Source organism: Solanum lycopersicum, chromosome 6 (genome assembly GCF_036512215.1).
Source record: "Solanum lycopersicum chromosome 6, SLM_r2.1".
In the NCBI taxonomy this organism is placed as follows: domain Eukaryota; kingdom Viridiplantae; phylum Streptophyta; class Magnoliopsida; order Solanales; family Solanaceae; genus Solanum; species Solanum lycopersicum.
This window is the reverse complement of record NC_090805.1, coordinates 10,441,282-10,513,370: the sequence shown is the minus strand read 5'-3', so window position 1 is coordinate 10,513,370 and position 72,089 is coordinate 10,441,282. Positions and strand designations below refer to the sequence as shown.

At 35.6% G+C, this 72,089-nt stretch overlaps 3 protein-coding genes, 2 long non-coding RNA genes and 1 pseudogene across 9 annotated transcripts in view; 1 reads left to right on the top strand and 5 right to left on the bottom strand.

Moving 5' to 3' along the window:
- The window catches only part of LOC101246331 (uncharacterized), a 19,563-nt gene extending 15,396 nt beyond the window's left edge, over positions 1-4,167 (bottom strand). For 2 of the 5 annotated variants that reach the window (XM_010316583.3, XM_069299111.1), the window contains exons 1-6: positions 3,842-4,167; positions 2,283-2,386; positions 1,990-2,076; positions 1,781-1,856; positions 1,570-1,702; positions 1,401-1,454 (exon numbers count right to left, since the gene is read on the bottom strand). In XM_010316583.3, coding sequence (XP_010314885.1) covers positions 1,401-1,454; positions 1,570-1,641 — 126 coding nt within the window. In that variant the 5' untranslated portion in view covers positions 1,642-1,702; positions 1,781-1,856; positions 1,990-2,076; positions 2,283-2,386; positions 3,842-4,167. Of the gene's footprint in view, positions 1-1,400; positions 1,455-1,569; positions 1,703-1,780; positions 1,857-1,989; positions 2,077-2,282; positions 2,387-3,841 lie in introns of those variants that run through there. The other 3 variants (XM_004253180.4, XM_010316582.3, XM_010316584.4) reach the window with 3 other exon arrangements.
- Positions 4,168-12,216: 8,049 nt separating this feature from the next.
- LOC138349028 (uncharacterized) lies at positions 12,217-16,000 on the top strand. The gene is made up of 4 exons (XR_011221559.1): positions 12,217-12,507; positions 13,374-13,604; positions 13,707-15,708; positions 15,806-16,000. It is a non-coding gene; the product is annotated as an uncharacterized lncRNA (long non-coding RNA).
- An 18,258-nt stretch (positions 16,001-34,258) lies between these two features.
- LOC101246038 (uncharacterized) lies at positions 34,259-37,940 on the bottom strand. Its single transcript, NR_136886.1, has 2 exons — positions 36,858-37,940; positions 34,259-34,591 (listed from the first exon to the last, which is right to left on the bottom strand). It is a non-coding gene; the product is annotated as an uncharacterized lncRNA (long non-coding RNA).
- A 2,825-nt stretch (positions 37,941-40,765) lies between these two features.
- LOC138349211 (uncharacterized) lies at positions 40,766-42,636 on the bottom strand. Its single transcript, XM_069299542.1, has 4 exons — positions 42,500-42,636; positions 42,252-42,445; positions 41,725-42,167; positions 40,766-40,858 (listed from the first exon to the last, which is right to left on the bottom strand). The coding sequence occupies exons 1-4, from the start codon at positions 42,634-42,636 to the stop codon at positions 40,766-40,768; spliced, it is 867 nt and encodes a 288-aa protein (XP_069155643.1).
- Positions 42,637-42,855: 219 nt separating this feature from the next.
- LOC138349210 (uncharacterized) lies at positions 42,856-43,536 on the bottom strand. The gene has a single exon (XM_069299541.1). The coding sequence runs from the start codon at positions 43,534-43,536 to the stop codon at positions 42,856-42,858; it is 681 nt and encodes a 226-aa protein (XP_069155642.1).
- A 22,311-nt stretch (positions 43,537-65,847) lies between these two features.
- On the bottom strand, positions 65,848-66,764 carry LOC138349027 (7-deoxyloganetic acid glucosyltransferase-like; annotated as a pseudogene).
- Positions 66,765-72,089: the final 5,325 nt, after the last annotated feature.

Below are 72,089 nucleotides of genomic sequence, written 5' to 3'. Positions count from 1 at the left end.
AAAAAAAAGAGTTAATGATGTTTAGCAAAGAAATTTTTTTTTGATGTTTTAGCAAAGATTTTTGTTTTTTTTTTAGAATGATAACGTTTTAGCAAAGAGCTTTGTGGCAACGGAAGTGTACAAATAAATGAAGTGTGAAGGGTTTATTTGTAAACATATATTTTTTTAATAGAAATTATGCAAGATTTGTTATTTCTAATACATCAAACCAAACAATGTATAAGAAATTATGCTTGCATAACTAATGCAAGCACTAATAATGCACTCTATTTTGCATTATTGTTATACACTCTACCAAACAACCCCTTATGGTGCAAATCAAGGTAAGATGACTTTACATTGCCCAAAATAAAAATCTTCTACCTAATTTTATATCAAAAGATAATATGACAATAGAAAATAATGATGCTACAAAACATCAAGTAAGCAATTCAAAGGAACAAATTAAAATGGCATGACCATAATAAATATAAATAACTTGTTTTTTGATAAATAAATACGTATACACTTTTATAAAAGATTAAATTAGCTAAGAAATGAAAATTGCATTGGAATGCAAAAGCAAACATGTAACAAACCAAAATATGTGGCTTCCTAAGGTTAAACTGGTTTTAGAGAGAGAAGCTACAAAAGATTCTTCGTGTCTTACAAAAAAAACGAAATTCTGTTTCTTACAACTTCTGGAAACTCCAAAAAAATTGACCAAATTTTTTTACATCTAATCTACCAGCGTTGAAGTAATCAGTTTACTTTCTTTCAACCACAAATTAAAAATTTATGATTTGTTGGACATAACTTGAAAATTGGATGGGAAATGACCATAAGGACCACAGAGTAGCTAAGAAATTTAAAATATCATGGTGTAAATATTAGATTATATTTAGTTAGGAAGTGGAGTAAGATATTTTCTGGTTAACCTTCTTGTTAACAAATTGGATGGGAAATGACCATAAGGACCACAGAGTAGCTAAGAAATTTATAATATCATGGTGTAAATATTAGATTATATTTAGTTAGGAAGTGGAGTAAGATATTTTCTGGTTAACCTTCTTGTTAACCAAAAATGTTGGGGTTAGCTTTGACCTTAGGAATTGAGTATTCGAGTTAATGATGAATGTAAAACCATACTCAAGCCATTCTTTGTGGTCTCATTTCAAATTGCTGCTTGGTTTTAAAAAAAAGTTTCTTCAGCACTGCCATAATATATCAGCATGCCAGACTCGACAAATATGGGTTCATATCACACTACAAATTTTTTCAAGTTGTTGATTTCCAAAAACAAAATCCTTTAACTGACAAACTACAACAACTTGCTTATTTCTTCAGAAATAGAGACCCAAAATTTTATCAATATGAAACAGCAAATATTAGTCCTCAAGAATGGATCTATGGTATGCTACCTGAACATAGTTCATGAGGGGAACAGTCTTCCGCAGCATGAGGCATATCACAACCTGTAATGCAGCAGGAATATAGAAATGAACTTGCTTTAACCAAACAATATTTCAAATTTCAAAAAGGGCAAAGGTATCTTGTACACATGAAGCTTGTGAATAAATGATTTAATACCTTACTAAAATACCCAGCAAGCAACGCACTATGCGGACAACTTGGTTTCAAGAAGGAAAATAGTAACTTCATGAGCTGCGCCAAGATGATAAAAAGGATTGAACTCTCGGGCAAAACAATTTCTTCTCTGAAACTAAAACGTAAATAACTTTTTTTTATATTTCAATTTTAAAATTAAAATGTAACAACTGCATCTAGTGAATTGACGTACCTCTTCTTCTTCCACTAGAGTCTTAAGGATAACATCAATTTCACAGGTGAATATTTCACTGGCAAGGAAAGGAAACCTATGGTGCAAGACATTAATTAGAAAAAATAAGTTGCAGTGATAATACCTAATATCTAAAATTAGAAACATACAATTGTGCAACTACAATTATTCAAATAACTAAGGCTTATTCATGCCCCATGATAACTTACTTAAACTTCCGCTTGTTATCGGCATCCTCAGAAGGCTCATCAACAATGTAGTGCAGCAACTGCTCAATCTGGGATCTATCTCTTAAACTGAAACCTCAAAATCATAGAACTGTCTCAATTAACATTGGGAGATTAAGTGGTATCAATACTGAATGGTGTGATTATTACTTCTTCCCTAAAACTATATGTCAATTGATAGTTAAACTGAAACAATTAGGGGAAGCATGATAAGAGGAAGGCGTTTTTATAAGGTAAAGAGGGATTTAAAAAATTTAAACTCCAAGAATGTTTACAAATTTATGAGACGGTTGTTCAAAGCTTTGCATTCTTGAATTATCTCTTCTTCATCGAGAAGCTCTTCCAATGTGAAGTTTTCCTTGTCTAATACTGCTTCAACCTGAAAATCCGAGGAAAAAAAGTTCCAAAATCTGACAGTATCTAAATTTGAGAGGAAAACGGAAGGAAAATGGAAAAGTATCGGACTTATTGTAACGACATAATGAACAGAAATTATCAGGCATCTAACTCAAAATATAGAATAGCCAACTTACTATGAAATTCAATAAAGATGTCTAAAGGGGTCAAGCTAAAAAGAATTCATACATTGAAGGACATAAAGTAGTTGAAAATCACATTATGAGTTATGGTAGGGTCCTGCAAGTCAGTGATGACTATTGTTGTGATGAAAAGTCAATAATCTGAAGATACTCCTTAGTAATCCATGCAGAAAAATTCGCACAACTACTCTATACCCAAAAACACTCATGAATTGCACACGTCCTATATGCTCAGTCTTCAAGATGATAAACAGAGAACATAAGCTTTCACTTAATCAACATGCACCCATAAAGAAACAGGATCTTCAGATAAATGAAACATTACCTAATTAAAATTCAATTTTCAGTTTTTTGGGATGAAAAGGAAAAGAGTTTATTAATGATCACCACAAAGGTGCTTATAAGAGGACATCAGAAAAGATTTTTTTCCTTCTTCACTGAAGGAATTCCACAGATTCAATAAAGAGGCTATGTCATACCCAACACTATTCATACACCACAAATAAGACTCTTACAGCATCTCAATTTCTTTTTTCTCATTAAGACCAAAATAGTTTCTATCTAGCCAAGTATTCCAGAAAACACAAATAGGAACACCATTTCAATGGTGCCGGCTGCCCTAGCAAATGTTTGTGTATACCTGAAGCATAAAAGCAAGTTCTCTACTTCCCCGCAAAACACATTGGGCTCCAAAAAATACTCAGAAAGAAACATTGATCAGTTATTAAGGCTTGGTACTAAATAATATTGTCAATTAGTATTAAGATTCGAGACAATTATCTTGATCGAATAATTCCAACACCAGTAAGCCCGCCACACTGTCCTCTAAGCAATTAATTTCAGCCATCAAAAGACATATATCAGGTCTCCACTTTCATTTCTAAAATCGCAAAAGATAAACAAAGCAAATAACATTAACCAATGAAGCCAAACTCAAGCTAATTACCAGCAATTAATTAAAATAAGCACCAAAGTAACAACAGCACAGAATATATCATAAGCTAATGCAATTATATGACACAATTAAGGCAATTAATTCAACAGAGTAAAATTAAATCAAACAGCACAGGCAGAGACACAGTTAATTCCCCGGACGCATCAATGAACAGAAAACATGAAGTCCTAACACATAATACACTGTCCACGAACTTAAACCACACATCATGCAAAAAAAAAAGAATCCAAAAACTCACAAACGCTTGGAAATTCAATCTCTTCGAATTACACTTGCTCATTCAATTGAGAAATACAACGACAATAGCATTAAACATGTATAAATGGATCGAGTGACCTACCGGTGAACAAGCAGAAAGAGATGTGAGCTTCCAAAACATATTGAAAACGGATCTCTAAGCCCTAGAAGTGAATCGAGAAAAAAAGGAAGAGATTGGAGATAGTAATAGCAAGAAAAGTAGAAAACCCTAACTTTTGAGATCAGAAGAAAGCGAAGCCGTAAAGATGGAAAAGAGGAGAAGAGAGGAGAGAGGTTTTCTAATAAAACTAAAAATGTGTTTATGTTGCTGGGAGATATGAGGACGGCAAAGTACAAATTTTGACGTTCGAAATGTGTACGAAAATCGGGGAAAGGAAAAAAAAATGAAGAATAGGATAAGCAAAGACTATTTGTACTTTTCTCTTAGGGTGTGTTTTAGTAAGAAGGGAAATGTTTTTTCATTGAAAAAAATTTCATAGAAAATGTTTTTTAAACATATTTATTTGAAATTAGATTTGTTTTTTCATGTTTGATTAGTGAGTAGAAATTTTTTCTTTAAAATGATTTTTAGTTTTTGATTTATGAATAAAAAATGTTTTTGAGAGATATTTTTTATTTTTACTAAAGTAAAAAATAATTTATAAAATAAAAAATATTTTTTAAAAACAATTTTTATTTGGAGTGTTGGTGGGGGTGGGGTAGGAGGAGGGGTAGGAGTTTGAACTTTATAGTACTTCTAAAAAACAAAATTAATTTTTTTTGGAGGTTGGGGGTGCGTGGGGGGCTCGTCGAGGGGGAGTGGGTAAGAGTTTAAAAATAAAAATTTGAAGTTGAAAGTATTTTTAAAAAGCAAAATTATTTTTTGGGAGAGGGGGTGGGGCCGGGGAGGGAGAGCTGGCCGGTAGTGGGTGGGTGGGGGTCAGGGATCGGGTAAAAAAATAAAATTTTAAAATTGAATTTTTTTAAAAAAATTGTTTTTCCCAAAAAAATGTAATTTAAAATTGGAAAATGTTTTCCTTAATTTTTTTAAGGGAAGTCATTTTCCTTAATTTTGAGAAAATGAGTTAATTTGGAAAACATTTTCCAAAACTTTTGTTCCAACCAAACATCGAAAATTGAAAAATGTTTTCCTTCATACCAAACACACTCTTAATATATCACTAAAGTAATGTATTTATTTATTTTATTAGTAATAACTAATTTAAATATTGTACTAACGAATTTGTAAAAGTTTGTCTTGAATGTCCTATAACATAGTAGCTTTCACCCTTATGAAATACGTTATTTGATAAAGTGTATAAGAATAATGATAAATAGAGCGTATTAGTAACAACTGCATTAATAATGCATATATTATTTATACAAAATTATTTTTATGCATTGTTTGGTTTGATGCATAAAAAAAAGATCAAACTCATCGATGGCCCCCTAAAATTGGCATCAAGTTTCACATAGGCACCTCAATTAGATGATGTTCATTTTAGACACTTAGCATATGAATCTATTATGTCATTTTGACACATTTTGCTAAGTTGGCATATTGTGTGGGTTACACATTCTTTGAGCACGTGAAAGGCATAATTTTATGATTTTAAACTTTTTTATTTCTTTTTCTTCCTTCTCTTTCCTTCCCACACTTCTTCCACCATATACCACCACCTTGTCACCGTTGTATATTCAACTTTTTCCTTTCTTTGTCATTTCTTGATGCGAAAAATTAAATTAATTATATATATCAACAAAAATAATATAAGAAAGGACCAAAAAGTATGTCTAGAGCATATATCTTCTTAATGATATCAAATTTTTCCACCTAATTTTTCATAGTTTCATTGTCGGAAAGTTTATTGAATTCTTCAAATGTTTGTTAGTCTATTTTCACCCCTCTCTATTTGAGTTAAATTTTTTCAGATTCGATTTTTGATATACAAATTTTCTACTTCTCAAAACTTTTAACTTTTCCTATTTTGATGAACCATTTTAAATAAATCACAAATAAATCTGATTTTATCATGAATAAAAATTATTGGGGTACTTTAAAACAATCAAAACAAGCAGTTCCAATAGTGTACGTGATTGAAGAAAAAAAAGAAGATGAGTTTGAAAGATTCAAGAGATGTTAATAATATGATAGTTAGATTATGGGTATTTACTTATAACCCAATTGGTTATATAGATTGAAGAAGAAAATGATAGTAGTGATAATCTTCAAACTTGAAGAAGAAGGCATCAATGTAATGGTGGTTAGAGGAGGAGAGATGTGGAAATGGTGGAGGAGAAAAATAAAGGTGTTGTAGTTATTTTTTTTTCTTTTTTCTTTTTTATTGAAAGGTAATTTTTAAATAGTTTTAAATTGGGTTTTTATTCATAATATATTTTTTAAATATATGGCACATGTCATTATTCAATTCGCTTCTTTGACACGTTATCGGCGAGTATAATACACACATCCTATATATTTGGCTGGTTGTCAAAAATATGTCAATATGACTCAACGTCCCCCTACTTAAGGTGTTTAAAATGAATAAGACCTACTTGAGGTGTCCAAGTGAAAATTGATGCCAACTTTAGGTGGCTACCGATGGGTTAGGCCTAAAAAAATAGGGTCAATTACAGACATCACATACTGTTAAGGTAAAATTACAATTTATCCCCTTATAATGTTATACCTCAAACTGATACATTAATGGAGTGTCCTGATACATTACTGGTCAAAAAATCGAAGCACTGATACGTTAAAAAGAGGATCGAATACATGCATTGATACATTAAAAGGAGGGTTTGATAAATTAATGGAGGGTTAGATACATTAATGGAGGGTCTAGCTACATTAATGGCTAAAAAATCAAAGGGTTGAGATATTAAAAAGAGAGTTGGATACATTAATGACATTTTTTACTTTGGAGAAAAATGCGGGATTTCGGAAATTTGTGAAACTTATAGGAGATAATGGTAATAAGGAAACTAAAATTTGGGATTTCTATAATCATTCCAAAAAAATAGCATGCATTGCATCAAAATAATTTACAAAGATACCCTCCACTACAAAAAATAATTTACTTTAATCATTGTAATGTATGCATTAAACTTATTGCATTGCTAATACCTAGAAATCATTGATATTAACAATACACACTTTAGTACACAATCGAGTGTATAGCTAATGCAAACATTAGTTATACATTAATTGAAAAAGAGTGCCAAACAAGGTACTACTAATAAACAAGGCTAATACATGCATTATTTTTCCTAATACATTCTACCAAACGACTAAAGAAATTAAATAAGACTATCTATGTTGTACTTTCCATTACTTTTTGTCTTTATTTCTCGTTTAATATTTCGTATTTTTCGTTCATTTTACGACATGTTAGCAGCACAAGTCTCTAACCAATTGAAACCTACTTAATTTAGGATTATCTTTTTTCTTAAAAGTTGATCGATTTTCTTTCTGAGTCAGGTGTTTGTGTATGCGTGTGTGTGTGTGTGTGTGTGTGTATACTAATTTTTAGACAAGTGCTTCACATGTGTGTTTTATATAAATTTTTATAGATATGTTAGAATGACTAAAATTTTATGGAAGTATGTATATAATGAGTAACAAAATGCAACAATTACAAATAAGTCTCAATAATATGACCAAAAAAACAACAAATGAAGGGCATATTCAATAATAATATATATCAATTTTCCGAATTCGTATCCACTCTTCCTCTCAGATCCTATAGCAATTCAAAACTCTTCTTCATCTACTTTAGTTATAGAATAAAAATGATAACCTTGGTAAGGATTTCATGAAATTAAAGAGTTGAATTATATAACTAGAAATGAAGAAATACGAAAGATATCTTAAGTTTTATATTAAAAATTTGAAGGTTATGAATATGAAAAGATGATTGTTATGAATATTAAGCGTACAAAAATTGAATAGATAATTAAATATGTTAGTGATTGTTTTTATTTAAAGCAAATAAATAAATGAAAAATAGAAGAAGAAAGAAAAAGCTAATGAATCATGTAAATTTTTGTCTTTTTAAATTATTCATTTTTTTTATCATAAAAGATAATACTTTATCCACATAAATTATATTATTTATCATAAAAATTACATAAAGAAGAAAAGTTGAGTAATTCAGTATGTAGAGTTATTCAGATTTATTAACTTAAACTTAGTATTATTATTTTAATTACATACATGTAGATGATAGATGATAAATATTATTAAATTAGATATTTAGTTAGAAATTAATCTAAGTAAGTCCAAAAGTCACTAACATTTTAATTAAAAAGATACAATTTATAGTTAAATATTTTATAACATTTTAATTTATAGTAGGAGTAAAATTACAATTTAACTCTCAACTTTTTTGTTTTGACTTTTATTTAAATAGTTAACTATATATTTTATAACATTTTAATTAAGCAAATAATTATTAAATTAATGACAAAGTATAAGTTCTTATGAATAGTAGATTTACACTTTCTTATGATTCATGTCGAAAGATAGTTTCTCTTGAAATCTCTTAGTTACACCTCTTAAATATACTTTATCCTCCCCTCCCATAGGCCATAGCTTAGTTACTACTGTATTTTTGAAATTCTTACTTTTCATATAATATAATATAAATAAATATTGATATAAATATAAAAAGATATACTAAATTAGATGTTTCTCGTTGGAGTAGTATATTAATTAAAAAATTAATGTTAGGGAGTGTTCAGATTTCATTAATCTTTTAGATTGTCAATGTCTGTAATTTCAGAAGAGAAGAATAGAAAATATTAAAAATTTGTGTTTTAAAAATGTAAAAAAATCTCTCTATTTATAATTAACAAATGGTAGTCTGAGCATGTGCATATTGTTTCTTTTCATAAAGTCATAATCCTTCGTAAAGATCACAACACTTCAGAGAAGACATAATCATTTGATGTGATTAATCTCTTCTTTTAATATAGTATGTATAGTATAGTATACAAAAGATATAATAAATTGGGTGTTCTAAGAAGAATAACAACAACGGAAAAAAAACAGTAAAAATTGTAATTTAAAAATTTGAGAAATCCCTCTTTTTATTGTCAACAAAGGCTAATGTATGAAAGAATGTTTATTCTGTCTTATGACAAGAAAAATGTCACAAACCCTTTGACAAATACATTTATCTAATTAATTTAATATGAAATTTTAAAGCGCAAGGAAGACTTTTAATTTAAGGATATGAAGAATATATAAAAATATATTTTAATTTGTGGTCTTAAATATGTGTCTCAACCTCAATAAAAAAATATTCTATATTAAACTAAATAAAAATAAAAGTAAAAAACAAAAAAAAATTGAAAACGAGAGAGAATCTATTAAATCTAATTTGGACTTTTCAAACAAGGTTTTGATCAAATCATTTTTCTTCAATAGTTTGAGACTTCACACGACTTAAATACCAAGTTGTATTTGAGCAAAAGAAAATTATTGAACTTCTTGTCAAGTAGAAGTTATTGCAAAGGTATATTTATGACTATGAAATTGAGTACATACTAATTATCTACATAGTTTTCTCGTTTGAAGTTGAGTATTTCTATTCTCCTTGTTGCATAAATTTTGTTGATAGTTTACCCACACAAAAAATTGTAATTGCATGATTGAACAACTCTCACGACCTTCCTTATTTAAAGATGAAAAAACTTACAACTCTTTATTTATAGACAACAAAGCATCGTAGAAAAAAGTGATTATTGTGACTTACTAGATAAGTTACAATCCTTCAAAAAATCACAATTTTTTAAAAATGTCATTGCTCATCGAAAAGTTCACAACCCTTATAAAAGTTACCACCCATCAATGTAAAAGGGTGTCAGCTGTTAATTTTAATGTAAAACAAATAAATAAGTACAATATAATATAAAACATGTTATAAGATATTATAGCGTGGATGTCCACTACACCAAGAAGTTACTATCATCAATTATCTCCATTACTTTCCTTCATTATGAAGATAACTATAACCTCTGTAACCTTCAACTTTGTAACCTTTCACTTCGATAACTTCCTCCATTATAGTCATGTTAATATCATTTTATTTTTAACCTTTCGTATGCCTCTATGTTACACTATAAATAAAGGCATAAGGGTTCATATTGTATACACTTGAAAATTTGATGAACACTTGAAGACTTGGAATAATAAGAAATACCCTCATTTCTTATCTCCCTATTTCTATTGCTTTCATCTTCTATATTTCTTGTCTTATTTTGCTTTAGTTTTATAACACGTTATCAATACAATTGTGCTACTATTGAAGGATTAAAGCAAGTAAATATAAAGAAGGTAAAAATATCTATGTTTATTTTTCTCTCGAAAACAAGGTACATTACTATATAATCTATTTTTTATTTTACTTTTGATCATGCGTCATTAGTTTTTTTACCATTCCAAAATCATACGAGTCCAGCAAGTTGCTTTTACTTTGAGCAAACTTTTAATTTGATTACTTATATATTTAAATTAGTTTTGTAAGTAAATAATTTAAAAATAAATTGTATTTTATGATCTTGTTTTATTAAAAGATAATTCATTGAGTTATGTGACGTATACATATTGATTGAATTATCGTTATTGTTTACTTTTGCACTACTTTATTTTTCTTTATATGAACATTTACTTGTTGAGTTATTAATATATTACTTGTACTAATAAATCTTGTTTTATGATTATTTTAAAATAATTAGTAAATTATGATAATCTTCATAACAATATTGAGAGGGACTATTAAAATATTTTAATTATTTTTATTTGAGACTTTTATTTGGTTCCAACATGCTATTCTAATTAAATTTTTTTGTTAGTTTTCATTCAATTTTAAGTCGAAATTCAGATCATATTTATTGGTATTTCATATTTATTTTTCTGCAATACATTTGGTTTATTAAGACATCGATTGAGGGTAAGATGGTGAAATTAGGTTTCACTACACTAAGTGAGTAAGACATCTAATTAAAGTCTCAATGTACCATAATAATAAGAAGTTGGGTTCAAGTCTCATAGATTTATGACCAAAGGCGTCTTATATAGGTAAGACATTGAGTTTAAGCATTAATGCACTATAGTGATAATATGATGAGACTAACATAAATTTTTATATTTTTGACTGAAAGTCATGAAATTTATCCAATTATTTGCTTCATTCTCTTATATGAATTATGTCTGAAAAATGACAAGTGATTGAATGTATGAATATGAGTGTGGTAAATGTTAATGGTCATCATTGTGGTAATTAAAAGGAAGAACATTATAGGTTGTTAAAACGGTCCTTCAAATGTCAAAGTAATTTTGTCCATGAAAGTGGTATGAGAAGTTATTGAGCACATTGTTGTTGGTGCAACCCAAATTTGAAAAGTTATGTAAATCCTCCATCAAAATAAAGGAATACAAAGTGGTAGTACATTTGGTACATTTGATCTCTTAAAGTTATGTTAAGGTGGAACACATAAATTTGATAATGTCAATGCATGATAATGAGTTTCTAATAAAAACTTACGGAGCATGTACAAATGGTTACAATTCATTTTTTGAAGAAAATGTGATTTGTATTCGTATGGATAAGGACATGTTCATGGTCGGATAAATGTCCCGTCTCACCTCTATAGGAGGTTTAAGATTGAATTTTTTTTTGACATAAATGATCATTTAGTCATATACTTTAAAATCATGAACTATTGAAGGATAAAAGAAAAAAATATTTTTTTCCTAAAAAGATTGTGGATATGACCAAAATAATATTATTGTATGGCAACACAAATTTGACATATGATTTTCAAGAAATAAGTCTTGCATGCAATAATTTTAACCATGAAAAAATTAATAATTTTCTTCTCGAAGGAGATGGCCACCTTAAAAATGACGTTTTGAAATTTGTGGTAGTGCACAAAATTAATTGAAAGTTCCTAAGGGCTAATTTTTTACTATCCGGATGAATGAAATTGTTCATAATATTGGGGTTGTAGTAGGTCTCAAAAGAAACTTTTTAAGTTTCAAAAGAATCGAAAGAGAAAAGAAATTATATTGAGACTAAAAATTATGGGAAGATTTAATATCTTCAAATTACTACAACCAAAGTGGTTATAACTATCTAAGCATAAGATTACCTATTTTTTTATCGTTGTTTGTTGTATACAAATATGAGCATGATAATGGAATCACATGCAAAAATAAACTAGAATTTTACTAAAATAAATATCAGTTGGCATTAGGGCTGGGCATAATATGGTTCAAACCGAAAAAACCGATCGAACCGTTTTTTTTAATTTCATTTCAATTTTTTGATTATTACGGTCGGTTTCGATTTTGAATTTTATTATTTCAGTTTTTTGATTCGGTTTTTGGTTTTTTAGATTGAATATTTTGGTTAATCGAAAAACTAAAATTATATGTGTATATTGTTAATTGTCCATTCCCAGCCGGCCCAATAGCCCACAACCAAAAGTCGAACTAGCCAACTGCCTAAATCCTAAGTTCCTAATCCAAATTCCTAAATTCCTAATCCAAATTCCTATCCCTAGCCCAACTGCAGTCAGCATGCTAGTCTCTCCTAAGTCCTCTCCTCGCCGCCCACCGCCCGTAACTCGTCAGTCATAGCATACGCGGTACGCGATATGCCGGTCGCCCGTAACCTCCATCTGATCGTTACTCATCTCTCAACTCTCAGCTCGCGTCACTCAAAAGTGCATTGCTCGCAAGTTGCAACTCGAAAGTCGAAGGTCAGTGCTTCAATCCTCACTAATATGTTTTTATATCTCGTCTTAACTCTTCAGTCTTAGGATCTTACCTTCAGCTATATATATATATATATATATATATATATATATATAATTTCGAAGTTAGGGACTGATCATGGAAGATCAAAGAGATGCTTTTCCAAGTGTACTATGATATGTTCTAGAATTGGTCTTCCGTCCATCGTCTATATCCTAGTTAACTTTGTGATGTTGAATTCATTAGTGTCTTGAACTATTGTTACTCAAGTAGTCAAGCTGCTCGTCTCAAGGTAGTGTCCTAAACTATTTTGTTTTCACATTATGTTATGACTTGGTGTTTACTCTTTCTTATATTGGGGAGCAAGGAAAATGTCTGCTAAACAATAAAGAAACTGAAGATTAGAAGGAGAATTGTGATAGAGATAATTATGAAGAAAATGATTATGAAGAAATCGAGATAATTATGAAGAAAAATGATTTTCTTGAAGTCATTTGTTCCAGAAGTATTTTCCCCAAAAGATCTGGCAACATAATACATTTTCTAAACATTTTCCAACAATACTTTCCTTCGTACCAAGCAAAATTGCTCATTCTGTGGCTAACTGCAAGAGAAATTTCAGTTATACCATGCGGAGCATCTTGAGTAAAAATAGAGAAAATGACCATATAACTAAATGGATATTTGTAATGGATCATAAAACCGATCTCCTTGAGACGAGCAGCTTGACTACTTGAATACTCTATTGTTTCTTTAATCATTGAATACAACTATGTGATCATTTATGTAATTTGTGAACTGTAAATTGTAATGTATAGTGTCCTTTTGAATTTTGATTGTTGTTCTTCTTGCTTATTTCACTTTTTTATAGATGACATAAACTGGAAGGGAAGTGAAAGTGGAGCTTCAAATGAGAGCATACCTTACACCTCATCTCCTAGTGAGGTTGAAGTTGATGTTGATACTTCAAAGAAAAGAAAAACCATGGAACCTAGAGCTAGTTGTTGGAAGCATTTTGACAAGTTCACCGATGATAATGGAGATAGTAAAGCCAAACGCAAGTATTGTGCAAAATCTTATGCAGCTTCTACATCATCTAATGGTACGTCATCAATGAATACTCATATGAGAATGTGTCCTAAATTTCCTCGTGACACCGTAGATAGAGGTGAAAATCTAATTAATTTTCTACTATTTTCAACAGGAGCAAAGGAAGGGGTCATTAGCACTTGGAAATTTGAGCAAACACAAAGTAGGAAAGCTTTAGCCAAATGATAATTGTTGATGAGCTACCATTTAGTTTTGTTGAGAAAGAGGGTTTTAAAAACTTCATGAGAGTTACAGTGCCGCAATTTCATATTCCTTCTCGTAGAACCGTGACGAGAGATTGTTATGAACTATATCTTGAAGAAAGAAAACTTTTGAAAAGGTTTTCAAAGAAGCACGTTCTAGAGTTTGTCTTACGAAAGATACTTGGACCTCTACACAAAAAAACAACTACATGTGTTTGACAACCCACTTTATAGATAGAAATTGGATTTTGCATAAAAAACAATAAATTTTTATCTTATTTCTAGTCATAAGGGCGTGGATATGGAGGCTTGCATTATTAATTGTTCTTGAATGGGGTTTGGATAATTTATTTACTATTACATTTGATAATGCTAGTTCTAATGATGTTACTGTGAAAGAAATGTCTAAAAAATTGAGCAATTAGGAAACTAACATTATGGATGGTGACCATCTTAATGTGAGGTGTATGACACATATCCTTAATCTTATTGTGCAAGATTGGTTGAAAGAAATTTGTAAGTCTGTAAAGCTAGTGAGACAAGTCGTAAAATACATTAAACAATCTCCCGCAAGACTTAGAAAGTTTAAAGAATGTTGTGAATCTGAATTGATAACTTGTAAGAAATCATTATGTTTAGATGTTCCTACTAGGTGGAACTCTACATATTCGATGCTTGATATAACACAACATTTTGAGCTTGCATTTGAAAGATATATTTTTTATGATATTGAATACTTGAATCATCTTGTACCTTTGGTTCTGATTCTTCTGAACACAAAGATGGAACCGGTGTTGAAGATGGAACTAGTGTTGAAGATGAAACTAGTGTTGATGATGGAACTACTGCAAATATTCTTTCAAGTGTTGACTGGAAAAATGTGAGGTGAATGGTGAAATTTCTTGAAACTTTTTATGTACTTACTTTGAATGTTTCCGGTTCTAATATTTTCACTAGCAATATACACTTTGTTGAAATTGTTGAACTTAATCTTATTTTGAAAGAGATTATGACAAATGAAGATCGTAATTTGAAAGAAATGGCAGAAAGTATGAATGAGAAGTTCAAAAAATATTGGGGTGAACCACAAAAAATGAACAAGATGGTCTTTATTTCATTTGTATTGGATCCCTGTAACAAGCTTGATTATGTTCCATTTGCAATTGTAGATTTGTTTGGAAAACAAGATGGGCAAAAACTATGTTTAGAAGTGAAAAAATACATGAACAAACTGTTTGAATATTATGTCAAGAGATCTCCAAAAAGCTCTTTACATGTACCATCTTCACCCACTTCTTTTGACAATTCATCAAGTATATATAGTGTGAGTGGTTGTGACAACTTTGTAAATAGAGGAAGAATGAGAATGCAACAACAATTTGAGAAGCATAAAGAAGTTAGTGGAAGTTCAGGTAATAAATCAGAATTGAAAAGATATTTGCTGAAGATATTGAGCCAAATATTGATGACTTTAATATACTAATGTGGTGGAAAGTTAATGAGCCGAGATTTCCTATTCTCACGAAGATGGTTTGTGATGTGTTAGCCATACATATTTCAAGTGTCGCATCACAATGTGCATTCAGCACATGAGGTCATGTTCTTGATCCCTTTAGGAGTTCATTAACCCCTAAAATTGTAGAATCTCTTATTTATGTTCAAGATTGGATTAGAAGTGAGCCTTTTCCAATCAATATTGAGGAAGATTTAGAGTATCTTGAACAACTTGAACTTGGTAAGAATTTGATATTTGTATTAATTATATTGAATATAATTGTTATTTGTGTTTCTTAATAACTAGCATATTCTTTCATATTTTTGTAGATTTTGCTTGTAGTGGGATTGAATGTAGTATAATTGATATATAGTTGCATCTTGTAAGTTCAACTATCAACTAGTGATGTGTGGTAACAAGTAAGCAAAGAACTTATTTACATAACTTGCTTGATAGTTTTATATATTTTATCATGAAATGTAGATCATTTGTCTAAAGAGTTCTATTTTCTCGCAGGCCCATCAATGTTTTGACATTTTCTTTGTTGCTATCTGTTGGTACTTGGGAGATATTGTAATGGAGGTTGCAACAATGTTTTGTTGGTTTTCTAAATCTTTTTGTTACTACAAATTGCAATGAGCCAGATAATGATGAGTTTAATTTGTAACTAACTCTATTTTAAGGATGGGCACAAGTTTGTTGAACTTTCTAGTTTGTTGTCTTGACTTTGATAGTCTTTTTAATCTTATGCATTTATGCTCAATACGTTTATGCATTAGACAGCTTCACCAAGGTTCTTATTCTATAAGCATGAAAATGTGAGATTGAGATTATGTTAATGTTGGTGCTAAAGGCAGCTGTATGTTGATTAGTAACTTGTAACTTTATGTTTAACATTGGAACAATTTTTGCTCTAAATTAGCATATACAGTGAGATAGTGGAACAATTTGTGCTCCAAGTATTGTATTGTGGTTTTGTGTAGACAACAAGTACTAAACCTACATGTCTGTAATAGATTTGTTGGACAAGAAGTACTAAAGTCCACCTGTTAATTAAATTTGGTTAAACCGAAACCAAATCGAATCGAAATTATAATAATCGAACCAAACCTAATTTATTTTTATTTTGTTTGGTTTCACATTTGGCCAAACCAAAAACTGAAAATCAAACCGAACCGACCAAACACCCAACCCTAGTTGGCATAACTGGATTACCATTTTGGTTCAAATGTGATGCAAAAGAAATTGAGAATTCATGAGATTATATGTTGAAGAAACAAAAAATTATTCAAGAATTTTGATGTGTTGTTTGTTCTCATGATAAAATAAACATTAAATTGGGATTGAGTCCCTTGAAATTATTTGGAACATATAGAAAGGTGAATATGGACCCGTTCACCTGCCATGTGGACCGCTTACTATTATGATTTAATAGATGCATTTATGGTATGGTCACATGTGCATTTGTATCTACTTACAAATTGGTATTTGTAAGATTTTTTTGTTCAAATTTGTTAAATTAAGAACACAGTTCTAAAATACAAAATTATGTTGATAATACTGGTTGGCTTAGCAGAAATTGTTTGCCTCCAAATCTAGCTAGACTGATGATTATGAGAACAAATCTCTCAAATCGAATTTGTTATGAGATAAGTTAATTTAACATGTATGCATCAAGCCAACAATGTTCTCCCATCACAATTGGTTCAGGGTCAAGAACCACATAATTTTTATCAAAAATTTGATGTGTGCACATATGGTTTTATTGCTCCACCATGCACAAAAATAGATTCCAAATGTGGTTGGGGGTAAATGTTAGATTTTCTAACATTATGGGGAGATATCTGTAGCAGCTGAAAATTATGTGAGGGGTGAATTATTTCGATCCTTGTTAAAAGAAAATATGAACTTAAAGTTCAAGAGATAATTTATTTGCATAATGTTGCAAATAATTTACCAAATATACTTGTTGACCCAATATTTTAATTAAGCTGTAAATGCTCTAATAAATATCCTTCAAGGACAAATTTTATGGTACGCCAAAAGCGTGATAGACCAATCAATTCCAAACGTAAACTCCTTAAGGAAGGAGATGAGAAAATTATCAAAATGGTCATAATATAAGGTAAGTGCTTTGAAAGAGCACTATTGCACATACATATATATAATATAGAGAAATAGTCTTAAAGATTTTCTCATCTCATACCATCTAAACGATTATCGCCATATGGTAATAGCCCTTACATCAATCCAACAAGACCACATATAGGTCATACAAAAGTATAATACTCAATTGAAAAGGAAAGAAATGAAAGAGTCTTTAAGCTCATAACAAGTCCTTAAGCTAGATAGTGGCATTGCCCTCGGAAGTTGAGGACCTACCTTACTTGGATGAAATGAAGAATCCAAGCCTTCAACAATGTCGCCTTCCAAACTCTTCAACGACCGAAACCTAAAATATCTGGGAAAGGGAAGAAAATGGGGTTAGTACTCCACATTTACTAAGTATGAGACCTTATGCACATATACAAGATGCTAAAAAGGGACTTTTAGTCAAAACATGTCATTTCAACCCTTTTAAGAACCTAATGCAAAGCCAAGCAAGTTATATCAACCAACCATATATGCTTATTAACTCAACAAGTAATACGTATTCCAACATACTTGAAACCATGATTTACTATAACACTATCATCAAGGAATAACATCACAAGAATGAATAAGATTCAATCATATCATAATAAGCAAGACTACTACTCATGAATCCTTATCAAGTCAACAAGTGAAATGACCAAGCAAAGCCCCATAACCTTTCTCAACCAAGTAGACTTAACAAGAAAACATAACCAATGTACAACTTTAACAATATAATCCAACTACATATATCAAGAGGATAATCATCATCATATATAGATATTTACATTGTAGCATCAACATACTATCACCATATACATCATTATCATATGCATACATTATATCAACTTCCTAAAGCTTTTATCAAAGTCAACTAGTGCAAGGCATAGGTAGAGTCTCATACCCCTACCTAGACTAAGTTAAACCTCTCAAGTCACCTTAGTTAGTTATACTCCATTACTTTATTTTACTTTAGGAAACACTTGCCTTAACCGACATAGACCACATGAGCTAAGTGTGGAATCCGGTGTTGTAAGACCTTACACCGATGGAAGGTGGTCTACAGGCCAAAGTAGAACCAAACACAAACATAACTTTCTAGGTGGATCCACTAGCTAGTCTTCCGATGGAGGCAACATAGTTCAAGAACTAACAGATATTATATTCCCTCTTGATACCACTTGTAGTTAGGGCCTCCTCGAATTTGAATCCATTGAATGAGTATTCCTTTTTGGGAAGTAAACATCTCATATAGAACTGTAGGGCGAATCTTCCTTTTTGGGAAGTCATCACCTCCCATTGTCAAGTTCACTCGGTGCTAATCTAAGTCCCTTTATTGAAATGTCTTTAAGTCTTTAAATAAAAATCATAGCTTAGTTTAGGTAATAGGGTCTATCCCTTGTATAATCATCATCATCATCAATAGCTCAATAAGAATTGCATGAGTACAGTCCTTTCATCACAATTAATATAAGTGAGGTTAACACATTCCATATCATATACATCACCATCCTTATAGCATTTACATCCTAATAACCCTCACAACTGTCACGCGCTGAGATACCCACGAGACGTGGACACGGAACCTAGGACCACAAGTGATCCCAAGTTAACCCTGCTGGCATGATCATGAGCATACTAAAGATAATAAACTGAATGCGGAAGCTAAATCATAATTTTAAACTAAAATAAATGGGGAATACCCATATTCTATAATTGATATAAATGAAATCAATAAGTTTAATACAAAGAAGTTGTTAACTCAATACTAAGCTGAAACTAACTATGTCCGAAATAAGCCTCTAAACTAGACTAGAGATACTGGGACAAAACCCTGCTAAATCTTGAAAAAATTGAAACTAAATGACTAAAGACTTAAATGACACTCATGACTGTTGTCATTGGAGAATGAGGACTCACCACTGAATTTGCTGAACTGGAGATCGGAAATCGATCTATGCGTGATTCAGATGCTAAGAATCTGAACCTACATCACGAGAAGATGTAGCACACGTATGCGTTAGTACTTGAAATGTACTGAGCATGTAGGATAGAGTAAAGCTGAAATAAAACATAACTGAACAAGCACAAAAGCAAGTAAAATAATCTGAACATGATTTACTGAATTTTTGAGCTAACTAAATGCAATGACCAATTTATAACATGCTAAAATTGAATACTGAATATACTGATAAATGGTCATTGCAGAGAGTGTACTGATTTGTGGGAGCTAATAACTGATAATAAAACCACATGAGCTAAATGTGGAGTCCGATGTATATGCCCCATCTAGAGGACCCAATATACCATGCCAAAGGTATAAAGGAATGCTGACGTGATCACTAAACTGATTGCCCACAGAGGGGACTTACAACCTACTTGTCTAGTAGTTTTGGGACTATTGGTTACGATAAATCCTAGTCCAACTCGATATTATGCTACTCCTATTAATTCTATAAATTTAATGATTATGTTAGAATTTTTAAAAATACTAGATAGCTCAAAACTAAACATGCAAACCGAGAATGCAATAATTAATCTGGTAATTATGCATTTATAACTGAGGCATGTATATCTAAAGTGTTTGAAATATCTGGCCTAGCATGTGTAATTCAAGAACTAAAGAAATACAAATCTAGGGTTTTGAAATTCATGCGATAATCTAAGTAATAACATGATAATCTGATTTGGAACATATATTTAATAAATTCATGAAGTTCTATCAGAGTTCTAGAAACCCTAGGTCTAATCATGATATGGGAATCAAGAATCTAATTAAAAACTAGGGACCCAATGGGTGAAAGGAATCCACTAGTGAAATCCCACATACGTGGTGATGAAATCCACGAAAAAATACTGAAGTTTTGGGGCTGGATTTGCTAGAGTTTGTGGCGTTCTTGAACTAGGTTTCTTGAGCTTTTTCTCCTCTCTTGCTTTTAATTTTCTAGGTTTTGTTTAATTATATGACTTGGATATGTTTTAATTATGTTTCTAGGATTAAACTAACCAAAATCTGATGATTTAAGATAAAAAAAAGACGTAACTTAGGGTTTAAACAGAGTGGGAAAGGTCAAAAAGACCCCTGAGAAAGTTGCTGTTGGACCAAACGACGGCCAGGACTGACGGTCCGTCTACTGACCGACGCCCCGTTGTTGGGTCCGTTGACTGGGTATGTTCGGCAGGCCTTTACTAAAAGGGGCATAACGTTTTACTCGGAGGCATGATTTTAGCAAGGTCGGTGGATATGGAAAGCTAATTGAATTATCTATGTGTGAGTAGGTCACGAGACACCTAATTTATTTTGTGCTAAGACTTCTGACAATTTTAAATTGACCCAACTTCATTTCCCCTTAAATTTCTGCAAATTTTTCACATACGGTCAGACCTACGGACCGTGTCAGTCATCCGTAGCTCTTGTTAGAAAGTGGGTGAATGGGACTGTCGATCGACGGTCACGGACTATGGACTGTCGTCTGACCTACAGACCATCGGTCCGTCCGTCGATCAGGACATAGCCAATTTTTCTGGGTTGAATTTTTTTGGATTTTCTGATCCCATCAATGGTTGTGCAGGACGGACCGTCGTCTGTTCTACGAACCGTCGATTCCACCTTTTGTTTTTCACATGTAGATTTTTTTCTGTAAAGCTTGTTTTTGATCTGTTTTGGCTACGGGGTGTTACAATATCTCCCCCTTGGGAACATTCGTCCTCGAATGAAGACTAAACTAGTTGAACTAGAGGGAGAGAGCTGCAAACCCTACTACTAAACAGTGAGAATTTAGTTTCTGACTGAATTGAGTTCCAATAACATGCAAATATGCTGAAAATGCAAGTACAAACTGAGGGAACATGATTCTAAGACTAAATTCACGCATGAATGACTGTAAAACTGAAGAGGAACTATTACCTCAATATGGAGTGGAATCGAAAGGAAAGAGGTGAGGATACTTGGCTTTCATGGCCTCTTCTACTTCCTAAGTAGCTCATTCTACAGACTGACTCCTCCATAAAACCTTGACTGAAGCAACTTCATTGTTTCTCAACCTTCTAACATGAAGATCAAGAATCTCGACTTGTACATCCTCATAAGAAAGACTATCTTTCACCGCCATACTCTCTAATGACACTACAGAGGCTAGATCACCCACACACTTCTTCAAGAGTGAGATGTGGAAGACCGGATGCACTGCTGCTAATTCTGCTAGCAACTCTAACTCATATGCCACCTTGCCAATCCTTTTCAAGATCTTGTAAGGGACTACATATCTAGGACTGAGCTTCCCTTTCTTTCCAAATATCATCACCCCTTTCATAGGTGAGACCTTCAGAAAAACCCAATCATCAACTTGGAACTCTAGTTTTCTTTTCGTTACATCTGCATAAGAAATCTGACGACTTTGGGTTGTCTTATGTCTATCTCTAATGAGTTGAACTTTATCCATAGCATAAAGGAATGAATCTGGCCCTATCAAAGCTGCTTCACCCAATTCAAACCAACCAACAGGAGATCTACATATATGCCCATATAAATCCTCATAAGGGGCCATCTGAATGCTGGAATGGTAGCTATTGTTGTAGGAGAACTCAATAAGAGGAAGGTGATCATCTCAACTACCTTTGAAATCGATGGTACGCTCTGCCTGTCCATCTGTCTGCAGATGAAATGTTGTGCTAATGTTAACTTGAGTATCAAGACCCTTCTGAAATGACTTCCAGAAATGAGAGGCAAACTAAAGACCTCTATATGAGATGATAGACAAAGAAACCCCATGTAACCTCACAATCTCATTAACATAAATCCTTGCATAGTCTTATGTTGGATATGTAGTCTTGACCGCCAAGAAGCGAGAAGACTTAGTCATCCTATCAACTATCAGCCAAATTGAGTCATGTTGTCAGCGAGTACGTGGCAATCCTGTGTGAAGTCCATATTGATCATGTCCCACTTCCAAGTAGAAATATCGATCTCTTGAGTCATACCTCCTGGTTTCTGATGTTCTACCTTGACTTGCTGGCAATTGGGGCACTTACTCACAAAGTCTGCTATATCCCTCTTCATGCCATTCCGCCAATAGATTTCCCGCAGATTGCGATACATCTTAGTCGCACCTGGATGAATAGAATACCTGGAGTTATGGACTTTTGTAAGAATATGATGTCTCTAGCGAAATACTCCATCTCCCAATTTGGAGAAAACCTCCACTCTCTGATTATTGAATGCACCCTTTAGTTCAAGCAAAATTGGATCACTGTCTTGCTTTTCCTTAACCTCCACTACAAAAGAAGACTCTTCCCCATTCTGAAATATTACACCACTGTCTGATATGCTTATAAGGCAAAATCCTAAGTGAGCAAGCTTGTGAACATCCTTTACTAGCTCATTCTGTTCTTCCTCAACATGGACTACACTACCCATAGATAATCTGCTGAGGGAATCTGATACTATATTCGCCTTACCGGGATGATAATGCACACTCATGTCATAATCCTTAAGGAATTCAAGCCATATACTTTGGAGAAGATTCAACTCTTTTTGGCTGAACACATACTAAAGGCTCTTATGGTCAGTGAACACATCTACATGAACACCATACAAGTACTTTCTCCATGTCTAGAGACATACACTATAATCTTATCTTGTCGCATCAACACACAACCAAGGCCAACTCTGGATGCATTACAGTAGATCACAGAGCCATATGAACCCTCTGGTACAGTCAAGACACGAGTTGTAGTCAATCTAGCTTTCAGTTCTGTAAAGCTTTTCTCATAATCATCTGACCATTGGAACTTGACCATCTTCTGAGTCAAACTAGTCAATGGTGAGGATATGGATGAAAATCCTTCCACGAACCTTCTGTAATAACCCGCTGGAGCTAAGAAACTTCCGATATCTATTAAAGAGGTAGGTCTGGGACACTGTTTCACTGCTTCTATCTTCTGTGAATCCATTCGGATGCCTTCGATAGATACAATGCGACCAAGAAAAGCAACGTATTTCGCAAGCAGAACTCATATTTACTAAACTTAGCGAATAAGTGGCGATCTTTGAGAGTCTGCATAATGACTTTTAAATGACTTGCATATTCTTCCTCACTCCTAAAGTAAATGAGGATATTATCTATAAAGATGATAACGAACAAGTCCAAGTACTTTTTGAACACTCTGTTCATCAAATCCATAAAAGCTGCAGGAACATTAATTAGACCAAACGACATAACTACAAATTCATAATGACCATACCGAGTTTTGAAGGCTTCAGAATGTCACTATCTCTGACTCTAAGCTGATGATGACCCGATATGAGGTCTATCTTTAAGAAATGGATAGAACCCTGAAGTTGGTCAAACAATTCATCAATCCTAGGGATCAAAATCCTTTTCCTCAGGATCCTATATAAATAGAAATAGAGAACGAAATAACTAGAAAGGTTGTTAGAATCCCCCTCTTCTAGAAGGATCATCTACAAAGCTATTCATTTTATCTGTATTCAGACCAAAAGCTTACATAGATGTTATGGGTAGAATTTTTTTTCTGAATTTTGTTCACATCTTAGATCTATAAATTGACTCATCTCCATAAACGATCCGAATGAAACCAAAGTTTCATGTTTGGTTTTGAATTAGGGACGTTAAAAATAATGAATCGGCGTTGACTATAACCCCTATCCTTCTAAGCTAACTATGCGGATTCGATTCCCGCTACCCGCTCGGGATACTTATTCTTGATTGTGATCTTGTTCAACTGTCTATAATCAATGCACATTCTGAGAGAACCATCTTTCTGTCCTTAAGGTAATAAATAAATCAACTCATAGGCGCTAAGATACTACCTTTCCATTATAAGATTGGTTCATTTGGAAACTAAAAACGAACAATCCTAGTTCTACAATCGATTGAGGCATAACATGAGTGTAACTAATCCATGTCTAGAATGACATCAAAGTCTACCATTTCTAACTCTAGTAGATCTGCTGAGGTGGCTTTCTGAGATACTATGATAGGGTAATTTCTATATACCTCTCTAGCTATAATTGTCACCAACCAGAGTAGAGACTGAGAAAGGTTTTGAGAGAATTTCTGGACTAACACTGAATTGGACTACTAAACTGAGTTACGAAAGACAAAGTCATGTCTGTTATCTTTCCACTGAGTGAACCATATGTGAGTCACATCCTTGAGTTTGTAGGATGCCAATCTCACCTATCACTACGAGTTACTAACATCACATCAAATATTTTCTTGACCTTATCAATGAACTTCTGTGGGTCCTTACCAACTTGCGACCCTAAAAACTTAGGAAAATTAATCCTAACAAAATCACAAACTCTGCATTGTTCTGGTTGGTCATACTCTGAGCCAAAAGCTGAATTGGCTTTATGAAAATCTACATTTAAACTTCCTTATATGATACTAGAGGAACTGATTTAGCATTGTGTGCATTAGAATTCCATGCCTAAGCTCTACAAGAAGGCATGATCTTAAACGCACAATGTCAAGTTAGAATGGAATTTGATCATACCTTACGCACGATAAAAGTAACAAGAAAGTGAAGTTTTTTCTAAAACACTTCATAGCCTCCCTCTCATTAGATGTGGTGCACTTCACACCCATGAAAAGGACTCTACTTAGACATCCTAGGACTATTGAACCTATTGCTCTGATAACAAGTTTTTTAACACCCCGAGCTACCCCCAAACGCGGACTCGAAACTTAGGACCACAAGTGATCCCAAGCTAACCCTACAAGCATGATCATGAGCATACTAAATATAATAAACTGAATGCGGAAGATAAATCATAATTTTAAATTAAAATAAATGGGAATACCCATATTCTATAACTGATATAAATGAAATCAATGAGTTTAATACAAAGAAGTTATTAACTCAATACTAAGCTGAAACTAAATATGTCTGAAATAAGCCTCTAAACTAGACTAGAGATACAGGGACAAGCCCCTACTAAATCTTGAAAAAACTGAAACTAAATGACTAAAGACTGAAATGACACTCATGACTGTTGTCCTTGGAGAATGAGGACTCACCACTGAATCTGCTGAACTGGAGATCGAAAATTGGTCTATGCGTGATCTGGATGTTGAGAACCTGAACCTACATCACGAGAAGATGTAGCACACGTATGCATCAGTACTTGAAAGGTACTAAGCATGTAGGATAGAGTAAAGCTGAAATAAAACATAACTGAACAAGCACAAAAGCAAGTAAAATAATCTGAACATGATATACTGAATTTCTGAGTTAACTGAATGCAATGACCAATATATAACATGCTGAAACTGAATACTGAATATATTGATAAATGGTCAATGCAGACAGTCTGACTAATTTATAGGAGCTAAAAATATACGATAATAAAATCACATGAACTAAATGTGGAGTCCGATGTATATGCCCCATCGAGAGGACCCAATATACCCTACCAAAGGTATAAATGCATGCTGGCATGATCACTAAACTGATTGCCCACATAGGGGACTTACAACCTACTTGGCTAGTAGTTCAGGGACTATTGAGTACGCTAAACCCTAGTCCAACTCAGTATTATGCTACTCCCATGAACTTTGTAAATTTTTTGATTATGTCTCCGTTTCTATAAATACTGGATAGCTCAAAACTAAACATGCAAACTGAGAATGCAACAATTAATCTGGTAATTATGCATTTATAACTTAGGCATGTATACCTGAATTTTCTTAAATATCTGACCTAACATGTGTAATTCAAGAACTAAAGAAATACAAAGCTAGGGTTCTGAAATTCATGCCATAATCTAAGTTATAACATTATAATCTGATTTGGAACATATATTTAATAAATTCATGAAGTTCTATGAAAGTTCTAGAAACCATTGGTCAAATCATGATATGGGAATCAAGAATCTGACCAAAAACTAGCAACCCAATGGGTTAAAGGAACACACTAGTGAAATCCTACATACCTTGTGATGAAATCCACGGAAAAATACTTAAGTTTAGGGGCTGGAACTGCTGGAGCTTTTTGCGTTCTTGCGCTAGGGTTCTTGAGATTTTTCTCTTCTCTTGCTTCTAATTTTCTAGGTTTTGATTTAATTATTTCACTTGGATATGTTTTAATTATGTTTCTAGGCTTTAACTAATTAAAATCTGATGATTTAGGGTCAAACCGACGTAACTTAGGGCTTAAACGAAGTGGGAAAGGTCAAAAAGAGCCTTGGGAAAGTTGCTATCGGACCAAACGACGACCAGGACTGACGGTCCATCGTCTAACCGACGCTACATCGTTGGGTCCGTTGACTGGGCCTGTTCGACAGTCCTTTACTAAAAATGGGCGTAGCATTTTACTCGGAGGTTTGATTTTTGCAAGGTCGGTGGCTATGGAAAGCTAATTAAATTATCTATATATGGGTAGGTCACGGGACACCTAATACATTTTGTGCTAAGAGTATGACCATTTGAAATTGATCCAACTGCATTTCCTCTTAACTGTTTTCAAATATCCACTTATGGTCAGACCTACGGACCGTAGCTCCACTTACGGATTGTCCCGGTCATTCGTAGCTCTTGTTAGAGAGTGGGTGAATTGGGGGTCTCGATCGATGGTCACGGACTACGGACCATTGTTTGACCAACAGACCGTGCTTCTGTCCGTCGATTAGGACTTAACTAATTTTTTGGGCTTAAATTTGTGGGAGTTTCTGATCCCATCGACGGTTGAACAGGACGGACCGTTGATGCCAACGTTGTTTGCACCTGCACATTTTTTTTGTAAAGCTAGTTTTTGGTCTATTTTGGCTACGGGGTGTTACAACAACCATAATCAAGACATTTCAATTCAATCATCATACTATCCTATCAATCCTAATACAAGGCTCCAATTGGAAGTAAAGATGGAGATTCTAAGACTTACCAAGTCTTCCTTATAGTTCATCATCAAGGTCTTACCATCAACCCATAAGTCAACTCAACGGGGACTAACATCATCACAAAACTATAACCAATAGGATAACAAGAAAATTGCATCTCTATAACACCATTCAACACTAGATCCTAGCTTAAGACAAGATACATGCTAATTTCACAATATACTTCATACCTAAATCACATCTCAAGAACTATCATTATAGGCCTATGATTCATCTTAATTTACTCATAATAACACCATATGATAGTAATCTAATTAATAACCAAGTCAATTGAATGATCACAATACAATATAGGTCAAGATCACAACTTAGGGTAAGGGATTGAGGATCATGTTCTTCAATTTAGACCAAACCATCAACAATTACTATAATCAAGTTAACTTACATGTTAATATATTCAATGTAACCAAAAGAAATCTTCAACAACTCAATTTATAACTTCAATTTCGCAATTGGATGAAACCCATAAGAAAACTCAAACTTTTGAAATCCATTTTGGAGGAACCCTTTGTGGAAAGAGTCTCAAAGGTGAATTAGTTCTCATACCTTAATATTTGATGATGAATTTATGGTGAATTCTTCCCTTTTCAGACCCCAAACCCTTATCCTTACTAGTGTTCAATGGTGAGTTCAAGTAGAGTGAGAAAGAAGAGAGAAGGAAAAGAGTTTGTGTTTTAGAGTTCTAATTATTTTAATTGGGGTTGGGGCTTTTATATGTGTTATAAGTTAGTTTATTAGTCTCCCCTTAATCCCTAAATTAACCCTAAACCACTAAATTAGTTAAATAAATTAATATAAAATCGTGTAGGAAACTCACCCTTCACAGATAGGAACCCCGCCGACGGGCCGTCTGTGAACCTACGGACCCTCACCCCTCTGTCCTGCACTTTGTCGATGAGTTCAGAGCTGTGCAGATGGGGCCTTAATCAACTTGTATATGTATGGGACAACAGTGCCATCGATGCCCCATCAGTCCACACACGGACCGTAGGTGGTCTAATCGATGCTCATTGCCCAACCAGTGTTTCTTCAAACGCAAGGGTCCTCCTCAAGGGCCCTTGGTTTTTCCTTCGTGAGTCGTACCCGGATGTTTCAACCATGAAACAACTCAAACACCTATTATATACCTTTTCACCATTTTTCATACATTTCCGACTCCATACATTTCCAACTCCTACACGTTAGTCAAATAGACAAAGGCACGCTAGCACCCTTTTGAACCAACTTCCCGGACGTCATGGACGTTCTTGAATGTTTTGGTTCTTAGACTTCCTAAATGACCTAAATTCATTAAAATGGGACTTAAAAACAGTACTTAGACCTCATGACACCGATGTTAGGCTTTACGACACGTCTTGAATTTCCAAGGTGTTACATTATCCCCCCTTAGAAACATTCGTCCCTGAATGACACCAAAACTCTTTTGAAGGAAGGAATAGACTCAAGACTAGCAGCCGAACCAATCAACAATATCATATCAACGTAAATCATGTCATTTCAACAAGAAAAATTTCAAAAAGCAATTTTTCACGCATAGGGCTCAAGATACTTTATCATGAGGTATTTCCTTCTCCCAACACATATGAGCTCAACATATATTACATGAGTCAATTAGCACAAAATTAAACTTAAAAACATGCTACATATAATTTCATAAATACTCACCATATCAAAATGCACAACATAACTCAAAACAAGCAAAAAGAAAAATTCCAAGTCTAAAGCACCAATTTCACTATAACTTCACTGTGAAGTACTCAAAAATGCACATTTTACAAAACATCACCCAAAATCAAGAAACTTAAATTTATATTCATATCTATTTTATGAAAAAGAATGACTAACCTTAATTATAAAAAAGATGAGGGCAACGGGACTTCATGTCGGCCTCGGCCTCTTATGTTGCACCCTTAACTAGGTGATTCTTCCATAACTCCTTTACGGAAACCACTTCTTTAATCCACAACTTCTTGACTTGCCTATAAAGAATTTGAACCAGAACTTATTCATAAAGAGGTTATCCTTGACACTAAGACCCTCAATAAGAAGAGTGGACTCGGGATCACCGATACACTTCTTCAACATAGAAACATGGAAAATCGGATGAACCAAAGCCAATTCACTAGGAAGTTTAAATTGAAAGGAAACCTTACCAACCCTTTGCAAAATTTCATAGGTACCCACATAATGAGGACTCAACTTCCCTTTCTTGCCAAATCTAACCACCTCATTCATTGATAAAATTTTCAAATACACCTTATCACCTTCTTCAAACTCCAAATCCCTTCTCCTATGTTCGGCATAAGACTTTTGCCGACTATAGGTCGTTTGCAACCAGTTCCTTATGATATGAACCTTTTCCAAAGTCTTATAAATAAACTCGGGTCCAAGAAACGATGGTTCACCTACTTCAACTCATCCAATTGGAAACCTACACCTCCTACCATACAATATTTCATAGGTAGCCATGGAAATGGATGAGTGAAAACTATTGTTGTAGGCAAACTCCGCCAAAGGTATATGTCTATCCCAACATCCTTTAAAATAAATTATGCACACCCTAAGCATATCTTTAAGGGTTTTTATAGTACGCTCCGCTTGACCATCTATTTGGGGATGAAAAGTGGTGCTCAACTTCACCGTAGTACCCAACCCTTTTTGGAATGATCTCCAAAATCTAGATGTGAATTGTGCGCCCTGATCCGATATGATGGATACCAGAATACCATGGCGGCACACAATCTCATCTATGAAGATTCTTGCATAATCCTCCACCGAATATGTAGACTTGATGGGAATAGACTGAGCGGACTTAATCAATCGATCCACAGCCACCCATATGGAATCATATGACTTTTGAGTCTGAGGTAAACCTACTACAAAGTCCATATTGAGGTCTTCCCACTTCCAAGTAGGAATTTGGATCTCGTGTAGTAAGTCACCTAGTTTTTGGTGTTTGGCCTTTATTTGTTGGCAATTCGGACACTTGGCGACAAACTCTGCTATGTGTCTTTTTAATCCTTCCAACCAATATATCTTCCTTTGGTTGTGGTACATTTTTTTTGAACTCAGAAGAATTAAGTAGCGAGACCCATGGGATTCTTCTAGGATCTAATCCCTCAACCCATGTACATCAGGAACACACAATCTCCCTTGGTAACTTAACACAACATCCCCCTCTAAGGAGAATAATTCATTCAACTTTTAGAGAACCGATTCTTTCAACTCCATTAATGGTTTATCAAGGTGTTGTTTGGATTTCACCTCAACCACTAAAGATGAATCGAAGTTATGATGGACTATAGCACCCCCATCTGGAGAACTTTCCAACCTCACCCCAACCTATCCAACCTATGTACTTCTCTCGCTAGGTCCTTCTTGGATTCGTCAAGGTGGGATACACTACCCATAGTTATATGACTTAGGGCATCCACAACCACATTATCCTTCCCGGGGTGATGAAGGACACTCATATCATAGTCTTTCAAGAACTCTAACCACCTTGTTTGTCGGAGATTCAACTCCTTTTGGGTAAACACATATAGGAGAATCTTATGGTCGGTAAAGACTCAAACCCCATACAAGTAATGCGTCCATATTTCAAAGAAAACACTACGACCGCTAACTCAAGGTCGTAAGTGGGATAGTTTCTCTCATGTACCTTAAGTTGCCTAGATACATAGGCTATCACTTTTCCGTGTTGCATGAGCACACACCCCAAACCCACTCGGGATGTGTCACAATACACAACAAAACCCTTTGCACCCTCCGGTAAAGTCAACTCCGGAGAGGAAGTAAGCCTATCTTTAAAAAATTGGAAACTTTTCTCACATGCCTCCGACCACTCAAACTTCTTACTCTTTTGGGTTAAAGTAGTCAAGGGAGATTCAATGGACACAAAACCATCCACGAACCTCCGATAATAACCTGCTGGAACCAAGAAACTCCTAACGTTGGTTGGAGTCAATTGTCTAGGCCAATTTTTCACCGCCTTTGTTTTCCTTGGGTCTACCTCAACTCCCTCACTATAGATGATGTGCCCAAGAAATGTCACCGACCTCAACCAAAACTCGCACTTGCTATATTTGGTAATTAAATGTTCTTTAAGATTTTTAAATACCACCCTCAAATAACCCATATAATCACCCTCATTCTTCGAATATACTAAGATATTGTCATTGAAGACCATGAAAAATGAACCTAGGTAATTCAAAACACTCTAATCATTAGGTCCATAAACGCTGCCAAAGCATTAGTGAGACCAAAAGACATTACCAAGACCTCATAGTGCCCATACCGAGTTCGAAAAGCCATCTTTGGTATATCCTCACCTCTCAAACTAAGTTGGTGATACCCCGACCTCAAGTCTATATTTGAAAAGTAGCTTGCCCCTTGGAGTTGATCAAACAAGTCATCAATCTGAGGGAGAGGGTACTTATTCTTAATGGTGACCTTGTTGAGTTGGCAGTAATCAATACACATTCCCAAGGACCCTTTCTTCTTTACAAACAAAACTGGAGCACCCCATGGAGAAATACTAGGCCTTATAAAACCCTTATATTGTAAATCCTTGAGTTGAGCCTTCAACTCCTTAAATTCGGTCAGAGCCATCCAATAAGGAGGAATTGATATGGAATTTGTATCCGGTATCAAATCAATTCCAAAGTCAATTTATCGTTTGTGAGAAATACCGAGAAGGTCATTAGGAAAGACCTTCGGAAACTCACTCACTAAGGGGACCGACTCAATGGGAGGAACTTCGGAGTCTAAATCATTGACTCTTACAATATGATATAGACAATCTTTTGAGATCATTTTGCATTATTTTATACATGTAATGATACGACCTCTAGGAATAGAATTTCCCCCTTTCCATTCAACAACAGGTTTATTAGGGAAGTTAAACCTCACCACCCTTGTCCTACAATCAATGGAGGCAAAACATTCATGCAATCAATCCCCATACCCATATAACATCAAAATCAAGCATATCAAGTTCTACTAGATCAACATAAGAAACTCTATTGGGCAACATTATTGAACAATTTCTATACACCTTTTTTGCAATAACAGATTCACCCACTGGAGTAGACACTACAAAAAGTTCATACAAAATATTGGGTAAAATATCAAACTTTTTGGCGACTAGAGGTGTAACAAATGATAAAGTAGCGCCGGGATCAAGTAAGGCATATACATCAATAGAGAATTCTTTTAACATGCAAGTCACCACGCCAGGAGAAGTCTCTTGCTAACCCCTAGAACGGAGAGCATAGACACGTTTCTTCTTTGGAGCATCACTGGAACCACTTGCTTGAACTTGACCACCCTTATCTTGACCCTTCAAATTTGGAAAATCTCTCATCTTGTGACCACTCTTGCCACAATTAAAGCAATTCCCCGTTTCTACCAAGCACTCACCAAGATGACCCTTTCCACACTTGTCACATGTAGGCTTATTATTTGGTTAATTAGTACCTTTTCCCCTCTTGAATTTATGGTTAGACACTCTATCACCTCTAGCTTTTGGGAACTTGGAAGGGACTTGATTTGAAACTTGCTTCTTAAATCTAGTCTTGTCTTATATGTCAAGCCTATTCTTTGAATAACCTCCATCAAATGATTTTGCTCTTTTACATCTCTACTTTTTCTCTTATCCCTTGCCTCCTCAACCCTTCTTGCATGAACCATAAGACGAGAAATGTTCATGTTATCATGTAGCATGGCCAAATGACATTCCTATTGTAAGGCCTCTGACACCCCCGTCACAAAATGGCTCATTTGGTGTCTAGGATAGGAAACCAAGAAAGGAGCATATTTGGACAACTTAATGAATTCCAAAGAGTATTCATGGACATTCCTTCCTCCTTGGTGAAGGTTGATGAACTCCACCACTTTTTCCTTCCTCATCTCCCTAGGAAAGAATCGATCTAGAAAAGTCGCCTTAAAGATCTCCCAAGTCACAGGATCACCCCTCAATGGCCTATTATCCCCCCATTGCACAAACCAAGCTTGCGTCACGTCCTTGAGTTGATATGTGGCCAAAAAAAGGCCTTCTCACTTGTGCACAACTCCATAGCCAAAAGTATTTTAGAGACTTTATCATGGAATTCTTGGGGGTCTTTATCGAAATTAGACCCGTAGATAGTACGAGGGTTCATTCAAGTGAAGTCCCTTAAACGGAAAGCCATAGTAGTGACTTGTTGATGTGGACAAAGCACAACCTCTCGGTTTGCTTGAGCCGTGATATCTTGGGCTTGAGTCGTGGCTACTTGTGATTGATTGGTGATAGCTTGGGCCATTTGAAGAAGTGCGGTTCTTATATTGTCATCCGTCAAAGGAGGAGGATTGACCGGTGCTTGCTCCACATTAGCATCTTCTTCAAGTGGAGGAACTTGCTCACCATGGGGAGGATATCCCGCATGGACAATTTCCTCTTCAAGTCGTCGAACTGCATTCCTTCGAGTGTTCATGCATCTTATAAAAACAACAGGATTAGATGAAAAATCACACCATAAGTATATCTAATGGCTCGATATAAGATTTCCATGAAAAAGTGCAATTTCTTAGCATCATATAGGTTCCTACTCATAAGTGTGGTGCGCTTCACAATTATGAATACAACCTACATAGATGTGGTAGAGAGAGAGAGAGTAGATGTGGTAGAGAGAGAGACATAACTCAACAATATTTGACCTCATGCTTTGATACCAAGTTTTTCACATCCTACCCCTAGACGTAACCATCGTCATCGTCCTTTTCAAAGACTAAGACTAGCCTCTTAGTGTCAGGTCATTACATTCATAGGTTGAAAAATGTGGAAAAACTTAAAACTTTCATTATAAATACTTGGAGGTTTACATAGACCTCTAGAGACACATTATATATAGTCGTATTGAGTATACATAGAACCTTCAAATAGGAATGTTACAAAGCCTTCTACTTTTATTGTACATACATATATATATGATAGTGAAATAGTCTCAAAGATTGTCTCATATCAAACCATCTAAACGATTATCCCTATATGGGCATAGTCCTCAATACAACAAGACCACATATAGGTCATACAAAAGTATGATACCCAATTGAAAAGAAAAGAAATGAAAGATTTTTTAAGCTCATAACAAGTCCATAAGCTAGATAGTGGCATTGCCCTCGGAAGTTGAGGACCTACCCTACTTGGATGAAATGAAGAATCCAAGCCTTCAACAATGTCGCCTTCCAAACTCTTCAACGATCGGAACCTAAAATGTTTGGGAAAAGGGAAGAAAATGGGGTTAGTACTCCACATGTACTATGCATGAGACCTTATGCACATATACAAGCTGTTTTATCGAAAAATAATTTCGAAAAGAGTTCGTTGATTTTAAAGGATATTTTCAACATTTTTAAGAGTCGCCACTTAATTTTGAGAAAATTAAGAAACTTGTTTTCAAATAATTAAACAGGAAATCGTTTGAAAAATTTTAAGGGTTCGGGATTCTATTAGCGTCTTAGGAAGGTTTCGAAAAAGCACATAAGACGCTCCGCTAACTACGGTTTCCGGCGATTAACTTATTTGACTATTTTACCTTAATGTTTGCGAATCTTTTGTTATTGAACTTATTAGAAAAATACTTAGGCAAATTTACAAGTTTTGAAATATTCATTATTTATCTTGCAAATTTGCGGATCTGTTTCGAAGTTTAACTTCCTTAAGGTTTTTATCTAAACGAGCTTTATGAGTTTGAAATATTGTTGTCTTAAGACTTAGTTTTAGCTTGATAAAATAGAAAGGCGCTTCAAAGGGGATTTGTAGTTTTCTAGTCCTAGGCTAACGACGTTTAAGCAATGCACATAAGCAAGTAATAAAGAAAGAGAGTGGGAGAGAGAGAGAGAGAGAGAGATTTTTGGGTCCAAATTCGGGTTCTGTTCGCCTTGATCAAGTTTTGGACCCACCTGCTTTTGGGTTCTTGACCCATGTTCACCTGTCCTACTCTAAACATATAAAATAAAAATATGAGAAAGTAAATTAACGAGGGCTTATGCCCATTACAAGAATACAAAATAACGATAATGAAAAAGTCTTCTAGTCCATCTTCTTCAATATTTACGACACTTGACTTTCTACATTTTGCCCATTTTGGCGGATTGACTCGATAAGAATTTTTGAGCCTTCATGGCTTTCTCGAGATGCAAAGAGGGGGAGTTCGTAGGGAACTCGAGCAGATTTACATGCCAGAAGAAAAATAAATAAGTTAGAACATGCTCTCTAATAGATTCTCAATTTTCATTGGAAACGCACCATCACACGCCCGACATAATGAACCCCATAAAATGCCGAAGCATAAACGCTACGTAGATCAACTTATTTCTCTGTTCCTGTACTAATTAATTCCCTCTCCTTACCAAGTTCTCATTTCCTTGATGGAAGTAACAGAATTACAACTATATCAAGCAAATAAACGAAATAATAATGCATAATTCAAAACTATGCCTTAGAAGACAAATAATACTTTCAACAATATGAGACATCAAACTAAATTCCTATTCAAAATAAGTCAACAAAAACGGAACGACCAAGATGGTAGCAAAATAAACACACACACACACACATATAAAAGGATCACAGTAGGTGGACAAAAATGATGAAATGTGCCACAAAGATTTATACTTACGAGAACAAACCTATCCCACAAAGAGCTTTCTAAATACTAAAAAAAAATCTACACAAGTCATGTATTGAGGCAATCAAAAAGTAGTACATAAGCTATTAAGAGAAGGAAAAGAAATGTCAACAAACTTGGATGGCATGCTGCTTTGGAAGCAGTTATAAATAATAAAAAAAAACTTGCAAGCATCCCCAGACTATGCACACTAAAACAAAACGAGTTCAAAATGAGTAAAACACTTAGAGAATGAAACAAATGCAACCAAGGAGATGTTTAAACAAAGAGGATAATAGCTTCGAAACTAAAAGACAGTTTCTAAATATACAAAGCCCACACGTATTCACTTGAATCGCATTTTCATATAACCGACTCCAAAATACCAAGAGACAAACTTGACGCGGCTTCGCAAACGAACCCAAAGGAAGGATAAAATACAATCCCACAGATAGCACAAAGCAAACTCACACACCATCTTCTGTGTTCATGGATTTTCGAAGACGAACATATCACATGAGTAAATCACTTGGAGCGACAACCGACTGGCTGACCTCATTCAAACCAGAAAAATTTTAATACAGCAGTAACAAACTAAACAAGGGACAAAACTATCCTACGAGCAAGACGACAAATAAATCTAATATGCCTCTCTGCGACTAGATACACCAATGGAAACAATGTCCATGTCGACCCAAAACAACACACCACACAGCCTATAAACAGTCCGAAAATACCGAAACGCCAAGATTCGATCAAGGAAAAATATAAAACTTAACTAGGAGCCAGAACACAAACGAAACAAGGAAACCAACAGATAATCATCGGATGATTGAAGCAGAACAAAAATATATAGGGGCATTACCTCTCTGAGATCAGTGAAGTGAGATGAGAATGAGCAGCGACAATGATAACTTCCACCCCAAACGAAGACACGAACAACAAACGATGAAATGGAAGCTGCGGGGTCGGTTAACTCGCCAATCTGCCAACTTTGTGCTCATCGCAATCTTGGAAAACTCTCTCTAAGACCGCTTAAGGCTCTCCCTTAGTTCGTTTGAACAGGAAAATGACAACACACCTCCTCTACTTCTCCCGACAACGAACAAGAAGATAACCAAAAGAAAAAATCTCGATGGTTCTCCTACAACAGACGAAAAAAAAAGTGTTTTCTCCAGAAAACCTTTATGAATCTTCGTGATAACTCTCCAACTCTCAAAGAAAAATCGTCCAAACCACTGTTCTCCTACAACAAAACAGAAGAGAACCAAAAATATTTGCAAGATTTTTCCTCCACCCCAAGTTTCTCTCTTGAAAATTTTCAACAAAATTTTCCAACCCCAAAAATCTAACCTCGAACAGAAATCGGCCTCTTATGTATATAGTTCGTCGATTCTTTCTTAAGTCGCTAGAAAAATTTTTCTCAAAAAAAATCCCCCCTTGAAGTAGAAGAAAGCGACAATATATAGATGGAGAGATTAGGTCAAAGGAATCGGAAACCCGGAATCGAAATCGGGTTCGAAACCCACCTAAACTCAAATTTTTGAATTTTTTCCTATAACGAAGCAAACCATATTCTGTGAAGAATTCCCCTTATTTCGTCCCATCCCAAAAGGGGAAAGGGAGAAATTGACGCCTCGGATCATGAAATGTAGTCCTTTTTGCACTACGTGGCTCAATCTCCCGCAACCAAGGATGAACACGCAGGTCTGCTTTCGCCGAAAGCAACTGCACAAGAGCAGAATGAGGCAGAGGAGGAGAGAGAGCGAGACAGCGTGGCTGCTGTTTCTGTCGAATCTCTCGCGCGTAGGTTTTGAAATTTCGCGTGATTTCCGTTCTGCTCCCTTGGGTTTGCCACGTCCGTTCTGGCGTGAGGGGGGAAGGGAATATTTGACGGGTTTCAGCGTGGAGGGGGGTTTTCGTTTTTGCTGGGTTTTTGGTAATGTATGGTCTATGTTTTTTGCTGGGATTGTGGCGTGGGTTCTGGGAAGGGAAGAAGAAAAGGGGAAGCGGGTTGGGGTCGGGTCAACGGGTCAAAGGGAATTGGGCGGGTTAGGAATTAAGTTAGTGGGCTGGGATGTTAATTTAAACAAAATGGGCCACTGATCATGTGGGTTGGACTAAATTAAAGGGGGGTTGGGCCTGGGAATTGGGTAAAGGTATGGGCCCAAATCTGATTCTTCCAAATTAAAGGGAAAATGAGTTCAAATTAATAACTAGCCAATTGATTTAAGACAAAACGAAATTGGTATAAATTATTAACGAGCTTATTTATTTAGTAATAAAATTATTTAAGTTTTAAAATAGTGATTCGAAATACAAAAGTAAACTAGTTTAATGGATTGCTTAATAAACAAAAATATATATTATTTTGGTTTTTGAATAATCATAGAATATACCACTTATATACATAATTAGGTAAAAATATATTATTGAAAATTATGTTAAAACGTATTCAAAGTAACATAAAGTTCATGTATTATATTATTATATTCGTAAAATTTATAAAACTAATTAATTTAAAATATTTGGAAAATTTAGGAAGCTCATAATTAATTTATACCGACGCGGGTCAAAAATTGGGTGTCAACAACTGTTCCTTATTTTACTTGGGTTGGTGCAAGCAACTCGAGGAAAATGAAATTGACCGAACCAATTTAGACCAACTCCATTCACTTTTTTTAAAGAAGGATTCGACAAAGGGTTTAGAAATTATGGCCGAACCCTTGAAACGGGTTTCCTACATGTCTCGGGCTATATGAGAATTTTAGGCCACTTGTAGTTCGATAAGCTTGATTTACCGCGTGATTTTGAAAGAATCAAAATCCACCTCGATACCAAATTATGAAAGTATCGAAATGCTCGAGAATAGAATTCGAGAGCGAATGTTGGGATACAGCCGAGTTTTCAACATTGAATCCGCCTACATATCCTTAGACCTTTGGAATCAGGCTGTGTGTAGTTCGACTCGATCGGTGGAAAAAGAAATCTATTATGCTAGACAACCTTCGGTTTTGGGACGAGTGGAAAATTAATGAGTATGAAAAGGAGGCTTGTAACCTCTTAGCCATGAATGCGGCGCGCTTCACACCCCTAACTAAGAACTTATGCGGACATAATTTCCAAAGCTCTTGGCGTGTTGTCACTCAGATTGGAAACTTGCTTCCGATAAAACAAAACTTCCGAATGCGAGACAGAAACTGACAGAACTAAAGAAAACCCACATGCCTCGGGAGGGGTGGTTCGATTGTGGTGGAAGTCGATCCTCTGCTCGCGTCCTAAGAGTTTGACACTCCTCTTTGGACTGTGTCCCAGTTCGCTGCTAAGAAAAAGTTCCACGTTGTGCTGCGTCCTTTGTGATGACGTCCGCACCTGTGGTTTTTGGAGAATTCATCCTTTTGAATGCTCTCGACAAAGACTGAGATAAAACTCGTCATCTTAAAAATGCAATTAGGTTGGGAGACAGTGTCTTTTTACCATGTTGACACTTCACTGTTCTCCTCAATATTCGACGTCGACTCGATCGGTCTGATGTTTAGCAAATAAAGCTTATGTCTTAGTGTTTTGTAATATCATCTTCCATGTATTCTATATTTGATGTCGAAATAAATAAATAAATGCTGATGCGATGTTGATGTTTCTTTCGTCGTCATCTTCGATGCTCTTCATGATGTTTACTTTTATCAAAATAAAAGAGTGCGGTTGAGGCCGATGGATAAATATTGCTCTTTCTTTATCCGTGTATGTCCTCTTGCGGGGCATGAATATATTCCCACGATATGTAAGTTTCTACGAGGTATGACATCCTCTCGCAATGCATAACTTTCAGCGAGGCATGAAATCTTCTCGCGATGCGCAAATTTCAAGGAGGCATGGATCCTTCTCGTGATGCATAAATTTTGACGAGGCATGAAATCTTCTCGTCGCACATAATTGTTGACTCGCAATGCATGATTTTCCACGATGCATGGCTTTTCCGTGAGGCATGGATTCTTCTCCTGATGCATAAGTTTCAGCGAGGTATAAATTCTTCTCGCGATGTCTAAATTTCAGCGAGGTATGAAATCTTCTAGCGATGTATAAATTTTGACGAGGCATGAAATCCTCTCGTCGTGCATAATTGTCGGCTCGCAATGCATGATTTTCCGCAATGCATGACTTTTTTGCGATGCATGATTTCCGCAATGCATGACTTTTTTGCGATGCATGATTTCCGCAATGCATGATTTTTGCAGCATGACTTCCGCGATACATAATTTCCGCGATGCATGGTTTTCGCTATGCATGCATTCCAACGAGGTATAAATTCTTCTCACGATGTCTAAATTTCAGCGAGGTATGAAATCCTCTCGCGATGTATAAATTTTGACGAGGCATGGATTCTTCTCATCGTGCACAATTGTTGACTCGCAATGCATGATTTTCCGCAATGCATGAATACTCATATCGTCTCTGTTGATGATAACGGCAAGACGACCTCCAAATAATATATCGACTTGATCGATAATGATAAAATAATAATAGCATAACTATCTCTTATGAGGTAATGCATTGTCTTGATCGACAATAATTATCTTGCTTTGATAACGCAATGCAAACAGCATCCTCTACAGAAATCGTGAAATCTTTGCTGAGATTCCTGTTTGATTCACCCTTGAATCTGGCCAGACACTTTTGTAAATTTCATATATCGGGGAATGACTTGAAATAAACAAACACATTCACAAGCATCTTGATGCAAACGATATGAACTGCCTCCTGCTTTCGGTAAAATCACTGGTTTTTGAGGTAGTTTTCTCTTCTTTGGGAGCTCTCCGTATTCGTCCATCGGGAGAATTCGGTCGATTTCAAAGCAAAGCTATAAACCTGCATCCACAGAAAAATTGTCAGTTTTAAAACATACTGATTTGTGTCGATTCCTTCAGTTGTTTGCTCCTTGTCTTGATATCTTGTGTGATTTCCCGATTTCCCGACTCTTGATAGATAAGAAAAAATATCTTATGCCAAAACAAATGAAACATAAAAGGGAAATTTTAAGAGAAATAAGAAATCTTGAAAAAAAAACGTCCTGAAAAAGTCACTGTCAAGTCATGTCATATCAGGCTCAACGAGCTCCTTTGAGTTCGACATTTGCTGATGAGTTTAAGAGGCACTCTGGACTTGTGAGGAAGACCCGTAACGGAATTTTGAGGCTATCCTCAAAATTTCTGTCCCAGTTTACTGTCTTGTTTATCTTTTCATTGTAACTGAACAGATCGCGGGATTTTTGAGATCCTCTCAAAAATTCTGTCCCAGTCGCAAATCTCGAAATGTTTTTAGTTTGACTTGCTGAAGAGAAGGCTTCTTCTGGAGAATTTTTGATTCCCTCTCAAAAATTCTGTCCCAGTTTCTATTGTAAGGGAGGAATAGAAATCTTATGAGAGATATGACCGAGCCCTTATGGCGCCTACGTATCCCGTTGAGGCATGAATCAGGTCAAACGTAGTTCCCCTTAAAGGTTAACAAGAATAAAATTTACAAAGAAACCGGCCGAGGCCGCCTACGTATCTCACTCTTGAGAATTCAGGTCGAACGTAGTTCAGGTACAAAGAAACGATAAAAGGGGTAAATGGGGTGACCGAAGCCGACATAGGCCACCTACGTATCTTGTTGTCGAGAATTTAGGTTAGACGTAGTTCATTACAAGAGGGATAATTCAAATCTGAACAAATACAAGCAAGCAGAACGATTACAAGTAAATAACAAAAAAAAGCAAGAATGAAACTTCGAGCATAGTATCTCTTGACAGCATCTGAGTTGATGGGCTTGGGCCATACAACGCCATTTATCTCTAACAAGACCAAAGCACCTCCAGATAGTACTTTACGAATCATGTAAGGACCTTGCCAGTTTGGTGTGAACTTTCCTTTGTACTCGTCTTGATGAGGGAAAATACGCTTGAGAACCAACTGACCAACTTCAAAATTTCTAGCTCTTACTCTTTTGTGAAAAGCGCGAGTCATCCTCTGTCTATACAACTGGCCATGGCAGAAGACGACCATTCTCTTCTCGTCAATCAAAGATAGTTGATCAATCCGTTTGCTAACCCATGTGACGTTACTTAATTTGGCTTCTTGGATGATCCTCAATGATGGTATCTCGACTTCAACAGGCACGACTGCCTCTGTTCCACATACTAGCAAGTATGGAGTAGCCCCACTCGATGTTCAGACCATTGTTTGATAACCTAGTAGAGCATATGGCAACATTTCATGCCAACCTCGCTGTTTGTCGATCATTTTCCTCAAAATCTTCTTGATATTCTTATTGGTGGACTCTACAGCTCTGTTCATTTGGGGGCGATAAGCAGTTGACTTTCGATGGATAATCTTAAATTGTTTGCATATTTCCTTCATCAGATGACTGTTGAGATTCGCACCGTTATCAGTAATGATGGATTCTGGAACTCCAAATCTACATATCAGATTGTTGCGGACAAAATCGGCCACCACTTTCTTGGTTACCGACTTGTAAGAGGCTGCTTCCACCCACTTGGTGAAATAATCAATGGAAACCAAAATGAATCTGTGTCCATTAGCAGCGGACGACTTTATAGGACCGATGACATCCATTCCCCAAGCTACAAATGGCCAAGGTGAACTCATAGCGTTAAGTTCGTGAGGTAGCACCCGTATTAAATCGTCGCGCACTTGACATTTGTGGCATTTTTGTACAAATTTTCAATAGTCATTCTCCATAGTCATCCAGAAATAACCAGCTCAAAGAACCTTTCTCGCCAAAGTAAGTCCATTCATGTGTGTACCGGAAACTCCAGCATGTATCTGTTCAATAAGTCTCACCGCTTCCGAAGCATCCACACATTTTTAAAGACCCAAATCCAGAGTCCTCCTATACAAGAATTCTCCATTTAGAAAGAAATTAAGAGCCATACAGCGTATCGACTTCTTCTGATTAGATGTAGCGTCTTCTGGATATGTCGCAGACTCCAAGTATCTCTTTATGTCAAAATACCAAGGCAAACCATCCGGTTCTGATTCAATGTGTGAACAATGGACTGGATGTTCCTTCAAATCTATATCCAGCGGGTCGATGTAATTAGTATCCGGATGTTTGATCATTGAAGCGATGGTGGCAAGAGAATCATCTAACTCATTTTGTATTCTGGGAGTGTGTCTGAACTCGATCTTGCGAAACCTTTTGCACAGATTTTGCACACACTGTACGTAAGGTATAATTTTCGGGTTCTTCACAGCCCATTCTCCTTGAACCTGATGAATCAAAAGGTCTGAATCTCCAATAACCAGTAACTCGTAAACATTCATGTCAATGGCCATTTTTAAACCAAGAATACAAGCTTCGTATTCAGCCATGGTATTTATGCAGTTTGAATCGCAGTTTAGCTGCCATAGGATAGTGCTGACTAGATTCTGATACCAAGACTGCTCCAGCACCTTTACCCTGGTGATTTGCCGCTCCATCGAAGAATAATCTCCAACCTGGATAAGCTTCAGAGATATCTTCACCCACAAATGACACTTCTTCATCGTGAAAATACGTCTTAAGTGGTTCATATTATTCGTCAATGGGGTTTTCCACAAGATGATCAGCCAAAGCTTGTGCCTTTATTGCCTTCTGAGTCACATACATGATATCAAACTCACTCAACAACATTTGCCACTTAGCTAACTTCCCAGTCGGCATAGCTTTCTGGAAAATGTACTTCAACGGATCCATTCTGGAAATGAGATACATGGTGTATGAAGACAAGTAGTGTCTCAGCTTCTGGGCAAGCCACATCAGAGCACAGCATGTTCTCTCCAGCAAAGAGTATCGAGATTCGTACGGAGTAAATTTCTTGCTTATGTAGTAGATAGCCCTTTCCTTCTTCCCTGTCTCGTCGTGTTGACCAAGTACACATCCAAAGGCACTATCTGAAATAGACAAATACAGTAACAAAGGACTCCCTTCTCGCGGAGGAACCAATACTGGTGGGTTAGACAAGTAGCTCTTGATAGCATCGAAAGCGGTTTGGCACTTCTCAGTCCACTTAGTCGGGGCATCTTTCTTCAGCAACTTGAAAATAGGCTCACATACCACTGTCGATTGTGCTATAAACCGGCTGATATAGTTTAACCTCCCTAAGAAACTCATCACTTCTTTTCTCATCTTCGGCGGAGGTAACTCTTGAATTGCTTTAATCTTGGAAGGGTCGAGCTCAATACCTTTTCTGTTGACTATAAACCCCAACGACTTCCCAGCTGGGACTCCAAAAGCACATTTGGTGGGATTTAGTTTCAAGTTGTACCGACGCAAACCTTCAAAGAATTTTCTCAGGTGTGTCACATGATTCGAATTCTCACGGGATTTGATTATGACGTCGTCCACGTACACTTCAATTTTCTTGTGAACCATGTCATGGAAAATAGTCGTCATGACTCTCATGTAAGTAGCATCGGTGTTCTTGAGGCCGAACGACATTACCCTATAGTGATATACCCCCCAAGGAGTGATGAAGGCCATTTTTTCTGCGTCTTCTTCATCCATCAAAATTTGGTGATAACCCGCGTAACAATCCACAAATGACTACATCTCATGTTTGGCACAGTTGTCAATAAAAATATGGATATTCGGCAATGGAAAATTATCCTTCAGACTAGCCTTGTTGAGGTCTCTATAATCAACACAAATCCTGATTTTTCCATCTTTCTTGGCGATCGGAACGACATTGGCCAACCAGGTTGGATATTGCGTTACTTCTACCAATCGAGACTCTATATGCTTGGTGATTTCTTCCTTAATCTTCAAACTCAATTCAGGCTTGAATTTCTGAGTCTTTTGCTTCACCGGTTTGAACCCTGGGTTGATAGGTAGCTTATGAGATACGACATCAGTACTCAACCCCTGCATGTCACCGACTTCCCAAACGAACACATCACTGTATTCGGCAAGCAAATGAACCAGGCTCTCCTTCTGAGTTTCATTCATATAGGTGCTTATCTTAACCTCTTTGACACATTCCGAATCTCCCAAATTCATCATTTGCGTCTCCTCCAGATTTGGTATATGTTGATTCTCGAACTGTCGAAATTCTTCTGCAACATAGTCTGGTTCCCACTTTCTTCATAGTCGTCAACCTCATCGTTATTTGTCTTATTTCGCTCATTTAGCTCATGACATGACATGACATTGGAAGGTCTGTAACTTACGTTATTAAAATCATAAAACGACAAAATTAGGAAAGTAAAATATAACGAGTAATTAAATAAACAAAGTCAAAATAAGGAGGCTTTCATTCAAATCAAAATGCAAACTTGGGTCATGGCACAGGGCCATGTCGCCCTTTTTAAACATCACGACGAAAATTCAAAATTCAAGCAATTAAGAAAATGCAGAAATGGTGGGTCTCGGGCCTCTTTTGGACGACCACCGATTTTAATATGCATAAAATAACTCCTTTCTACCAAAGAGTTCGGGACATCAGGATTGGCGTGGAAGTCCAATACTGCAGCATCTCCTCTAGTTCCGCATCACGAATGTCAGCTGGCTCAACCTCCTCCTCGATGATAGCATTGATCTCCTTGAAAAGGTCACAGATTCCTTCCCCACAGTCTTCAGACTCGGCATGCTCACGGATTGGAAAGGATTGATACAGATGCGGGATCGGTTTGTCCAACTCTTGATCCTTTTTCCTCTTCATCTTCGCATCATCATGTGTGGGGATGTACCCCAAACCATACTTTGATCCTGTAGCAAGGACTGGAACTGCCTCGATGATCCCTTGGGCATTTCTTCCTAATCCAAAACTTGGTTCGAACCCATTCTGCAGCATTACCGTGGCGATCATTTTGTACACGGCTGACATGAGAGTCTGCGGGGCCAATCCCTCATCGGTGGCATTTACCAACTCCACCGTGTAAAAATCTGAACCTTGCGGCGTTTCATCAAAGACCGGCACCTGCTTGCCTGAGTGGTTTCTTTCACCATGAATAACTAGCTCTTCATTTTTCCACACTAGTTTCATAATTTAATGGAGAATGGAGGGGACGGCTCCAGCCATGTGAATGATTGGCCTTCCTAAAAGAAGGTTATAGCTGGTGTCAATATCCAATACTTGGAACTTTGCCTCGAACTCCGCGGGGCCCATTTGGATGGTCAAGTTTATCGCTCCTAGTGTGTCTCTCTGCACACCGTCGAATGCTCTTACATTAACCTGGTTTTGCTCCAATTTTCCGAGGTCAAACCTCAGCTGCTTCAATGTGGACAAGGGGCATATGTTCAAACCAGATCCATCGTCTACCAAAACACGATTAATGACCTTTCCTCGGCATATCACAGTGACATGTAGAGCTTTGTTATGGGATCTCCCCTCGGCCGACAATTCATCATCGCAGAAGCTGATGCGGTGTCCCCGAATGACTTGGTGAATCATGGCAGCTACATTATCGCTGCTCGTACCTGAGGGCACATACGTGTCATCCAGAGCTTTCATCAAAGCCTGTCTGTGGGACCAGGAGCTCATCAGTAGGGCGCACACAGAAATCTGGGCTGGAGTTTTCTCCAAGTGCTTGCCAATGGAGTAATCTTTAGGCTGCATTCTCCTCCAGAACTCCTCGGTTTCTGCTTCACTTATGGGTCTCTTGGCATGATCTTTCTTTTGTCCTCCGAGAGCAAGCTCATCAGGAGTGTAACATCTGCCAGATCTAGTCATGCCTTGGGCCACGGCCGTTTCTATGACAAACTTGGATTTGTTGAGAGTCTTAGAGTTGTCAGAATAACGAACTCTCCTTTTTCCCTGAAGCTCAAAGAAACGACAGCCTTTTTCAAGTCTTCCTGAATAACAGGAGTAATTCTCTTGGTTTCACACTCGTTTTCGTCTATTTCTATCATGTTGATGTTCCCACCCCCATGATTTGGCAACGGATTGATATTGATGTTCGGCGCCGCAGGCTGGAGGGAGACCACTTCCTGGTCGATCAAATCCTGGATCTTGTGCTTAAGATTGATACAGTCTTCAGTATCATGTCCAACACTGTTGGAATGATAAGCAAATATCTGCTCCGGTTTGTGGAATCTGGATTTAACATCCACGGGCTAGGGCCCCACAGGGTGGATGTATCCGGCCGCGGATAATCTTTCGAATAACTTGGTTCTTCTTTCAACCAACACAGTGAAGTTTCTGGAGGGCTTCTTCTCAGACCTGAGGCGAGAGGGATCATACCCGCTCTGCTGAGGGGGAGGGACTTGTTGATAACTGCAAGCACTTGGGCGTGGAGCTTGGGTTCTAGGGTAGGGATTTGTCTGGTAATTTGGCACTGGAGCTTGGTAATTTGTGAGGGGGCTTTGATATGCTGGAGTTTGAATTTGATATGCGGGGGAAGGTGCTCGATAGCTTGGCTGTACATTGGCATAGCTGGGAGCGACATTCTGGTAAGGGGGAGGAATTTGATAAGCTTGGAGGTAATTTGGGTATACGGAGGGAAAATTTTAGGGATTTGGAGGTGGGTTTGGATATGACAAAATTTGAGCATCTGGATAAGCCGGGACAGCATGGTAGTTGCCGGAATGATTGGGTTGTGGACGATAGGCTTGATGAGACTTTGATGGAGGCTTGGAGCGGTCTTGAGGACGTGGTGAGTTTCTGGGGACCTTTCTTCCCCTGTATGAGATAGCGGCAACCTCCTCTCTCTTCTTCCTCACCAGTCCGGATGATCCAGGTGATGTGGACACTCGGGCTATCTTTCCCGATTTCAGGCCATCTTCGATAGTCTCACCCACTTTGACTATCTCGGCGAATTTGGCGCCGATTAACAAGATAAATCTGTCATAGTACTCAGGCTCCTGCACCCGTACGAACACCTCTACAATCTCTTTTTCTGTCATTGGAGGCCTCACCCTCGCTGCCTCTTTCTTCCATCTGTATGCAAATTCCCGATAGCTTTCTGTGGATTTCTGCTTCATCTTCTCCAAGGAGTATCGATGAGGGACTATCTCGACGTTGTACGCGAATCTGTCAATGAAATATTTAGCTAGTGTGCTCCAACTGAGCCATTGTCGAGTTTCGTGCGATGTGAACCATTCCAGGGCCTCGCCGCACAGACTCCGGCTGAACAACCTCATCAGTAGAGCTTCATCTTTTCCAACTCCCACAAGTTGGTCGCAATATGCTCTTAAATGCGCCATGGGGTTGCCCACCCCTCCGAAGGTATCAAACTTTGGGATTTTAAACCCTTCAGGTAGGTTCAAGTCTGGTGGATGCAAAGTTCTGGTTAGCTTAATCCAGCAACGTCTGGAATGCATTGCAATTCTTTCATTGCCCTTTTGATCTCCTCCTTTATGTCTATCTTCGCTTCTTCCCTCGCCCTCCACTCTCTCTCCTGCTCCTCCTAATGGTCCAACTCGGAATCGTGCAACTCATGCTCGGCCGGGACGGGGACTTGGAATGTGGTTCTTTTTGGGAAGGGTGGGGCTATGGAAGGGCTTGGGACGTTCTGTGCAGTTTGATAGTTTTGTGAATAGTTTTGGGGATTGGTATTTTGGGTCAAGTGGGGATGTGGTGTCTGGGGGTTGAAGGTGGTCGGATTTTGTTTCTGATTTTGAAGTGGTGGGGCTGTTTGAGTGTTCTGGGGGTGGGGTGGCATTTTTGGAGGGTTGTTTGGAAGCGGTGAGGGAGTTTGATAGGAGACCGAAGCATATTGGGGGTTTTGGGTTGTCATATCTACCCCAGACGGGTTATGTACGGGTGTTGATGGGTGGTTCTTAGCTGGATCCAAGTTGGACGAGGGGAAGTACGTAGGAGGTCTTGCGTCGATAAAGTTGGGGCCGAATCCGGGTGGAGGTGTGTCTTGCCTTCGCTGCATCTCGACCCTCATATCTGCTATCTGCTGCATCAGTTGCGCAATTAGCTCATTTTGCTCTGCCACGGTGGGCTGAGCCACCAGAACATCTGTGTGGCTAACTTCCTCATTGTTGTCTCCCATGGCTATATTTGCGTTTGGTCCGAGGAAGGAATCTGCGAGACCTTTTGATCTGGTGAAGTAGGGGTGATCTGCCAGCTTTTATCGACACAGATCAGTTAAAGGTACCTGAGAGGTGAAACAAATAAAAGGCAGATTTGTTAGTGCATATTCGGAATACAAAATGCATAATATCACACAGAAAATAGATAAACACACGAGTCGCTTTGTTTAAGGATATGTTAACCCACAAATGAAGACGGAAATATATTTTGAACAAACAGGACTTTGTTTGTTTAGCACTATCTCGGGAAGGATGAATCACGTTGAGTTATGGTCTTTTTGCAGCTGCTTTTCGACGCCCGTTGATTTTATCTTCGTACCTTCCTAACACGGAGGAGAATGAAAAATTTTTAGCGGTAGGGGTCGGGCCGGGTTAGGCTGCGTACGTATCTCACAAGGAGAATTCAGGCCCAACGTAGTTCGAGACGTAGGATGAAATCTTTTCATTCATTCTTTCATTGCGATTACAAGGGAATTGAAAAATAACATTGAAATTCCTAAAAGCCAACATTTTGGTGATTTCTTGTCTTGTGGCTGCATCATTCCTTTTCTTTAAACAATTGGAAATGGAGGCTTGTAGACGATTTCCTCCTCATCGTCCTGCTCAATTACTTCACAGTCAGGGCCACTGTTATCTGCTCCCTGATCACGGGCGAGGTATTTTCCGCTATGGGTCGCCAATTCCTCGTCGAGTGCCGCACTTCTGGCCAACAATACGACAGTTTCAATATCTATCTTTGCTTCTCTCGCCTTTCCTTCGTGCACTTCCAAACAAAGCAAGTTCAACCTTTTTCTTAGGCTTTCGGTTTCCATCTCAACCTCTTTCTTTCTTTTTAACTGCGACGCCAGATCTTCATCCAATGTCGCGGCCACAGCTTTGTAGATTGCCGTGGTCATGTCCATTTTAAGTCCTTCCTCCTTAATCTTCTGAATTTCTCGAGTGACTCGCTCGATCTTTCTTCGCAATTCCTCCTCGGTGAGCTCTGTCTGGACGTTCTTGCCTTTTTCCAAAGCGGTGATTCACCTTTCCTGAGACGATAGAGCGGTATTCAGGATTTGTGGTATGGGAGATGGATTTTTGCGTGAGAAACTTGAGACTTGGGAACTTTGGTTGGACATTTGTAATAGTGGCTTCTGTATATTCTTTGGAATTTTTGATAGGAGTGGGCTTACGATATCCTCATTCAAAGCAACATAACACATAGACATTTAAATACACATATATATCGCGTCCTAATCATGCATGGGGACCCTTTTGTGCCAAGGGTAGGCCTAGCGCATTCGAATGATGTACGTGTGAATTTAAACCAAATAAATGATTCCCCCCAAAATAATATTTAATAATGAGTAAAATGTTCGAAAAGAGAAATAGACAAACCCACGCAGGGGCTATTTAGAAAGTGCAATAAAATCAGGCCCACGCAGGGGCTAAAATAACGTAAATACAAGTAAAAAACCCACGCACGGGCGATGTACGCTATGCCGCTCCGGATGGTCCTGCTCCATCGTCGTCTTTCTAGATTTTGTGTTGCTGGAACATGTACCTCAGCATCAACAGAAAACCTTCACCCAGACGTCCTTTGTCTTCCAGACTCTCGTATCACATCCTATCGATTTTCTACTGGATCCAGTTGTCAAACTCATCATACCCCTCCCCCAGTCTCTCGATCTCTCGAGTTGCCCTCTCAAGAGAGTCTTGATTTTCTACGAACTTGGCATAGACCTCATTGGTCTCGTCCTTTAACTCTTGCAATTCGGCCACTGCTTTGGCCTCCTTGTCTGTCACACTGCGAAAGCTAAGCGGAATTGAAAGGAGATATTTTATATATCCCTCTTCAACCATGCTTTGTAACCTTCATCATATCCAGCGTTGAATCGGTCAGGGGCGATAGTGTCTTTACCCATGCGCTTGGCGTTCTTCCATTCTCTGAGCATTTCCAAAGCGTCGTCCACTCTGTCGTCCCTAATGTCATATACACAAGCTCCATAATACTCTTCTCTGGGCACAGTCTGTTTTCTTCCGAACTGTCGCAAGACTCGGAATGACGCGTAAGGGCGAATTCCATGAATGCCAGGTAGAGGGAGCATGACACATCTGCGACTCTCCATGACAACTTCCTTGGATATGAAACGGTCGAGCATCCATTGGAGGTCGTCTTCTCTCAATTCAGAGGAAATCTGGGCCCATCTTCCTCTCATTCTCCGATTGTTCATGTTTGCCCAGAATAGTAAGTCGTTCAGGTCCTTGAAAGTGTTCTTGTTGTCGAGAGTGTGCAATTCTCGAGTTCCATCACCCTTCGCCAAGTGTCTTAGAATCCACCATTGGAGGAGTAGATTACACCCCTGGAAATATCGGTGTCCTTTGCACTTACCCAAAGTGCGATATATGTCCGACAATATGACCGGAGCTACGGAGTATTACTTTGTTGTTCCTTGATTTTCGTACCCCTTAAACAACATATGGACGAGCGTTATGACTCTGGTGTTGATGCTCAGACTCGGTCCGTGCGGGAAGACCATTGTTCCCAACAAGGCCACGGCAAACGCCAAGGGTCGGACCTCGTTCCACTCCCTGTAGGAAATTTTAAACTCTCGATTATACGCAGCGTAGAAACTCGCATGTCCAAATCTGACGTACAGATCTCTGAACATCACGTGGGAATCTTGACACCAATAGGTGAAGTCTTTTCTTAGTCCCAACCAATCTGCGATGTTCTCTACATAGGGTTTGTTGGGAATAAACACATCCTCTTGTTTTTGGGCTCTTCTTTCTAGACCCGTGCCCACGGTGTCTATGCAATCCCTTATCTCCTCTAGCGTAGGGGTAATTTCGGCCGTTTCGAAATGGAAGACCATCCTCTGACTGTGCCAGTACTCCGTAAGCACCTCTATTAACTCTGGCTATCCATCCATGTTGATCAGCTCGGTCAAAGCCCCTACGTACTTGTTGAGGGTTCGCCTATGATCTCTGTCTAAGTCGTTGTGCCACATTGTAAGTTGAGGTGGCGCGGAGATGACCATGTCAAATTTGGGGAAGTGGTCTGTAAAACAGAAACCCGTTAGATTTTTTTCCTCTACCCCCAAGTTGGTTTTCACACATACTTTTCGAATGTCACATAATATGATGCGTCGCGAGGTCGAAGACCTTATACGCGATTTTGGCGGTTTTCTACTAAAATGGACTTAATACGCCTTAAGTATTAAATCGTCCTAGGCTGATGCCTAATTTTGGTTTTGGTTTCTCTCTATCTTAGGCTTTCTAGAGTTGTTTTCAATTAGACGGTTACCCGTGTCGGACAAACATCGGGGTGGAGCTATCGAACAAGGCCGGATGACCGCATTCAGACTATTTGTTCGATAATCCCAAATGACTTCTTGGGGTATTTCTGAGAGAAGTCGCGGTAAGCCGCGTAACTTCCATTCCCTAATGCAACTATTTGCCGTTTGGTGGAGTTTATGCCATGAAATGCAATATTTAGAAAAAATTAGAACAACTTTAAACAAATAAACAGTCATTACAAGTAGTCAAATAAAGTTAGTCTTCAGGGTTAGAATCCTCCGTCCCCAGTGGAGTCGCCATTCTGTTTTATCAAAAAATAATTTCGAAAAGAGTTCGTTGATTTTAAAGGATATTTTCGACATTTTTAAGAGTTGCCACTTAATTTTGAGAAAATTAAGAAACTTGTTTTCAAATAATTAAACAAGAAATCGTTTGAAAACTTTTAAGGGTTCGGTATTCCTATTAGCGTCTTAGGAAGGTTTCGAAAAAGCACCTAAGACGCTCCGCTAACTACGGTTTCCGGCGATTAACTTATTTGACTATTTTACCTTAACGTTTGCGAATCTTTTGTTATTGAGCTTATTAGAAAATTACTTAGGCGAATTTACAAGTTTTAAAATATTCATTGTTTATCTTGCAAATTTGCGGATATGTTTCGAAGTTTAACTTTCTTAAGATTTTTATCTAAACGAGCTTTACGAGTTTGAAATATTATTGTCTTAAGACATAGTTTTAGCTTGATAAAATAGAAAGGCACTTCAAAGGGGATCTGGAGTTTTCTAGTCCTAGGCTAACGACGTTTAAGCAACGCACATAAGCAAGTAATAAAGAAAGAGAGTGGGAGAGAGAGAGAGAGATTTTTGGGTCCAAATTCGGGTTCTGTTCGCCTTGACCAAATTTTGGACCCACCTGCTTTTGGGTTCTTGACCCATGTTCACCTGTCCTACTCTAAACATATAAAATAAAAATATGAGAAAGTAAATTAACGAGGGCTTATGCCCATAACAAAAATACAAAATAACGATAATGAAAGAGTCTTCTAGTCCATCTTCTTCAATATCCACGACACTTGACTTTCTACATTTTGCCCGTTTTGGCGGATTGACTCGATAAGAATTTTCGAGCCTTCATGGCTTTCTCGAGATGCAAAGAGGGGGAGTTCGTAGGGAACTCGAGCAGATTTACATGCCACAAGAAAAATAAATAAGTTAGAACATGCTCTCTAATAGATTCTCAATTTTCATTGGAAACGCACCATCACACACCCGACATAATGAACCCCATAAAATGCCGAAGCATAAACGCTACGTAGATCAACTTATTTCTCTGTTCCTGTACTAATTAATTCCCTCTCCTTACCAAGTTCTCATTTCCTTGATGGAAGTAACAAAATTACAACTATATCAAGCAAATAAATGAAATAATAATGCATAATTCAAAACTATGCCTTAGAAGAAAAACAATACTTTCAACAATATGAGACATCAAACTAAATTCCTATTCAAAATAAGTCAACAAAAAGTAGTACATAAGCTATTAAGAGAAGGAAAAGAACGTCAACAAACTTGGATGGCATGCTGCTTTGGAAACAGTAATAAATAATAATAAAAAAACTTGCAAGCATCCCCAGACTATGCACACTAAAACAAAACGAGTTCAAAACGAGTAAAACACTTAGAGAATTAAACAAATGCAACCAAGGATATGTTTAAACAAAGAGGATAATAGCTCCGAAACTAAAAGACTGTTTCTAAATATACAAAGCCCACATGTATGCACTTGAATCGCATTTTCATATAACCGACTCCAAAATACCAAGAGACAAACTTGAAGCGGCTTCAGAAACGGACCCAAAGGCAGGATAAAATACAATCCCAAAGATAGCACAAAGCAAACTCACACACCATCTTCTGTGTTCATGGATTTTCGAAGACGAACATATCGCATGAGTAAATCACTTGGCGCGACAATCGACTGGCTAACCTCATTCAAACCAGACAAATTTTAATACAGCAGTAACAAACCAAACAAGGGACAAAACTATCCTACGAGCAAGACGACAAATAAATCTAATATGCCTCTCTGCGACTAGATACACCAACGGAAACAATGCCATGTCGACCCAAAACAACACACCACACAGCCTTTAAACAGTCCGAAAATACCGAAACGCCATGATTCGATCAAGGAAAAATATAAAACTTAACTAGGAGCCAGAACACAAACGAAAAAAGCAAACCATATTCTGTGAAGAATTCCCCCTATTTCGTCCCATCCCAAAAGGGGAAAGGGAGAAATTGACGCCCCGGATCAGAAATGTAGTCCTTCTCGCGCTACGTGGCTCAATCTCCCGCAACCAAGGACGAACACGCAAGTCAGCTTTCGCCAAAACCAACTGCACAAGAGCAGAACGAGGCAGAGGAGGAGAGAGAGGGAGAGAGCGTGGCTGCTGTTTCTATCGAATCTATCGCGCATAGGTTTTGAAATTTCGCGTGAGTTCCGTTCTGCTCCCTTGGGTTTGCCGCATCCGCTCTGGCATGAGGGGGGAAGGGAATTTTTTATGGGTTTCGGCGTGGGGAGGGGGGGGGGTTTCCGTTTTTGCTGGGTTTTGGGGAATGTATGGTATCTTTTTTTTGCTGGGATTGTGGCGTGGGTTCTGGGAAGGGAAGAAGTAAAGGGGAAGCGGGTCGGGGTCGGGTCAATGGGTCAAAGGGAATTGGGCGGGTTAGGAATTAAGTTAGTGGGCTAGGATGTTAATTTAAACGAAATGGGACGCTGATAATGTGGGTTGGACTAAATTAAAGGGGGGTTGGGCCTGAGAATTGGGTAAAAGTATGGGCCCAAATCCGATTCTTCCAAATTAAAGGGAAAATGAGTTCAAATTAATAACTAGCCAATTGATTTAAAACAAAAGGAAATTGGTATAAATTATTAACGAGCTTATTTATTTAGTAATAAAATTATTTAAGTTATAAAATAGTGATTCGAAATACAAAAGTAAACTAGTTGGATTGCTTAATAAACAAAAATATATGTTATTTTGGTTTTTGAATAATCATAGAATATACCACTTATATACATAATTATGTAAAAATATATTATTGAAAATTATGTTAAAACGTATTCGAAGTAACATAAAGTTCATGTATTATATTATTATATTCGTAAAAGTTATAAAAATAATTAATTTAAAATATTTGGAAAATTTAGGAAGCTCGATAATTAATTTATATCGACGCGGGTCAAAAATTGGGTGTTAACACAAGCCAAACATGCTAAAAAGGGACTTTTAGTCAAAACATGTCATTTCAACCCTTTTAAGAACCTAATTCAAAGACAAGGAAGTCATATCAACCAAAAAAACATGCTTATTAACTCAACAAGTAATACGTATTCCAACATACTTGAAACCATGATTTACAATAACCCTATCGTCAAGGAATAACATCACAAGAATGAATAAGAGTCAATCATATCATAATAAGCAAGACCATTACTCATGAATACTTATCAATCCAACAAGTGCAATGACCAAGCAAAGCCCCATAACCTTGCTCAACCAAGTAGACTTAACAAGAAAACATAAAAAATATCCAACTTTAACATTATAATCTAACTACATATATATAGAGGATAATCATCATCATATATAAATATTTACATTGTAGCATCACCATACTATCACCATATACATCATAATCATATGCATACATTATATCAACTTCCTTAAGCTTCCATCAAAGTCAACTAGTGCAAGGCATAGGTAGAGTCCCATACCCCTACCTAGGCTAAGTTAGACCTCTCAAGTCACCTTAGTTAGTTTATACTCCATTAACTTTATTTTACTTCAGGGAACACTTGACTAAACCGACATAGACCACATGATCCAAGTGTGGCATACGGTGTTGTAAAACCTTGCATTGATGGAAGGTGGTCTATGGCCAAAGTAGAACCAAACACAAACGTAGCTTTCTTGGTGGATCCACTAGCTAGTCTTCCTATGGGGGCAACATAGTTCAAAAACAAAGAGATAGTATATTCCATCTTAATACCACTTGGTAGTTGGGGCCTCCTCTAATGGGAATCCATTGGATGAGTATTCCTTTTTGGGAAGTCAACATCTCATATAGAACTATAGGGAGAATCTTCCTCTTTGGGAAGTCATCACCTCCCATTGTCAAGTTCACTCGGTGCTAAGCTAAGTCCCTTAATTTAAATGTATTTAAGCCTTTAATTAACAATCATAACTTAGTTTAGGTTATAGGGTCTACCCCTTGTATAATCATCATCATCAATAGCTCAATAAGAATTGTATGAGTATAAGTCCTTTCATCACATTTCATATAAGTGAGGTTTAACACATTAGCGTTTCATAGCATATCAAGGCACATTGATAGTTTTCACCATCCTTATATCACATAGTCAAGGCATTTCAATTCAACAACATACCATCCTACAAATCTTAATACGAGGCATACTCCAATATAATATCATGACTTAACCACAATTAATCACAATTGAAAGTAGAGATAGAGATTCTAAGACTTACCAAGTCTTCCTTATAGTTCATCAACAAGGTCTTACCATCAACCCATAACTTAACCCAATTTGGGGAGTAACATCATCACACAATGATAACCAATAAGATAACAAGGCCAATTGCATCTCTATAACACAATTCAACAATAGATCACAAATGAACACAAGATACATAGGCTAATTTTCACATTACAATTCATAACCTAAATCACATCTCAAGAACTAGCATGATAGGCCTTGATTCATATTAATTTATTTATAGTAACACCATAGGATAGTAATATAATCAACAACCAAATCAATTGAATGATCACAATATAATATAGGTCAAGATCATAATATAGGGTTAGGGATTGAGGGTCATGTTCTTTAATTTAGACCAAACCATCAACAATTACCATAAACAAGTTAAATTACATGTTAATCTATTCAATATGACCTAAAGAAATCATTAAAAACTCAATTCACAACTTCAATTTCTCAATTGGATGAAACCCATAAGAAAATTCAACTTTTGAAATCCATTTTGGAGGAACCCTTTGAGGAAAGAGTCACAAAGGTGAATTAGATCCATACCTTAAAGTTTCATGATGAATTGATGGTGAATTCATACCTTTCCATCCCCCAAACCCCTATCCTTGCTAGTGTTCAATGGTGAGTTCAAGTAGAGAGAGAAAGAAGAGAGATAAAAGAGATTTTGTGTTTTAGAGTTCTAATTAATTTAATTGGGGTTGGGGATTTTATATGGGTTTTAAGTTATTTGATTAGTCTCCCCTTAATCCCTAACTTACCCCTAACCACTTAATTAATTAAATAAATTAATATGAAATCATGCAGGACACTCACCCTTCACAGACAGGAACCCCGTTGACGGGCCGTCTATGAACCTACAGACCTTCACCCCTCCGTCCTACACTCCGTCGATGAGTTCAAAGACTGTATAGGTGGGGGCCTTCCTCAACTTGGCTAAATATGGGACGAAAATGGCATCAACGCCCCATCAGTCCACACACGGACCGTAGGTGGTCCCGTCTATGCTCATTGCCCAAGCAGTGTTTCTTCATACGCAATGGTCCTCCTCAAGGGACCTTGGTTGGTCCTTGGGGAGTTGTACCTGGGCGTTTCAAATCTGAAACAACTCAAAACCTATTAGCTACATTTTCATATATATATATATATATATATATATATATATATATATATATATAAGTTCTTTTTATTAGTTTTAATAATAATTTTGTTTAATTTAATAAAGACAAGTCTATTTTGTACTCTATCTCTGTATCCTTTCTTATTCCTAAAAAATAACAAATGAAATAGCTGTGACATAGAAGGCTTAGAGGGGAGATAATGAAATTATGTGATTGAATCTTCCAAAAACAAATAAATAATGAAATTATTTGAATTTTAAATAAAAAATAAAATATTGGACTAAAATTCTAAATGAAGGATAATAAATAAATCGGGTGCTCTTTTATTCGAAACATCTCGTGATCTTTAATAAGTTATGGGCTTCAATATAATTACCGAGAGTAACCACTATAGCCTGTTTCCAATACTTAAATACTTAATCGAACCAAACCTCTGCAATTTCAGAATCTCCCTATTGAATGACTTATTCTCTCCAGCCGGAATAGATAGTTCGGAGCCCAATAAAAATAAAGTGGACATGCTATCCACTAAATTTGAAATTTTGGAGTCAATGAAATTTTTGAAGTTCTGAGAAGAGGTCAAATTACGAATTACCCTCCTGGACCACCATTATGGATTTAAACACAACTTCTCACCCAAAAATCTAAAACTCAACCCAAGGCCTCAGAAACTTATCAATCACCTAACTAGCTCAAACTGGACGTTTCAAAACCGATGAGACAGACGATTTTTCTATCTGATACTCGAAACTTTAAATGTCAACCTATGTCAATCCTATCAAGAATTTTCAATTCAAGAGGGGTCAAATTATCAAAAAAGTACACACCTGCTCGTATCGGGGATTACACCAAACATTTTCGAAACACAAACTAAGCATGAAAACACTAAGGAGAAGGGAAAAAGGTCATTTCACATTTTAAAGGAAATTCTCACGAAACGGGACATTACATTTTGTTTCAAGTTAAATAATGTCATATAAATTGAGATGGAAAGAGAATATAGAATGAACGTCAAAAGACGTAATCTTTTTTTCGAAGTATTTTTATTTATATTTTATATCAAAACAATGAACATTCAAAACAGATAATTAAAAGTTTTGTTCTCTTATTATATAAGAAAAAGTTTGTGAGACTTGCCTGCTTCAGCATGTTTCAAAAAATTAGTAAAAGAATTATTTCTTTTGTTCTACTTTAATTTTAGTAGTGCATAATTATTTTTATATTATGAAATTCGTTTTAGTTATGACTTTTAGTTTTAAATTCAAGACTTCAAGCTGAAGTATACTCATCTCCATTGACGTGCCTGCTTTAACGTGTTTAAAAAAACTATAAAATTATTTCTGTCGTTCTACTTTAATTTAATTAGTGTATAATTTATTTTTAAAATGATGAAACTTTTTAGCTATGACTTTTGGTCTTAAATTCATATTCTTTAGTTATTTCTTTATTATTTTGAATGTAGGCCATATTTATTTATATCTTGTAACTACTTTGAGTAAAAAATAATGACCAATGATGAGAAATACTTTAATTATAGATATCTTAATGGACCTTTTCACATTAAATTTACGCAAGTAAAATATAATTAACAAATTAAATATCTAAAAATCATATTAAGATTTAATCAACTTTCTAAATTCTACCTATATCATATAACTTAAAAGAAAAGATACTGAGATATTAAATTTGTGCTATTACAAGAGCCTGTGTCTACTAAAAATATAAAAGAGAATATCATATCGCTTGAAAAGTAAGCACATACACAAAAAATTCTTTAGTAAAATTTCATGATAAAGATGATGAGAATTCTATCTTTTTTTTTCTTATAAATGTTTTTATCATATTTGCATGTTTTGAAGATGTTGAATTCAATTATTAGATTAACATAATAACTATATTATAAAACGAAAGAAAAATGCAATAATACTGAACAAGAAATGGATGATAAATACTAATGAAAAATATAGAAGTAAACAATATTCTTTTATCTCTTTTTGCTGAATATTTTCTAAGGGTGAAGATCATTCTTTTATAGGATGTTTAAATCATCCTTTTACAATATTTGATAATACATTACTATAATATTTAATTAATATAATAAATATATAAATTACATTAGGATAGCTTAAAGAAACATCCAAACAATTAAGTGGATTTGTAACACTTTCCCTTGGATGTTTATAGATAATGTGCCTCGTTAAAACCTTAATAGGAAAAACCCCATGGGAAAAAGTCTAGAAAAGGAAAAAGAGTACACACATCTTGTAATACGCTTTGAGTGCTGCCTCATTAAAAACCTTACCAGGAAAACCCAATGGGACAAAATCATGACTAAGGAAAAAAGAGTACAACACGTATTCGCTCCCCCTGATGAAAAACTTATTTGATATCTTGGAGACGACACATCCCAGTATTATATCTTAGCTTCTCAAATGTTGATGTTTACAATGCCTTGGTGAATAAATCTTCAAGATTATCTCTCAAAACGAATCTGTTGAATATTTGTCTCACTATTTTGTTGAGGATCATGTGTGAAAAAGAACTTAGGTGAAATATGCTTTGTTTGATATCCTTTGATATATCCTCCCTTTAATTGTGCTATGCAAGCAAAATTATCTTCATACAATATTGTTGGAGACTTTGTTTGCACAAGAATATCGCATAATTTCAAAACGTGTCGAGTCATTGATCTCAACCATACACAATCTCGATTGGCTTCATGAATAGCTATTATCTCTACGTGATTTGAAGAAGTAGCAACTATTATTTTCTTCATCGAACGCCATGATACAACTATACCTCTATAGGTGAATAAATAGCGTGTTTCAAATCGAGTTTTATGCGGATTAGACAAATACCGTGTATATGCATAACCGATCAATTCTGACTTGGATGCATTAGAATACAACAATTCCATATCAATTGTTCCTTGAAGATATCTGAATATATGTTTAACACCTTTCCAATGTCTTCTTGTTGGACATGAGCTGAATCTCGCCAATAAACTTACTTCTAAACAAATATTTGGCCGGGTATTATTGGCAAGGTACATCAGTGCCCCAATAGCACTGAGATATGGTGTTTCATTACCAAGAACATCTTCATGTTTATTTATATCAATAGATCTCACAACCATTAGGGTACTCAATGAGTGTGATTTATCCACGTAAAATCTCTTTAAAACCTTTTCAGTATATGTTGATTGATGAATAAATATTTCATTTGTCAAATGTTTAATTTGAAGGCCAAGACAAAATTTTGTCTTACCAAGATCTTTCATTTCAAATTCTTTCTTCAAACACTCAACGAATTTTGAAAGCTCTTTAGGAGTTTCAATGATGTTCAAGTCATCAACATAAACATATATTATTAAAAATTCAGATTTTGACCTTCGTATGAAAATACAAGGACAAATAGGGTCATGCTTACCTTTCTTTTAGCAAATATTCGCTAAGACGATTATACCACATTCGCCCTGATTGTTTTAATCCATATAAGAATTTTTGAAGCTTTATTCAATAACTTTCTTTTAAATTTTTATACGCTTTAGGAACTTTGAGTGCTTCAGGGATTTTCATAAAAATATTGTGGTCTAGCGAGCCATACAAATAGGTCGTGACAACGTCCATTAAACGCATTTCAAGCTTTTCATGAACTATCATATTTATTAGATACCTGAAGGTAATTGCATCTACCACAGGAGAATAAGTCTCCTCATAATCAATGTCAGACCTTTGTGAAAATCCTTGTGCCACAAGTCGTGCTTTATATCTTATGACTTTACTATTTTCATTGCGTTTTCGTACAAAAAATCATTTATACCCCACTGGCTTGACATCTTCAGGTGTTCGGACTATTGATCCAAAAACTTCACGTTTTTCAAGTGAAGCTAATTCTGTTTGAATTGCTTCGTTCCATTTTGGCCAATCATTTCTCTGTCTACACTCGTTGACAGATCTTGGTTCCATATCCTCATCTTGTTGCATTATCCAACTGCAACATTATAGACAAAAATAATATCCACTACAATATTATTTCGATTTCATCTTTTTCCCGTCGAGACATAATTTATAGAGATTTCCTTATTCTCATTATTTTCAGGTACATGGACCTCCTTTGTGGTGTCATCATTTCTTATGTCTCGGAGCTATTCATGAGCAATTTTTTCTATATTATGATCATCATCTTGATCATTTATTCCTTTTATTTTTGAGAATTTTTATCCTTGGAACCAATTGGTCTTCCACATTTTAAGCATGGTCTAGACTCATTTTCCTTAGCATTTTGTCCTATAGGGACGTCAACTCGAACTTGAGCATTAGCATCTGGGATGTATAATTTAGTAACCCGTGGAAGGTTAGTAAATGCATCTGACAGTTGATTTGCAATATTCTGTAAATAAATTATCTTTTGAACTTCTTGCTCACATTTATTTGTTTAAGGATCTAAATGAGACATTTAAATTGAATTCTAATCTATCTCATTTTTCGACTGCTTTTGTTCTCCCCCTTATGTTGGATAAAATGATTCATCAAAATGACAATCAACAAATCTTACCGTAAATAAATCTCCAGTTCTAGGTTCCAAATATTTTATAATAGAACGAGATTCATACCCAACATATATCCTCAACCTTCTTTGGGGATCCATCTTTGTGTGTTGTGGTGGAGCAATTGGAACATATACCGCATAATCTAAGCTTCTAAGATGGGAAATGTTTTGCTCCTAACCAAAAATCAATTGTAATGAGGATATGTCATGATAACTGGTTGGCCTTATGCGCACAAGTGTAGCAGCATGCAAAATAGCATGCCCCCAAATCGAAATAGGTAACTTTGTTATCATCAATAAGGGTCTAGCTATCAATTGAAGACGTTTAATCAATGACTCTGCTAAATTATTTTTAGTATGAACATCTGCAACAGGATGTTCAACTGTTATTCCAGTGGACAAACAATAATCATTAAATGTTCGAGATGTAAACAATATTTGTATGGTACAACCCCGAAGAAAGTGTTAGAATTTTTTCATGCACAGTTTTTTTATCCGCATTTATTGTAGTAATATAAAGGTATTCCATCTTTCCTTCATTCGCAGTCTCAACATGCTAGCCATTTTGGCAAATAACCTTGAAACTTAACAAGTTTCTACGAGACTTACTACAGTACAATGCATTATCAATTACCAATAATGTTCCTCCAGGTAGTAATAAGGCCTCTCCAAAGCCCTCAATCAATTTTGTACTATTGGATATTGTATTGACATATGCCTTTTTCATTATCAATTGAGAAAATTATTTCTTTTCTCTTAGTATCGTATGAGTTGTAACACTGTCAAGAAGACACATATCTCCATTACTCATCTTGGATCCAACTGAAGATCAAAAAATCTTATTTATCTTCATAAGAATAAAAATACATAATAAGAAGTACGAAATTTGACAAAATAAATCTCAAGTACATAAGCTTTAATTAAGACATTAAAAGTACATAAAACATTATTCATTTCCTACCTCAATTATCAATCTCAGTTGTGATCCCCAAAGAGTCCTCAGTTCCAGATGAGTAATCTCATCGAGCCCATAAAAAGCATTATCTTTTAATGCTAAGTTTGCCTCAATATTCTCATTATATTTTTGAGAAGATCCTGCCTGAACATCATCTTTGAGAGTCAAATGTCACCTTTATTTTCTTTCCTTTTAAAGGAATTTCCATACAACCTGACAAAATGCTCAGGTGCCCGACATTCATTTTTCTAGTGACCAATAAGGCTACAATGATGACAATGATCGCACTTTCCTTTAGAAGGAATATTTTGAGAACCTATATTATTCTCCCTTTTGTTATGACCGCCACCTCGATGATTATTATATCGTCTTTTGCCTTTTTAACGCCTATGCACATTGTCATGGCCCTAATTAGTTTGTCTTATTTCAGACTGACCATGTGCTTCAACCGCGTGTGCCTCCAATAATGGAGCACTTCCAGCTGGACGAACTTCGTGATTTTTCATTAGAAGGTCATTATGCTGCTCAGCCACCAAAAGGCATGAGATCAGTTCAGAGTATTTTTGAAGACCTTTTTCACGATATTGCTGCTGTAATATCATATTAGAGGCATGGAAAGCAGTTACTGTCTTTTCCAACATGCCTTCATCTTTTATTGTATCCCCACATAATTTCAATTGGGAAGTTATTCTAAATACATCAGAATTATACTTAAATACGATTTTATAATCTGAAAATCATAAGTGCATCCACTCATAATGAGCCCTTCGCAATACCGTTTCCTTGAGGTGGTCATACCTCAGCTTCAAACCTATCTACAATTCAAGAGGATCTTTCACCGTTAAGTATTCAACCTTCAGGCTTTCATCAAGATGATGATGCAGAAAAATCATAGCTTTCGCTTTATCCTGACTGGATGTCATATTTCCTTCGATTATACTATCACCAAGACCCTTAGCGGTAAGGTAAATTTCAGCATCAAGTACCCATGACAAATATTTTTTTCCAGAAATGTCAAGTGCCACAAATTCAAGTTTTGACAAATTTGACATGATGAAAAATATCATAAAATAATTGAGTTAATATTATGATGCTGATTTCTTTATAATAAATTGTAAATAATGTTCAAATGATAAAATATAATATGATTATATAATAAATTATATGTTAAATTCATGCACATTAAATGTCTTAAAAACATATACTCTAATGGTGTATTGAAACAACAGATTTAATATTTAATTTTAATTGTTGTTAAACAGTATTAAAGCCAATCTTTTTTTCTTAAGAGTTTCAAGTCATATTTAATAAAATAATTTTCTTATGACACTACCAATATATTATCATAATGTATGAAAATAGTTACTTTAACTAACATGCTATCATATTACTTTAGTAATTAATTTAGAGTTATAAGTTACTAAATAACATAACAATATAAATTTATTACGTATTCATTATTATACCAAATAAAGTATCATAATAATAGCTAAATCAAAATATATATTCAGTAGTTAAATATAGATTAAAGATTTATGCAAGTCCTATTAGAAATGTTATAAACACACAAATATATACCTGACTCTGAAAAAAAGTTGATTAACTTTTAGGAATTAATTTCGAATTAAGCATGTCTCAGTTGATTAGAGATTCTTGCTGATAACGTGTTATAAAACGAAAGCAAAATGCAATAATACTAAACAAGAAATGGAAGACAGATAGTAATGAGAAATATAGAATAGAGAATATTCTTTTATCTTTTTTCGTGTGTATTTTCTAAGGGTAAAAATTATCCTTTTGTAGGATATTTAAATCATGCTTTTACAATATTTAATAATACATTACTATAATATTTAATTAATATAATAAATGTGTACATTACGTTAGGATAGCTTAAAGAAACATCCACATAGTTAAGTAAATTTGTAGCAAACTACACATTTGTGTCTTTTTTATATTTATATTTTATTAATCAGTTTAACGTATGTGTACAAAGCTTGTATGCTAACAAATTAATATAAATAAAATGTCCAAGCTAGATATTTCTAAGCTTATCTCTTTTCTTCATTAGAATATCAGATTAGTCACAATCCATAATTCATAGTTTATCTTCTTTGCTTCCATACCATAACAATAAATTAGTCATCATCAAAAGAGAAAGAATAATAAAATCTTCATCTCAATTTTTTATCATGAAAAAGAAAGAAACAAAGGAAGAAGAAAAAAGACAATAACAATAATAATATACTCAATATAGTCTTAAAAATAGTGTTTGAAGTAATGCATATCAAAGCAATATAAAAATAAAATACATTAAGTATCACAAACATCCCAAATATATAATAGAGAAATCATCAGTACTAAAATATGTTAACACAAAATTTAACATATGTCCTGCATAGTATCATCTATGGTCTTATGCTTCACATTTTCTTTAGTTTGGTAAATCCCTTAATGTCCTTGATGAGAGCTTCAAGGTCATTATTTGATGAACCCCCTTCGCCAACACTTAAGTTTGCCAACTTTGATAAATTATCAATTGATTTCTTGAACTCATCTCTTTTTATTCCCATCAAATTCTTTATCATTCTCTCTATAGTACATCTATCACAATTGTCTTTCATGTCCAACCCAATTTGCCAAAATTTTTCTACTAATCTACTATTCACTCTTTGGTACTCCACGGTTGAGTTCCATCCACTATGAGTTAAAAATCCTCCAATAGCTTGATGGCCTAGTATTTTTTTTGTGGAGCCCAACTCACTATGTAACCATTTTCTTTGGAACCCTCCATAATATCTTTCATAAATTTATAATCCATTTCACTTCCTTTTAGTATGTTAGGCCTCAAGACCCACAAAAATCTAACTTTACTATTTATCAAACCATGCCAAAATTCCAAAATCTCCTCTTTTGATGCAACTATTTAACTTCCAAAACTTACATAAATTACTGATCCCACAGGTTGTGCATCAAGCCATTTTATTGAACTTTGGTCTTCTTGCCACAAACTATTTGAGGACAATAATGATGTTATTTGTTGTCCAACAAGTTTATTCTTCAATTGCAAGTGTATGGGCCCAATTCCATATGTTTTGGGAGAGTAAGAACGAATATTAGAAAGAAAAGGCCCATCTAGATCTTCAAATGTGTTCAATATAATTCCATGGGCTTGTGGGATCTGTTCAATCTCCGTCAACGCGGCTAGAAAACTTGGATCGGTCTTATAATCTACGAGACAAAAATGTGGAAGATCTCGCCGTCGGAGAAGACCTTCCATGGCGGGAATATGTGTTACCAATGCGTCCAAGTTATCATCTATATAAAACGAAAGTGTGTACTGATTTATATGATATATATACAAAATCAAAGTACTTAATACTAGCGAATAAATGATAGTAATCTAATATTACAAATGAAATTAAATTTATACAGTAATAAAAATTTATATTGGTGATGAGTATAATTTAAATCCAACTATAAAATTTAAATTAAAGTTAGCAAGTTAAAATTGATTACAATTTTAAACTTTAAAGATATCTATTGATTTATGAAAAAAATAACACCATTAATAAACAACGATACGCATGCCATTTATTTATGTATGTGATTATCAATGTTACAAGATACGACAAGTTAAGAAACTCAAGGCCAAATATCCTTTGTGAACTAGTTTTAATTTTATGATATTTTTACTAGAGATTTTTATTTTATAAATAAGAGATTTTTTATTTATTTATTTAATTTGTGAATGATTGGAAAGTCTCATTTTCTCAAAATAAAATATACATACATATATTTAGCATCTTAGATAATAATCATATCATCATCGCATAACAAACTTTTAAGAAATTTAATTACTTGTATTTGATTTCCTATGAAATAATTTATGAATTATGATATGTGAGGCCGACAAAGATGAAATAAAGGTTGTGTTTGAAGATGCTTTCTTAGGGCGATTCATTCTGCAAGAGCTAAGGCAAGCAAAAGTAAGAGATTTTATTAATATGAAGCATGAGTTTATGAGTGTTCAAGAGTAAAGCCTCATTTTCATAGCTATCACACTATGCTCTGGAGATTGGGGCTTATATGAGGAGTAAAATGAGTTTGTTTGTTTTTGGGTTAGCCCGATTGAAGAATAAGATAGGTAAGGCGTCTATGTTAATAGGGGGCATAGACATAGGCAGGATAATGATTCATCAATATAGTCATCCAGACAGTAAAACCATTATTCTGAGATGTAACATTTTTAGAATCAAATGAGAATTGCGTGAACCATGCTAGAATTTTCGAAATTGACACCATCAAGAGGTCCTATCATATGCCTTGAATTTTTCTCCAAAAATAGAAATGAATTCGAGGCCTAAAATAGTGGAAACAACAATCAAGCAATAAATTAAGAATTGACGCAAGCTAGGGAAGAAATTTTATCACCAAATTTACCTTATTCGGAGGTTCACCGACTTAATTCAATCAACCCACCACATATATAGCCTTAAAAATTACCGATGTGTTCTACATAGAATGACTTAAATTGTAGTTCAAACCAGCAAAATATTATATATTCAATTAAATAACAATGTTGAGTTTATGGCCATATCTTATTTTAATACAGGACACGACTCTTAATTGAGATCACGTAGGACAAGGCTCACGACCACGTTCGCGTTGCTAAGTTGGCCAACACAAATTCAAATGCAACTCTAGCGAACACGAAGGCTAGAAGAGTCCAAGTCACGCATACAAGAACATGTCCCGCAAACACTAAGTCTTACAAATGCGAATGAGACTGTTTTGAATGCGACAGATACTCCAGTCGTCTTTGGTAATACAATGCCAAGCCCATGAATATGAAGAAGAAAAATATCTCACACCTTCTAATGCATATAAGCTAGTTTGGAATGTTCCAAAAATTATCCAACAGGTGTTGTGAACTCATTCAGAACCCTATAATTTTTAAAGATATATGCAACCATACCAAATTTGATATTCTAGACTTAATAGATCATTCAAAATTCCCTTATGAGTTTATTTCCATGAAAAAGTGGGTCTCACACCCAAATCCAGCTTTAAGTTAAAATATACATGAAGTCTCATCATTGTCGAAAATCCCAACGACCTAACGAATAGTCATTGTATAGTGACATCTATATTTCAAAGCCAACAAAGATGAAAGAATTCGCATTTGAGCTTGTTTACTCATAATGTTGACAAACGTCAAACTTAGGCCTTAAGTAAAAGATAAAACACTTTCTCATAGACACAGGCAGAAGACCTTGTGAGTAGTGTCATCTATGCTACTATTTTAAAATGACCATTTTAGAAGTAATGCAATTGTCCAAATTTTATTTTAAGGCAATCTTCTTTAACTTCTAATAAAAAACGGAAAAGGGCCTAAAATACCCTCAAAGTATTAAAAATTGTACAAAATTTTTCTTGGATTGCAGTTTTACTTCCATGAGAGGAAACACACTATGTGTCGATCTACTGGGGATGTAAGAAGACATATATTCCAAGGTTTTGAAAATTTGAAGGTAGAAGTTCAACATGAAACAAATGCAGTAATAGAGTCAATCGTAAGCTGTAGTATTGTATAACTTCTTTTTTTTATAATGATAGCCAATTTATTTATGTTTGTTGACACTGAATATACATATTTAGAGAGCTAAATTATTTGGTAAACATATTAAGAAAAAATAAGGACTTTTGTGTAGTATAGTAGTTTCATATTTTAGGAATTAAGCTATATAAGTAGCTTCTTACCTTTTTAAGGTTTAGCTGAGCACTAAATATGACTCTAATATTGATAAAAGTATTCTTCTCAAATTGATTAATCAAACACAAATTAATTTACTACATTCAAAAAAGTACCTTTTTAAATATCACTTCTAAAAAAAGAATCATTTCCAACATATTAGGGGCATGGAAAAGGGTTAAACAACATTGGCCTTATGTATGTGCTCTTCCTGTAATTATTTCTACAAGAAATTGTTTTCACATCTTAAACTTTACTATAACCTTGAATGGACAATGGTAACTTTATTCTCATTTTAAGCACAATGAATAGTACACTATTTTTACCATGGTTTTCTAATGGAATTTTAAGGTTGGGGTTGGAGAAAAGAAATCCAAGAAAAGAGAAAGAGACTCTTCAATCTCAGAGGGACAATCTGCAACAAAGAAACACAACGGCACGAGCGAGACTGAAAATTTTCTCGATGATGCATGGAACAACCTTATGAGTTGGGATGACATACACAAAAAAATGAGGTAATTCAAGTTAAGGAAAATAATACATAATAATTGTTATTAAAAATTGCACAAACAGAAAATAAAATAGATATTCGTTAGATAACTTTTATTTCTAACTAAATTATCACAGCTCATCCTATTTAACAAAGGACATATGTTTAGAATCATGAGACTTATCTTCCAACTACTTGTCCGTAGTATTTACAAATCTAAGTTTCTATGTTTGTTGAGAAAATGACTTCCTCCCAAAGATAATGGGTTACATCCACAAAAAGAAATACACAATATGATGATGAGATTTTTTCAGACCGTGACTGATCCAGGATCTTACTTTTATGAGTTCTCACTATTTTTAAAATAAAGTTGTATCAACCAAAGAGCGTAATTGCGAGCTAAAATACTACAACATAGGTTGTATTTTATTTTCAATTCATTGAAATAGACAATATGGTTTTGGATTGGTTTATTAAAAAAGAAGGAGAAACAATTTACCTCCACATACAATTGTAATTACAAAAAAGGCAAAGAAGCGAGGAGGAGGTTATTTTTACTTTTGAAATGGAGAATTGAAATGATTTCACTAGAACAAATTATTATTTTTCCTAATTAAATTAATGAGAAAGAAAGAGTTAATAGACATGGAAGATAATGAGTGTTTATATTTTTGGGAAACTATATTGATAAATAGACATGAGATGTGTCCGATCCAAGATCTTAAAATCTTAGTTACTTTTTAAGCAATCAATCATAAAAATAGATATACAAATTTAACAATGTCGTAAGAGAGACAATTACATCTAAATATCAAAGAAAAAAAAGAAAATCAATAAGAAAAACTAAATTAAATCTTATCTTGCAAAGGGAATTTTGCTTAAGAAAAGTTAGCAAAATGACGGTTGGTGAAAAGGAGAAAAGTTAGAAAGAAAAGAGCTGGATTTTAAAATACATTATTGTTGTTGCGGGGAATTAAGCTTGGGCATATGAGAGATAAATAACCTTCAATAACCACGACAAAAACTAATTCATTTATTCATCAGATGCTCACCTTTTATTTTATACCATATTTTCTTAATTATGATATAAGTATATAAAGTTCGATAGGAGGTTAATGGATTCTCGGGCCACCAAATATCCCTATGTGGGTCCGCCCCTAGTTTCATACATGCATAAAAATAATGTTGGCTATAAGATTTTCCGATTATGGAAATCTCACCCTTCACAAACACATTTGAATAGATCCTTAGATGTCAATCTTCGAGCCTACACCTTGGGCATAACTAACACTCGAGAGCCATTTATGATCCCCAAGCAAACCTAAGGTCTTACTCTTGACACTAAACCATATGTGGATGTTTAAAATAGGTGAACACATATATATTCAAACGAAATCTTAAAACATTGTCTTCAGATAATACTCAACATGAGTTATAAATAAAAAAACATCATGAGAAAACAATGGAAACATATAATACCATATATCTATGAAACCTCAAAAAAATTATGGTAGGTGTAGGGAAAAGACCCAACGCACCTCCTAAACTGCTAAACTGAAAGGAAATAGAGACTCCAGGAAGTGAGGAGGATTAACCAAAATCTATCTGCGAATGGATAGGATCTCAACGAAGTGCATGTTGATGATACTGAGTTCCTTTATTTGTATCATGAAATGATGCGGACTGAATGACATCACTACATTGAATGTACTATTAAGTGATAAGGTTAGAGTAAACAACTTATTGGCTTGAATGATTGAAAACAACATAACTACTCAATACATGAGTATGGAATAAAAACCATTTAAATTCACAACATATTATACAATGAAAAAATCCATGAAAATAATATACATTACAATGTGGGGAGTTTCTCTAAGACAACCATAACCATGAGCCTAGGAATGATACAGCGTCCCGCCGCACGTTGCAAGGTCCCATCTTGTACCTTGCAAAAGGAATAGGATGCTATCATAACTATGGATCCAATTATATGCCTTCTCAAAGATTGTGAGGATTCACATGAAGAATCAATGTTATCTTATCCTATGTGTACTACATAGTTCTATGGGACTTCCGAGTTATAAAAGACTCTAACTCAGTTAGGTTCTCATTACTACTCCCAAAACCTTTCATATAACATTATGCTTTAGTTCACCCCTTTCAAAAAAGGGACTTGTTACTTGTTGAAATACTTTTCAAAACCATAGCCGTAATTGTATTCTTTAAAATATGCACTTACGAACATATCTTTCAAGGTCAATGATCAACATATGAACATAGGTGTGTGTGTGTCTGTGTGTGTGTATATATATATATATATATATATATATTAAGATTGAACAACTCTTCAGTTTTCG

Bases quoted from the DNA above. Each gene is read 5' to 3' on its own strand.
- LOC138349211 (XM_069299542.1), bottom strand. From the start codon at position 42,636: ATGAGTTCACCTTGGCCATTTGTAGCTTGGGGAATGGATGTCATCGGT. The intron at 42,446-42,499 runs GTCGGTAACCAA...TCTGATATGTAG, and splicing joins GTGGAAGCAGCCTCTTACAA to ATTTGGAGTTCCAGAATCCA. The intron at 40,859-41,724 runs GTAATCGTTCTG...CTGTGGATGCAG, and splicing joins CTTTTTTTTGTTATTTACTT to GTTTATAGCTTTGCTTTGAA.
- LOC138349210 (XM_069299541.1), bottom strand. From the start codon at position 43,536: ATGAAGAAGTGTCATTTGTGGGTGAAGATATCTCTGAAGCTTATCCAG.